Consider the following 72,089-nt stretch of genomic DNA (forward strand, 5'->3'; position numbering starts at 1 on the left):
GGTCGTCGGTTAACTCAGCGGTGCGCAAACTTGGGGACGCAAGCTCCGGAGCAGGCCAGACAGGGGGGCGCAGCAGTAAAAGTGTGTGCTCCCCTGGGTTAACTCACTAGCACAGCGTTCACGTCAGGATAAGTTCGCTTCCAATAACTCATGCTAATTCATGCCTTGCCTAAGGCCTCGGTCCCGCTGCGCTCGGCGGCGCAGGCGGCCACACGCGACTTCCCCACCAGCAGGGGAATCCTCCCGAGCCGGTCCCAGTCCCCCCTGGCTGCACAGCTCACTACACGCTGTGGCGCGTCAGCCGCTATGGGATACAAGAGAATGGTGTTCCCTAGCGTTGACGCGTCACGTGGTGTGGCTGTGAGCCAATGGGGAGGGGAGGCTTCGGGAGGAGGAGAGGCTTCGAGGAGCGGGGAGGAGTGTGGAGTGAAAGCAACGTGAGTGCCTGTCTGTGTGTATGTGTGTGTGTGCCTGAGTGCGTGAGTGCCTGCCTCTGTCTGTGTGTGTGTGTTGCTTTACTTACCTTCAATCAGCAGCCCGAGCTGTGGAGGGAGGGGGGGGGAGAGTAGCGGGTCCCTCCGCTCAAGCCACGCCCCCCCTCCCGCTCAAACCTCCCACTCCCTCCCACCTCCCGCTCCGGCTCCCGCTCCCTACAGACCGCATATCGCGGTCTGTGTATGTCAGCGCCATGTCTGTCTGCAGTGCGGGCGCGCTGACTCTGGGAGCGGGGCCTTAGCCTAAAGGTGGCCTTCCCCTCCGCCCTGACCCTGAAACACGGGAAATATGCTAATAAGCAGGGCCGTGTAACAGGGACTTACCCCTGTTTAAATAGAGCTGCCTCTAGTAGTCTGAGAAATCCAGCAGAGAGCTGGTTAATTGCAGCTAGTCAATTAACCAGCTCCGCCTGGGTAATCAGAGGAGGGTAAGAAACCTCCTGCTGGGGACAGAGCAAGAGACTCGTTAGCACTGTCACAACTTGAGGAGAGGAGATAATGGAGATCAAGACACACGGCCACCAGACCCAGAGACCGACCTGAAGGGCTACCTGCTTTGAGGTACCGCTTGAGACTTTGGGTTGATAGGCTGGTAAGGGGCTTTTCCTCCCTGTCTTGCAGATAGGGAGTGGGGAAGTGAGTTAGCCCTTAGACAGGGACAGGCTGTTTGTTTCTTTGATATATATGTATAATGCCTTAAACTGCTGTATAAAGGGACAGGCTAAATAAAGCCATGTTTAAATTTCACCAAAATGGTCTCCTCGTGTGTACTTCTGCATCTGCCTCTTACATGCTGGTTTTAGTATTTTGCCACCCCTAGGCTCTTACCTTTTTGCTCCCCTTGCCTCCTCTTCTTGCAGTGTCCTGACACGTTTCCATGACAACGGGATGCCATGTGATGTCACATTGTCACAGCAACGCGTCGCCATGTGACGTTGTGGCATCGTTTGACGCTGCAGGAGGACGTAAGAGACCTTTTACAGCGGCCCCACGCTATCCCCCGGCAATCAGTTTAATTGTTGTGGGGAAGAGAGTGGGGGCCTCTTTAACCGCAGCACCGGTCCCCACGAATTTTACCGCCATTGGCCCGGGCCTAGTAGGCCTATGCCTAAATACAGGCCTGTTAATAGGAGTGATTTGCATATGCAATTAGCATATCTCCCAGGTAACTCAGGGGAGCCCAGGCGTCTCTCCATGTGGTGTTTGAGGGGATACATTTAACAATCAGGCCTTCAAAAAGAAAACATCTTCCCTATCCCTTAAGGAGTAGCGCTGGGCTAACGTTATTTGTTTTAGGGGGTAGGCGTTCTGATTAACCTAATGTTATTTTAGATTAACATTAGGTTAAATAGCCTAACAGTGCTTAGTACATCTTGGCCACAGAGTTATATCAGGGGGTCATTTGGTCTCTTACTTGTACCTGACAAAGGGGTTTCCTCTAGAACATTGTGCTCTTACCTTTAGTGTTTCTGCAAATAAATATACTGAAAATGTCTCTTTGACTCATGTGAATTCACGATTGTGTGCAGTGGGCCTTGACTGTTCACTGCTTTACTTGGCAGCTTGTAGGATTCCTGCCTGGCCCGGACAGGTACCAGCTCTGAAAAATCATTACCCTAACTGCTGTGCTTGGTCCTAAACAAATGAATATATCATCACCTCAGACCTAGCAAAAAAAATACATTTCTGCTGAGATATAGAATAGAATTCAGGTTCCTGTGTTTTGATGCCTTGTAAGTGTCACAATAAGAGGAAAGGGCCGGTTTGGACTTTTAAAACAGAAGAGCAAGCAGCCGATTTTATTATTTTTTACCCTTTAATATGCGCATCAATACAATCCACATAATGATAAGTATTTAGCTAAGTTGCCGATCGATCCGTTCTCCTGTGATCAATCGGCGAATAGTCGGCTCGGGGGTTCACTAAATGGCTGTCAGTGCAGCAGAAGAGGACCAAAGATGCAAAGTTCTGTGGGGAAGATCATGTGACCAGGCAGTCACTAGATACAATTGGTGCACTGCTAGAGAGAGGCAGGGCTCAAAAAGGGGAGAGCCAGAGTCTGTTTCAGAAGAGGAAGGGGATGTGACTTTGTAAATCTTATCTCATCCTATGTTTAATCACCGATGGATTTGTCAGTTGTTGAAATGCACAAAAAAATCCTATCATGATTAATTTATCCGTTTCCAAGCATCATGCGGATAAAGGCCATATTTACATCAGTCAGTGGGCGGTGAGGCGTCTTCCAACGCCCTGGGGTGCCGACCGGCAGAAGACTGGTTACTACATATGGACCTAAATGTGCGCGAATGGTTAATATCATAATCAATTAAGCCATTCACAATCCAGATGAAAGTAATACCCAGTTCCCATTACAGTAATTGGAGCACGAGCGAATCTGCCGCTACCATCCGCACATCACTGTTGAGCAGGGTCCTGGAGAATCTGCTGTTGCGAATCTGCATCTGCGGTTACACACTCACAGGCGGTCCGCATCACAGAGGTCGGAGCCACAGATCTGCAGAGGTCTGTCCCCGCGAGAGCAGGGGAGTGCCCCACCCGGGAGCCGACGCCGAACATCAGCACGCTACCGATGCCAAAGAGGAACGCTCGGAGCAGACTGGCCACAGGTGAGAGGGGATACTCTCTGAATATCCACTGCCCGTTACCGTCTTACTTCTGGTAAGCGGGTACTTCAGCTACAGCAGGAGTTTATTAGTGGGACCTATTCCATGTTTATACTCATAGCAATATTATTTGCGTTTTATTAATTGTGTTTTATTAAATGTGTTTTTTATAACTATCAGTCACCTGTCTGTGCTCAGCATTTGTTGTTTGTTTTGTGTTTTTGTGTATTTGTGTATATTGGTTTATCATACAGTATTACGCTATGTCATTTTATTTATTTTTATTCCGTGTTTGACCATCTGCACTTGGAGTTCTCCATTGGATCTGCCAGTACCATCGATTCTGGTTGTATATATCCTTTATATATGTTTTGATACATGTGCCGAGCGCCAGGGATATAACACCCTTTCCACCCAGTATGAATGTGCATAGGTGAAATGGATGTAATGGATCAGGGGAGGACCAGCTCCAGTCCTCAAGGGCCACCAACAGGTCAGGTTTTCCGGATGTCCCTGCTTCAGCACAGGTGGGTCAATCAGTCTCTGCTTCAGCACAGGTGGCTCAGTCTTTGACTGAGCCTCCTGATTTAGCTACTTGTGCTGAAATAGGGATATCCTGAAACCCTGACCTGTTGGTGGCCCTTGAGGACTGGAGTTGGCCACCCTTGTAATGGATAATTATGGCATTTTCTCACTCTCATTTGCTTTAGACCACGCTGACTGTGACTCCACCCATTGATACACTGCAGTCTTTTGTGTAGCACCAGGAATGTAACTACAGTTGTCAGTATCTTCCGAAACACGGAGGTGTCCTGTACACATGGGGTGCTGACAGGTACAAAGCATGTGGTGCCTCACACATGGGGAGCATTACAGCTCATGTTCCCTTTGCAGGGAGATGACATCTCATGCTGATGTGCACCTCTAATTACTTGAGAAAGCAGAGCATTGAAAGCATCAGTGTTACCTATCCGTGATATATTTTTGACAGACTATCTGCAGTAACTGTGCTTATCAGAGATAAAGTGATGTGTCACCAAATTTCAGCTTGTGATTTCCATTTGGCAAGTGCTTTGTTGGGTAGTAACTTTTTATATGTGTTTTATGTTTTACCATAATATAAGGTTAATTCAAGAGCTCCCCAGGTTTGTTCAAAAGCCATACCTAGTCCGTTAAAAGATGTCATCTATGAATGTGCACTGTTTAAAAAGTTTTAGAAAAAATAGAAAATATAGCAAAAATGTGGGAACTATAATGTCAATACGCTTTGTGGTCTATCCAATCGATTGATTTTATCCTTATCCCCACCTCACAAGTCGACAAGATCAGAAACGTTTGGTCGGTTACTAGCTAAAAATCAGACGTACTACATTTAATTGTCGAATCTTAACTTATGTGATGTCAAATGTCACACTCTTTTAACGGTTCAGATACAATAAAGAAAGTTTGGGGGGGGGGAAAAGGCGATGTCAATTATTTACCTCCTTTGTCATAAACTATAGTTCTTTAAAAACACCCTACTAATTTGGAGGTTTCCCAGTTGCAGGAAATTCTCCGACCAGTATCTTTTACTTTCCTGCCTTAAAAAGTACAGACACATAAGACATATACAGAACCCAGTGCAGAGATAGGTAATACAGGTAACGTTGGTATCCGGAGTTTATACAAGTCTGGAAGGACGAATATGGGACTTTGTGGGAGGGTCTGTGTACTGTGGGAATCACATGATCCATTTCTTATGAGCATAGTGAACACATTTGAGCGCCCCTGGGTACCAACAAATACATTTTAAACTCTGTAGGGAAGGGGTGCTCAACTTCAGTACTCAAGACTGTCCTCCCCCCCCCCCCCCCTCCTCAACAGGTCAGGTTTTAAGGCTATCCCAGCTTCAGCACAGGTTGCTCAGTCATCAACGGAGCCTCTGATTGAGCAACCTGTGCTGAAGAAGGGATATCCTGAAAACCTGACCTCTTGGTGGCCCTTGAGGACTAGAGATGCTCACCCCTGACCTAGCACCTAGTAACTAACAACCTTTTGATTTCATGAGCTTGTTATTCTGCACATACATTGTTAGGCATTATCTTTATATTAAAACGTACAGCAAATAAAAATCCCATTTGTATTTTCACATGCCTCCGACGTGCCTGCCTTTCCCCGTGACCTCTTAGCATACAATTTTCCACTGCAGCCATGGATTCTGGGTTACGACATGCAAATGAGCACACGCTGTTGAAAAGTTAAAATGCTGCAGCCTGTAACATACCCAGGAACCGATCTCTCTATTAATGACCTCTCTCCGCTCGGTGATGTACTGTAATTGGAGCCCAGTATTTTACCAAAGTGCACGCACTTTCCAACTCTCTTTCCTTTAAATTACATTTATTCCACATAAAGCAATCAATCCTGTGCAATTCCTATGAATCGTGACCTTTACAATGGTGGAGCATCTTACGAACACGTAGACTTCTACATTCTGCAAATATTTCCTGGACTTAAACATCCTGAGTATCTCCAGAAGCACTGGACTTTTTTTTGGCAGCCGTATAAAACGGTCCACAATGGCTCAATCATAAATCTGAACGATACAGCTCCCTTGTGAGAACATGTCGGTGATCAGACAATTCTTTATTATCACTAGAGTGCAAGACATGGTTTTGCATTAGTTGAGACACACTAACGTACACAGACACTGTGAAACCAAACGGCCAAGATATAGGACAGAACACAAGGTATTTTATTTCATACCGACAGCAAATCTGCATAGAAAAGTGAGACATTTATCTTTGGTTCGCACATTCCAATCTAATGAAGGAATGCAATGTTTGTTTTGTAGAGGAGGATTTAATGCATGTATTATGAATTCATACTTTGTTTTTAACTTGTGATCTCCCAAAACATGGGCATTTGGGCAAATGATTATATTTGTTTCTGCTGAGACATCTGACTTAGAATGTCAATTTTAGAGATCATGGGGAGGTTTGTAAGCTTAAATATTTATAAAAAGATACGAGCCATTTAACCATGCTGGTCCTCTGAAACCGATTTGGAATAGAACTTTTCGCCCACGTTAGCTGTCTGGGAATTTCACCCTTTTTTTTTAGTTCTGCAAAAAAAGTTTGCTTCGATCCGAAAGTTTGCAACAAGTTCACTCAGCGCTAGAAAGTCATGGCGCATCGCTTGTGTGATTAATTGCGATTACTTTCGCTATAGAAATTTGATCAAACTTGTAAGAAAAAACTTTTTGGAAGTCACGGGGGTGCTATGTCACCACGTTTCAAAAAAAAATGAAATAGCGAATTTTGAACAATTTGGGCAGTTTCGCAAAATCTTTTGTCTTTAAGCGCCTGGCAAAATATTTACGGGGTTTTGCAAGCTTTTGGAGATTTCGCTGTAAGCGGCGGAGAAGCAAATCTGGACAGACGCATGTCTCTTATTCAGAGCTCAGATCAGCCTCTCTATAATGCAGGAGGTTCTGTCCAAGAAATAGCTGGTTTGTATACCCCCTGTGTTAGGAAGACAGTGTTAACCAACAGTATTAAAACCTTACAGGGTCCTGAACAAGAAACGCTCCGTGTCTCTCTTGGAATGGGCTTTTATTAAAAGCTTGGTGAAAAAATGCAGGATACATTCTTAGTGTTATCTTTAATGTTTTCAAGCAGTAACAACACCATAACTGTAAGTCATCTAATATTATACACTTTCTAAGTTGGCATGTTTTCTAAGAACAAAACATTATTATTATTATATATTTATATACAGATTACAGACCAATCCCAAGGACAGAAGAACATAATGAATACCTACCCTGCTCATTAAAAAGTCCCGTGAGCACTATACTGTTTTTCACTAAACAGGTCTAATTACATGTAAACAGAAACGTCTTAAGTTATTTATCTTAAGAGAAATCTGTTAACAGAGATCATGGACCAGCCGTTCTTACCAATTTTATTTATTCTTTTGCTGCTGTATATGTACAATTCTAGGCCACAAAACCAGTGCAGCCCTTCCACCGTTCTCATGTTTCAAAACACTACCGTGGCAGCACTTTTGTCGCAGTGTGACGCCCTTTGCTTTGAAATAATATTCGGCATTATGTAGCCGCTAACCTGGATAACATGGTTCTACAGCAGGAGTGGCCAACTCCTGTCCTCAAGGGCCACCAACAGATCAGGGTTTCAGGATATCCCTGCTTCAGCACAGGTGGCTCAATCAGTGGCTCAGTCTTTGACTGAGCCACTGATTGAGCCACCTGTGCTGATGCAGGGATTTCCTGAAGCCGTGACCTGTTGGTGGCCCTCGAGGACTGGAGTTGGCCACTCCTGATCTACAGGATTCTGGATCTTGCCACCCAAGCCACCGTAATGGGTCAGAAAATTAACCCCTTGGCAGCCAGAAAGTCCAGCGAAAAACATGGCAGAGCAATACGCTGGTGTCCTCCCCGGCAGAAATAGGGTTAAAAGCAACTTCGGTCCCAAAGCCCATGTTGGTCGGCAGATTACCCACAAGCCCATGTTGGTCGGCAGATTACCCACAAGCCCATGTTGGTCGGCAGATTACCCACAAGCCCATGTTGGTCGGCAGATTACCCACAAGCCCATGTTGGTCGGCAGATTACCCACTCCCAATTAAACTGCAAATAAATAAAATAGTCTAAAAAAAAACAAAAAAAAAAAAAAAAAAAAACCTCAGTCTCAATTCTTCAAAGAAACACCAATGATTAAAATTCAAGAGACCCCGTCACGCACCCATCTCCGAACGTAACCGAAGAGGGTTTAGGATGCGTCCGCTAAGTTGACAATATGAGATGGATTCATCTGGCATTAGCACAACCAAGTTAGCTAAAAAGTAGTAGATTCTCTGTTCAACGTGTGTAGATGTGCGGTTTTTAATGTCTGAATCGCCACATTTTAATGTAACTTTATTATAGATGCTGTATGGATGAAGGTCCTCAGAAAAAGCAGTGGTTCTTATACTTGAATACGGGATAGCATCACCCGTGTACCCCTCCACGGGGGGACAGTGCGTTAAGGCAGGGGTGCGCAAACTTCGTGAGCTGCGCCCCCCTGCCCGGGAGTCGCAGCGTTTGTGCCCCCCCCCCCCGTCCCCCTCTCCCAGTGACTCAGCGTCAAATGACGTCGCGGGTCATGTGACGTCACGTGAACCCGCCACGTCATTTGATGCGCGTTGCCATGACGATGCATCACCTGAGACCCGCAGAGAGCAGGTAAGTGAGTTACACAGGCCTCACGCCTCCCCGGCATTTCATTTCAATACCGTGGGCAAGAGCGGGGGGCCTCTGTAACTGCCCGCACCCCCCTACAATTTCTCCCCCCTCGCCCGGGGGGCGTGCCCCCCCAGTTTGCGCACAACTGATTTAAAGAATTGCAAAGCTTCCTGGACAGTTTTACAGTGGGAGCAGGACGTGTGAAGCTGTATTTGCACAGTTCTTAGACCAGAGGCTCCCTACTCTCAGTCCTCAAGGACCACTTGTGGTGGTAGGTCTTAGGAATACCCCTGCTTCAGCACAGGTGGCTCAATCAGTGGCTCAGTACACACACAGCAATTACCTTTGACCAGAGGTTCCCTACTCTCAGTCCTCAAGAACCCCTGACAGTGGTAGGTCTTAAGGATACCCCTGCTTCAGCACAGGTGGTTCAGTGAAAATGATTGGGCAACCTTCGAACCTGCACTGTTAGTGGTCCTTGGGGACTCCAGTTGGGAAACTCTGTTGGCATACAACGTAGAAAAAATGTGGGTGTCAAATAGCCAGTCGCTATAAAATCTACCCCATGTTTTGTACAACTTGGCATCTTTAATTATGACAGCGAGGACACAATGCCCTAACTGCTGAGGATGTCACAGGCTGGTTGCACGGAAAGTTTCATTTATTATATAATACAGTAGGAAGTCCCGGCGCGGGGACGGAAGGGGTCTTTTCCCCGGGGTGGAGGGGGTCTTTTCCCCCGGCACCTAGAGAGCCAGCTGCAGTTTGGTCATGTTCCTCTGATGCATGTTGTGGTGACGGACTAATTCATCTGATCTAGCAAACTTCTTCTGACAGCTGGGCCACCTGCAGCTGAAAGGTTTCTCACCTGTTAAAGGGAGAAGATACAATTATCGTGGGAGAACACTGCACTTTGTTTCCAAATATCCCGCCCTATACAAATACATATGCAACTCTCTTCTCCTGCATCTGTCTCCCCCTTTGGCCTTTTACATTGTAAGATCCGATGTGCTGGGGCCTCTATCTTTTGTTGCACATAACGTGTAAGCCAGGGGTGCTCAACGTCAGTCCTCAACCCCCCTCCCCCCCACCCCCAACCCTCAACCCCCAACAGGTCAGGTTTTCAGGGTATCCCTGCTTCAGCACAGGTGGCTCAATCAGAGGTTCAGACTGAGCCTCTGATTGAACCACCTGTGCTGAAGCAGAGACTGATTGAGCCACCTGTGTTGACGCAGAGATTGATTGAGACACCTGTGCTGAAGCTGGGATATCCTGAAAATCTGACCTGCTAGGAGGGGGGGGGGGGGTCTGGAGTTGAGCTCCCTGCTGGAAACCCTTCTCGCATGTCCAATCCGTATGGAAAAGGCTTTTTTTTTAGAAGCGTTTTCCCTCCGGCTCTGCCGATCGGATTGGCACTGGCAAATTCAGAGCTACCAGAATAGGCCCCACTGTGTGTATTACCCATAGTGCTGCGTTACGGAATAATCAGGGCCGGCCTTAGGGCAAGCCGATTGCTTTGGGCCCAGCGCCTTTGGGGGGCCCCGCACTGCCTCCTCTCCCTCCTCCTGTCGGCGGAGGGATTTGGAGGAGGGAGCGCGGGGACGCCGGAGAGGTAAGAGGTGTGTGTGTTGAGGGTGGGGGGGGGGGGTGCTGAGAGGGGGGGGGAGGGTGGTTGAGAGGGGGGATTTTACCTTCTCTGGAGCGCCCTCCTCCTGCGGCACCGCGTCATCATGGCGGAGACCTGACGTTCAATGACCCTGCGTCGTCACATGACAACGCATCGTAACATGCCGCCGTGATGTCATTGCGCAGAAGGAGGACTGCACTTCAAAGAATTGCGCAGGCAGGTGGGGTAAGTGCCCTTACCTTCTTCTACAGGGGGGGGGGGGGCGCTGCCAGAGAGCCGCTTTGGGCCCCACGAAGGCTAAGGCCCTTGGTTACCATGTAAACAGATAAATCTAAAAATAAGATGCAGGTTCCTGGAGGACCTTGGGTATCAGTAGGAATCATAACTCTCTCCCTCCTCTCCTTAGACTTAAAATATCATTAGACTGCACTTTCCTTTCTTGTTTGGAGTCACGCTACAGGTTTGTTGCGGTATCCGGAACAGGCGGTTCTCTTGTACGCAGATGGATACTTGTGTCAGCTAGTGACCGTGGTCTTTTCCAGCCCCACGTGGGGGGGAAGCAACGTCCATCTTTAACTTTGCCCAATTCCTCTCCATTCTTTGCGCCGTTTGCCATTTTCCCCCACTGTCAGACCAACTCCATTCATTTCAGAGTACATTTTTTTTAAATACTGACCAGGTGTCAAATTGGTGTCGCAGTTTATGGGTAGGTGTTTACTCCAGCTAAATGGGTTTACCCTGGGTAATATGGGTACTGCCAGCTTCAGGGAATTTAGCTTGTAAAGCTGGATAAGGGTTTACAAAACCTGCCCATTCTCAAGATCAAAACGATAAATGAAAAAAGAAATGTGAAGAAAAGTTTACGCACTTGTTTTACCTGTATGAGTCCGGGTGTGAGTCTTCAGGTGGTCAGACCGAGAGAATTTTCTCTGGCAGGTTTTGCACTGGAACGGTTTCACGCCTGTATAGAAATGTGGAGAAGGTTCGAAAAGGCGAGGATTAACTCATTGCGCTGCCAGATGTGCGTGCAAAACTGCAGTAATTCCCTCCATTTTTGGTTCTGACCCCGGGGGACATCACCCTGAGTAGAGATGGGGTGAAACTGTCAAAATCCGTTTCCTGGAATTTCCCGAGTTTTCCATGCAAAATCTGTTCCACCGTGTAAAAGGGAGGAGTAAAAACACTGACTGGCACTGAGTTTAGAGCGGTTCACTGAGTTTTTACCTGGTTCAATTCCCGGTGTCAGCTCCTTGTGACCTTGTGCAAGTCACTTTATCTCCCTGTGCCTCAGGCACCAAAAATATAGATTGTAAGATCTACAGGGCAAGGACTGTGTCTGCAAAATGTCTCTGTAAAGTGCTAAGTAAAACTAGCAGCGCTACACAAGAACAAATTATTATTATTAAAATCTGCTGACGGATTGTTCCGTGCGGATTAATCAAAAAACGCCATTGGATACAATTCGCCGGTAGACTTTAGCAATCCAATCCGCGGATCCAGCAATCTACAGATTGGATTCTTAAACTCCGTCAATGGATCGCGGAATCCATGGATGGATTGTCGGTGATAAAAAAAATCCGCAAAAATCGAATCGCCATTTTTGAGACTGATCCACGGAAATCCACGAACCTTCCAATCCGATGTAGATCCAAATCCGCAACAAAAATGTCCCCCGTCTCTAATCCTGAGTGATAATGTAGCATCCTACACCCAGAGAACCCTAGATGTATGTAATTACTTAGACCAAGAGAATGTGCCTGTAACGATATGGGCAATGTCACGCTTATAATAAAGGTGAAGCCCAGCCATCGTCCTATCGTCTGGATTGATATACTGTACAGGCTTGCCCCGTATATTCATCCTATCATGGCTCATCTGGCCAACTGTGTTTCATAGAAAGGGATTGTAATGTTTAACAAACATAACATTGTCTGTGTTTGGGTGTACCTGATGTTCTGGGGTCTCTGGACGTGCTAGACTGGTAATACACTTACCAAGCCTGCACGCCCAGGGATCCAGGTCTCGCTTGTTCCACAAGGGGGTTGAAGACAAAAGAGAGTGGGAATGGGCCGGCCTCCTATCTGGGAGACGTTGGTCCGATAAGCGGACCAACGATGGGCACCACTCCTTAGAAAAGACATTATGGAACTAGAGAGAGTGCAGAGAAGAGCCACCAAATTAATAAAGGGGGTGGACAATCTAAGTTATGAGGAGAGGCTAGCTAAATAATATGTATTTACATTAGGAAAGAGGCGTCTAAAAGGGGATATGATAACTATATACAAATATATTCGGGAACAGTACAAGGAGATTTCAAAATAACTATTTATCCCAAGGGCAGTACAAAGGACTTGGGGTCATCCCTTAAGGTTGGAGGAAAGGAGATTTCACCAGCAATAAAGGAAAGGGTTCTAGTAAGGGCAGTTACAATGTGGAATTCATTACCCATGGAGACTGTGATGGCAGATACAATAGCTTTGTTCAAAAAAAGGTTGGACATCTTTTTAGAAAGGAAAGGTATATACCAAATAAGTAAACATGGGAAGGATGTTGATCCAAGGAGTAATCCGATTGCCAATTCTTGGTGTCATTAAGGAATTTATTTTTCCCCTTATGAGAGATCATTGAATGATGTCACTAGGGGTTTTTGTTTACCTTCCTCTCAATCAATAAGTAAGTATAGTATAGATATAGGATAAAGTATCTGTTGTCTAAATTTAGCCTAGGTTGAACTTGATGGACGCACGTCTTTTTTCAACCTCATCTACTATGTAACTATGTAACTATGTAACTATATCTCTGCCCTAGGCAGCGAGGCGCCTATCTCAACCTGGAGATAGTGAGCCGCCCGTGAGGATAGGGGCTGTTAGGCACTGTTACCAGTGGCTGCTTCATAAACTCCGCCTCCCTTGCCTTAGTCCCCTGTCACACCTTCAGTCCGGATTAGCCAACACAGGCAAGGCCTAGCGCTGTGATTGGTCTAACCTCCATTATCTGTGTTGTGATTGGTCGCTGGCCCATTTACCGTGTTTCTCTATGGAGAGGAGAACCTGAGAAAAGGAGCGGCTAATCTCAGCTCCAAGAGAGTTGCTGAACCTAGCATGTACAAACTAAGCGGTATTCTCCGAGGGAGTATAGCTCTGTTGTGATTCTGTGGTGGGTCTTCTGGCTCTGGCTGGAATAAATATCCTTTTATTTGATCTTTGTGTCTGGTGCTTGACCCGTGAAAGAGTTCTGGTCTTCCGTGACAGGGTCTTCTTCCAAACTGGCCTCTGAGCCAATCATTTTATGTTACTATGTTGGAGACACAAGTATTTCCAAATTCACACATGCTAAACGCAAAAATTACCAAACTCTGTATTGTCCTTAAATCAAACATTATTTCTGGTTTTTTCACCCAGGGGTTGCTGATGCAATAGTCATTACTGATCATTAATGGCCATTCACCTAAATAGCCATAAGTGATCAATAATAATATAACTAATCACCAATAATCACTATTGCACCCATGTGTTTAAATGAAACCCCACAATATGCTGCAATGTGCATGTGCAGACAGAACAATCCTGAATATTCCTTACACAGTCACTAAATATTCAACGGGTAATTAACTACCTGTGTGTCGTCTTTGGTGCCTTTTCAGTTGATCTGAACGAGAGAATCTCCGCTCACAGTCTTTAAAATCACACTGGTAGGGCTTTTCACCTTAGGGTACAGAAGATACATGGAAAATCTAGACCATGTTTAATGAGAATTCTAATTGCGGAGCTAATATGTTGGAACTTATTTACAATCACTATTATTATTCCGTATTGATTAGTTAGCACAATGAAGATGAAAGGCCGTACAGAAACATCTAATCCAGTAATGCAGGCAAAGAAACACCAACATGGGTGACCTTACAACCTAAAACACATAGGGGAAGTATGATAAAACATATAGGGAAAGTATGATAAAACACATAGGGGAAGGATGATAAAACACATAGGGGAAGGATGATAAAACACATAGGGGAAGGATGATAAAACACATAGGGGAAGGATGATAAAACCCATAGGGGAAGGATGATAAAACACATAGGGGAAGGATGATAAAACACATAGGGGAAGGATGATAAAACACATAGGGGAAGTATGATTTATGATTGAGTATTAGCAGAATAACAAAGGATTACTATTATCGTTTATTTGTAAAGTGCCAACATATCCCGCAGTGCGGTACAATGGTGTGCAGAGTTATGTATATTACATACAAGTGAAGTTACAAACAAGTGAGGACAAACACGCACACACAAATACAAAGAGGTAATGATGCCCTGATCCGGAGAGCTTACATTCTAGAGGGAATGTGGGACAATGTTGAAACAAGAACGTAAGGTGGCTGCTCATTGTATCAGGTTGGAATATGGCCCAGTCTGTAGATGAATCCATTAATGTTTGTTTTTTGTTGGGGTGGGGGGATGTTACATAGGGTGGAGATTGGACCAGCCACACACTTGGACCCTATGGGGTTGAAGGGGGACGGGGGTTGGATGTTAGAGTTCATGATAAAAGAAGGAGGAGGAAACTAATGACGTTGCTTTCAGAATTATTACAGTCACGTTGCTCCTGGAGCATATTCGATTCCTTTGCCAGCATTGCTACCTTTTTAAGCAGCAATTCTCCCCAAAATCAAGTGTTTTGTTCACCCAATAATAACCAGGGGTCCTCCGGAGCTGAAGGGCAACACTCATAGCTACGGGGGCTGTATTCGGCTCACCCACTTGGAAGCTGCAATGTAATCTCACTATGGTGCACAGCTTGCTACTGGCGCCAGAGTGAGGCTTATTCCGGCTGCCATACTCGTTTCTCCCGGACAAGAATTCTTGTAAGGGAATTTCCAAATGAAATAGCTTGAAGTGCCGTGGTTCAGCTCCAGGGACCCCCTTGTTTCAAAAAAGGTTACTAAATATAATGGTAAACAATGATGAGCAGCACCAACTTTATTATTATAATAAACAATAACAATTATAATGGGCCAACTTTAGAGTTCTTCATATAAGTAGGGTGATACACCACTGGATAGCATGTTCCCATGCAAGCGTTGGATGTCCACACTCCCTTTCATTTCATTCAAAAGCTCGTGTACAAACTACGAAATCTATGAAGAACCTCTCATGATGGGCTATAAAAAAAACTCTGGCTTCCTGAATGAGATGTATTAATTAATTAAGATGTAATTGTGTGATGGTTTGGGGGTGCTTCTGATGGCACAAGGGAGGGTACTTCAGCAGTATGGGAGTGGGAGAAGGTGGTGACGAGCAGAATAGAGGGTTCATGCAATATAGGACAGTACTGGGAGATGGAATTCAATGTACTGTAACCCAGCACATTGTTGATCAAGGAGATGCATGTAAGTGCTCTGTATGAATTGAATATTGCAACGTATGGCAGACAGTACCTGTATGCTTCCTGCTATGCATTTGCAGATGGGACAGCTTGAAGTACCTCTTGTTGCAGCCGGGATACGCGCACATAAATGGCCGCTTTTCATTTGTCTCAGTTGCTGACCGGACGATAGCTGGGGTCACTCCTGGTACACGCCGCATGTCCTAGAATAAAAAGGCGCCGATTCATTTTCATGCTGTTTTATTCATTATTTTTTTCTCCCGCTGTTTTGTGAAGACAGAGCAAACGCAGGAAAAATAAAAAAATTAAAATACTGCATTTACAACCGTGAGAATTGTATTTATTTATTAAATGTGTTACCAGGAAGTAATGCATTGAGAGTTACCTCTCGTTTTCACGTATGTCCTGGGCACAGAGTCATATTGACGATGCATGGTTACATTAAATGAGCAGAAGATAAAGAGGGAGTCCCGCACTGCACTTATAAAAAAAATCTTGTTTATGTTTTAATAGATGCAGCCTTTGATCACCTTTATGGTAAACTAATTATCTAAGCTGCCGATCGATTCTTTCAGCTGTTATCAATCTGCAAAGATCCTGCTTCCCGGGGTTCACTAAATGGCTGCCTTTCATCAATCGTTCAGTCAGTGCAACTCAGCAGCTACAATGTATCCTTATATCACTAAGGTAACATTATCTATTTTTAGTTTAGTTTGGGAATATTGGCAACAAATTATCACAAACAGGAAAGTGTTACAAAGATCTTGCACTGCTGGGGAGGTGGGCTAAAGCCTGTAATAGAAATCAAAGGATGCTCAGTATATTAAAACTCATTAAAAATGGCATTAAGAGTTGATTTTCTTTTTTAAATGGAGTGAGTATTATCTAATACTACAGAACTTATTTATTTATGAAAGAAGACATGTTGGATATTGCATGGATTGCTCCTTTGAAAGTAATGTTTGCACACATGTCAGGACAGATAGAGATATTCTAGGTTATAGGCATATGTAACCGTTATAGACCCGATTAAGATGTGAGGCAGCGGAAGTCTTGAAATTACTTACATCCCCTGCTCCATTCATTGTCCTTCTCTACACATTTTGCGCCCAGAAGGGAAAACACAACGAAAAGTGTGAAATTGTGTTTAAATAAATACTTTGCCTAAGTCCTCTACAGCTGGAGGTGGCTGGCGCATTCCGCAGAGGTCACAGGTCACACCGGGGTTCAAAAGCAGGAATATGTCCAGTTGGAGTAAGCAGAAAACCAAAGCTCTATTAACCATTTTACTGCCGGAAGGGCCTGCAATGCATTGTGGGAGGATTAACACACTGTTATTTTTGTGTGTTGCCTTTCTCATTAGAAGCCAATAAGCAATAATGTTACAAATCGTTCATTCCAGCCCTTCCAGCCCCATTGCGTCCAGCTGTGTGGCTGGACCAATCTCCAGCCTCTGTAACATCCCCCTCCCAAAACCTTATTGGAGTCAGCTGTGTGGCTGGACCAATCTCCTTCCGGAGACATGCTCCATCCCACGGTGAGCAGACACTTTGCCTTCTTGTTTCTCATTCCCTCTAGAGCAGGGTTAGCCAACTCCAGCCATTCACGGCCACCGACAGGCCAGATTTTAAGGATATCCTTGCTTCAGCACAGGTGGCTCAGTCACAGGAGCCACCTGTGCAGAAGTGATCCTGAAAACCTGACCTGTTGGTGGCTCTTGAGGACTGGAGTTCGCTAACCCTGCTCTAGATTGGAAGCTCTCGGATCAGGGCCCCCGATGCCTCTTTGTATCTGTGTGTGCGTGTTTATCCTCACTGGTATGTAACCTCATTTTTATGTAATACTGTATACATAACTCTGCACCCCATTGTACCGCACTGTGTTATAGGTTGGCGCTCAACAAATAAACGATAGTAATAATCACATCATACTTACTTGTATGCCCCGGAACATGCCATGTGTGTGTATCCTGTACTGACCCCCGCAGCTGTATAACATGGGGGTGCTGTGATTGTCACTTTCATAGGCTGTTGCGTGACTGCAAAGACAAAGAAGAAATCACCCAATTGAATGAACATTTTATACCTGATTTAAGCTCAAACAAAATACTCCTGTAGCACAGAACCAGAACTCGGGCAGAGAAGTAGTCAAATGGTTGAAGGAGCGGCTCAGTGAGTAATGACACTGACTGGCACTGAGTTTGACGCAGAGGTTCAATTCTCGGTGTCGGCTCCTTGTGACCTTGGGCAAGTCACTTTATCTCCCTGTGCTTCAGGCAGCAAATACATAGATTGTAAGCTCCACGGGCCAGGGACTGTGTCTGCAACATGTCTCTGTAAAGCGCTGCGTAAAACTAGCAGCGCTATACAAGAACATGCTATTATTATTATAAACGCGCTTGATCATTAGGAAATATTGATTGGGTGAAGAGTTTTGCGTACGATGGTATTTAAGGACAAAGTGCCTCTTATACCTGGCACTGTGTTTGAGTAGTCTCCACATGTGCTTAACAAATAATTAGCGATATGCAATGCTGTTCAAGTTTGTTTGTTTTTGCGTTGAGAAATGTGGATGGCGTGAGACGCTGGTGGCGCGTGTTTTTAGACATGAATTCAACTGCAAAGAGCTAACTTTGCAAGAGTCACCTACAGTGTCTGCAACGCGGTGAATGGATCACCACCTGGGAAATATTTGGGACTGGCTTTTCATTTCTGCAACGTGTTCTGAAGTCACGAATACCCCAAAATCGCCAAATTCTCCGAATATGATGTCTGAAGTATTCGTCACTAAACGGTGCTCCGCTTAGCACCCTTCAGTGAATATGGGCCAAAAAGGATTAGCTCGAACTTTTAAGCAGGGAGATCTCTGCAGAAAGACATATTCCATCCTTACAGAGACCCTGCGCTAAAGTACCATTGTGTCCTATTAAACTAGAATAGGCTAACTGGTTCTGCCACTAGCGTTTCGCAGAACTTCTAATGACGCAATGAATTACATTTGTATCACTTAGATCAGGAGCAGCCAACTCCCGTCCTCAAGGGCCACCAACAGGTCAAGTTTGAAGGATATCTCTGCTTCAGCACAGGTGGCTCAATCAGTGGCTCAGTCGAAAGACTGGCAACATATTCATATTATAACCTCTACACCCAACGCATTGCAGGTCCCCGTGGCAATGAAGGGGTTAATAAGAGCGCTTCATGCTAATAACCTTGGAATGCAAAAATGCCCTAAATTTCACATTAAGTGCAGAGGCGTTTTATCTGCCGCTCATGACTCGGATATTTGCCAGATAACACGAAGAATGTGATAACATTTACCGGAATCGCTGCCGCCAAGCAGAATTTCTGGTTGCATAATGTAACATCTCACATCAAGTGTACCACATGCACGCTTTGCCAACTCCCACGTCTTATTGATAAGAAACCCCACAAAAAGTCATGTTACTGAGATTTGGGGGTTCTGAACCCAGAAATTGCTCTGTTACCCTTTCAGTGCTAATGGTGCTTGCCACCTGCCTGGCCACACGTGTGCTGCATTTGGCTATACAATTGCTTAAGCAGTATTCCTGTTCCATGTACCTATGACATCTATAGATTGCTCTTCAGCACAATTTGAGCTTTTAATCTGTATCATTCATGGGGAGGGTTTGCATGTCATGTGACCAATATATAATGTCATAAATATGGTGATATGTCTGAGATATCTCTAACAAATCCCACCCTTTTATTAAATTGACTAATACATGTTCTTACCCTTATTCCTGATATGTAAAGGTTTTCATACTGGTTTGGCCGATATGGTCCCAAATGAGTACGACTTGGCAAGTCTCTTATCTCGGCATAACCATACCCTACAAAAGCATAAGAAGGCCCTACAAAGGTGCATATTTTATGAAAGTGCACACCCCACAGAATTTAAACATGGCTAACGTCTTCCCCGCAAAGATATCTAGCAGGAAACCGTTGCTAGAAACGACAGTCTTTATATTTCTCTCATACATTTATACTAATGGCTTAGCATCAAACTCACTGTAATCAAGGAGAGCAATACTAAATGCCATTGCCCTGTGTCCCCTGAACACACCCTGATACCTGTTCTGTATATTACATACAGCTTGGACCAATACAGGACACCAAATTAGTCATTAGGATCTTACGGTGAGTGCAAAAGGGGCAACCCACTATTGACAAGGCAAACCTACTCCCATAACATAAAAACACCCCAAAAATGTGTTCTCCCACAAAAACATTTCTATCCACCGATCATTGTTGAAAATAGGTGTCTCGATAACTTCCCACTAGCTTCAGATTCTGATATCAGATATTGTGTAGACTTTACATACTGTTTTAGCCAACACAGGCAGCGTGGGATTCCTCAAAGTGTTTTTTTTAGGACTTAATGCAAAAGGTGACCTCCATGATTGATCAGGCCAAACACTTCCCATGGCATAAGTATACTCCCGCAAAAGTATGTGTCGTATGAAAGTACACACCAAGGGAATTCAGACATGACTAACCTATATCTCCCCCTTCCCCCCCCCCCCCCCCCCCCCATCAAGTTCTATCCAGGAATCTTTGTTGAAAACGGTTGTCTTGATATCTTTCTCGTAAATTCCAACTAGCTTCAGAGTTTGCATCACAATCCCTCAGACAAGGTCATTGCAATCATGGAAAGTAATATTTCATGTAACTGCCCAGTGTCCCCTGAGTACACTGGTACCAGATACAGTATGTACAGGTTTGCGTACTGTTTTTGCATTTACAGGAGCCAAATGATCAATCACTGCCAGGGCTTAGGACTACCTGAAAAAGGGCACACCCCGTTATCGCCATGATAAAACACCCCCCATATAAAAGTTTATCTTTTCTTAAAGCCCAGAAGGGCCCCAGGGGGGGGGGACAGACAGTTAGGTGGATCTCACTGTTTGTCAATTCCCAAATATATATGCAGATGTACCTAGGGGCGTGTAACCTCTCACATGAGGGGTGTACTCCCTAAATACAGCTCTGCCTTGTAACGTAGTGAAGATTCCTCCAAAGGGATATTCTGAGTAGGAGTGTAGATCTCTGAAAATGTTGGTGAACATGTGGTAAAGTAGTAGCTTTATCTTATGAAGCCTATCATGATCAGACACCGTCTCACAGTCCAGAGTAGGACCGAAATGTTGATCCTTGTACTTTTGCGCGACTAAAACATTTTTTGCCAAGACCACTGGAGCGCCGTCTTCTTTCTTCTCAGGATTTGCTATACCCCTAACTCGCTAGGGCTTTCTGAGCCCCCATGGCAGGTCTTCAACGTAATTGTGAGTGCACCTACCTTCTACTTTATCAGGGTGGTCTCTGGCCAGAGCTGATATGTTATCATAAAACCTCAGTAATATTTGATATCTGAGCTCACTTTGGAAAAGTGGTGTAGCCCGAACATGGTGGGTAGCCCAATAGGAACTTATGTTGGGTTGTTTTACAGACGTGACCCAAGAATTTCTTTAGTTCAGATATACTGTATCAATGGGACCCCAGTCGTGTGCTCTTCCACACAAACTACAATACACTGATGGACATACAGATTGGTCTGGGTGACCATGTCTTCCAACAGCTTATCAGGTCGAATATACCTGAAAATAATCAATTGGACTAAAAAAGGGATTTCTGGACAATAATTATTAGGATGTATCTACAAACTATCCCTAAACTCTGCCCAGGTTTAGGGACCACGTCCTCCTCATCCTCAGATATTGAACTGCAAGAGACTTAAACTGACTCCTGATGGGACCAGCTGTTATCCTAATTTGATAACGTCTCTTGATCCTCCTGCTAGTGAATGGTTCCTCAGAATCTGAAGTAGCACCACCAGTTAAAGACTCTAATGGAAAAACTCAGATTCAGAGTCTTCATAATGTAAGTATGTATGTATGTCTTTATTTATATAGCGCCATTAATGTACATAGCGCCTCACAGCAGTAATACACGTGACAATCATATAAAAAATAAATTATATAAATAACACAAAGGGGAGACGTGCTTCAGACATTAAAGTAACATTTAGGAAAAGGAGTCCCTGCTCCTAAGAGCTTACAATCTAATCCCTCAGATCAGACTCAGATCCTGAGTGATCCATCATATCAAGAACTTCCCCAGCAGAGAACGTCTTAGCCGTTTTCCAAATAAACTAGGAAAAGACTAAGGAAAGAAAAATAAAACCCCAAAAATATAAGTATATAAGTAAAATATATAAAACAAAAAACCTACTTAAAAGAAATGTAAGTATCTAAACTATATAGAATAATATATAGCATACAAATATAACATATTGAAATTATACAATATAAAAATAAATTGAAATATCAGAAATCTATTAGCTCTGTGTAGTGTTTAGTATTAGAATAGATCAGTTCGCTATAGTGACAATTTACCCTAAAATATAACAATAGAGAATAATGAAATCAATGGAGGCATAATGCAAGAAAGTATTTATCTCTGCACAATATCATCTCTCTCTCTCCTCCAAAATAACAAACAACCCACAGAAAGAGACAGGAAATGACACATAGTTTTATAGACTGTAGGAGGTACCTGTGCTATCTGACCACTGTGATTGGCCACAGCCGAGAGCAGAGTGCCCTGGGTGAATGTGTCCTGTGATCTTCCATGTATGTCACAATGTACGAAGGTAATCAGAGAGTGTCTCGGCAATCTCATCATTGCTGTGATCGGTCACGTGTCAGGTGGCACATGTTCCTCCAACATTGTGACTGATGGAAGACCGGGCACACGGATTTAAAGTATAATCAATTAATTTATTGAGCTAAACACAACGTTTCGACCGCAATGATCTTTATCAAGTGAAGTCTAAGTGGCTTCTTCTCCAACATTGTGTCATGACAAACCAAGGGAGACCTCTGGTTGCTGCCCTTGGCATAAGGGAGGGAACAAAAGTGCCCCTTAAATTTAGGTAGGACCAGTGTCTTACGACCATTGCTATCAGGTATCGAAGCATTCAGGTGGCCCAGGACCGTTCCGATCGCCTTCCCTTTTTGTCTGCGTAAATTCCCCCTGCAATTTAAAAAGTGTCGGCCTGTTCTTAATGCGGATCCCAAAGTGGAGCAGAGCCTCTGTATAAGGTTAACAGGCAAATGTATATTTCCATGTACACTAAATTAGAATTATTCTCCCAGTACAATAATAACCTGGCTTTGCACACCAGAACCACCGCAAGTGGAAAGAGCTCAAGGATTAGTTTTGAACAGTCCATATATTTTACAGATGTAAATCTTTTGGACAAAAAGAAGCCTGAGTTTATGGCCCCTGATATTAGAAGTACTGTGTATTGTAACTCAGAGCCAAAAGAAGACAGATAAATATTTTGGCTCGATGTCTCAGAGATGAGGCTACGTCTAGCACTGATTTTCCACAGATTCTGCAACTTTGGCCTTAAAAAAGCTTTTCATCTTTTTTCAGCCCCATAGATCATCCTTCCAGATTCCCTTTCTTTACCCCTCATTGCCGGCGCAGGTCACATACTTTTGTGTTACTAAGAAGCCTGTGAACTTTTGGACGTGGAACATGCCATTCGTTTCACACCGCACTCCTGTAATATTTCCATCTTTTCCCCCGCTGATAACCTTGCGTCCTTATTAGCCGCAAATTCGCATTTTGGGATCCTGCTCAAGATTGATCTCTGCCTCCTCTGTTACCCCCACAAAAGGAATCTCAAGTTGGGTTAGATACAACTTTTGGGCAAATGAGTAACATATATCAGGGGTTATTCATTAAATTGTGATAGTGCCGATCAGGACACTATTGTCTGCCCCCGCAATCCTTTTTCACTGAATCCCCCCGTGTTACTTCAGATTTCATCCTATTTTTTATTTTGACAAATTATTTGTAATTTCCTTTTTCACTGTCACATATATCGCTTTCCTAATGTAAATGCAGAATTGTTATGTATTAAATATTTTGCTTGTGGTTTTTGTACAGTTATATGTGGGAACTTTATTACATGTTGCTAATTGGGACTGATCTGGTAAGAAGCTATTACAGAGCTATTCACTTTATTGGACTGAAGGAGCAGCTCAGTGAGTACAGACACTGACGCTAAAAACAATTGCACTGAGTGTGAAGCAGGGGAACCTGGTTCAGTTCCCAGTGTCAGCTCCTTGTGACCTTGGGCAAGTCACTTTATCTCCCTGTGCCTCAGGCACCAACATTGTAAGCTCCACAGGGCAAAAATGCTATGCAGCATCCAGTGACAGCACTATACAAACATTATTATAATGGAGCTGATCTATTCACCAGAGAAGTCGGTTCACAACATGTCAGAGGACTATGTTAGATGCTGTTGTCACCCATTGTTCTCTGGTTGGATTAAGAGGCCCTCTCTTTGAACACTATGGGATCGAGGAATTGAAGCCATTTTGGCATCAAATTGATACTGAAAGAAGTAGTTCTGTGCGTGAATGTATTACGCTATTTTACACCTCTCTGTGTGCGTCGCTGTGTGATCTGGGCAGCGTACGGGAGGAGTTCCTTATGTACGTAGTATACTGTATTTTTATAATGGGATTATCTCATTCTGCCTCTGCAGTGCATCACTTTATTTCCTTTTTTTAGCATCAAAAATCCTTGCCAAGTCTGAAGTCTTCTGCATCAAACGTAAGGCACTAAATTCCCAAAGCTCTGACGTTTGGCGCAGGTGCAAGCAAGAAGCAGATGCAACAAAACTTCCATTGGTGATCTGTGGAGTGTCAGGACGAGGAGCTGGGGCGCAGTTCAGCCTCGCACTTAATCTAATATATAATGGGATGCACCAAATTGTGTTTATTAATCCGTCACTTTATTCCAATTTTCTTAGCACCAGCTGCGATATAACATGTGATGTTAAAGGTATGTGACAGTAAAACATCAGTAGTACTGAGCTGCAGCGGTAACTGTTGGGTTACAGAACTGATGTCCTCTCACGGTCAGGTGACAAACGATGTCTTATAGTGTTTCATATAATTAAGCTCCTCTAGAGCCGCAGGCTACATGGCGTTTACATGTTTTATTTTTGTATTACAGGATAGAAGCCGGGTTCTCCGGATCTGAACAGTGCTAATTTCAGGTCCGGGGACCCGCTGCTTCCAGCGATACTTACCTCTGTAGGGGTGACTGTGCAATTTCCATGTCCTGGCCATTCTGGCCAATAGGAAACCGCACCGGTTGATGTCACGGCTTCCTATTGGCTGGTTGTGGCGCGGGGTATTTTTAGGCGCCATTATGTTAGGCACACTGTTTCCCTGCCTGCAAAGATATCAACACCATTACACAGGACAGTATCTCTGGAAGCAGGGGGTCCCCAGATCTGAAATCAACACAGTTCAGCTCCGGAGACCGCCTGCTTCAACCCTGTACGTAAAATAATAATTTTTACACACAATGCGGCATGCTCTGCTGCTATAAACGGTGCCATGGTATCAGCCAAACTACATGTTACATGGATATCTCAGGATCACGGGATTACAGAGCATCAGAGCTCAGCGAATCTCCGCTGTAGGTCTAAAGGAGCCAAACATATATGGCTGTATACAATGGCTTATATCGGGTGTGCAAACTGGGGGGCACATGATTTTCCAGGAGGGGGGGGGGGGGGGGCGCGGCCAGTGGTGGGATTCGCCGAACTGGTGCTTAATTCTCTCTCACGTGCGGGTGGCGCGCGGCGTCTACCAGCATCTTCCCGGCATCTTTCCCCTGCAAATTTTCTCAATATGGCCGCGCAGCGTCAAACGGCGGCATGTTGCCATGCCAGCGGGACCGCTACATGACGTAACCGCATCGTGTGATGCCTGTTGCTATGACAACGGGATGCTGCGTGACGTCACGTTGTCATGGCAACACGGCAACATGTGACGTCACACGGCCACATTGAGAAGATTTTCAGGGGAAAGACGCCAGAGCCCGCCCGCCTGCCCGCCCGCCCGCACAGGTGAAAGACTTGCAGGGGGAAGATGACGCCGCTGAAGGTAAGAAAAGAACCGGTTACTAACATTTTTGCACCCCACCACTGGGCGAGGTGGTTACAGAGGCCCCGCACTCTTCCCCCAAGGGATTTAAATGCCGGGGGATCGCGTGAGGCCTCCGCAACTTCCCTTACCTTGTCTTCGGTGACAAGTCACCATGGCAACGCTGCGTCATGTGAGCTTGTGCGTCATTTGATGTCGGAGACAAGGAGGGAGGCGCAAGCAGGGTTGAGTGCAGAAAGGGGGGCGCAGGGGGGGCAAAGTTTGCGCACCCCTGGGTTATATCCCACTTCTTCCCAAATGATAGTAACATGATAAAGGCTGTTAGATACCCAGAATTACCCCTAATTATAGCTTCTTCTAAAAGTTATGCTAAAGTTTGGTACGGCTGAGTGCCAGCTCAGAGCTGGGCGTTTTACTGGCACTTTAAAAGGGTACAAAAATAGTAAGAGAGGTGAAATATCAATATTATGCATCCATTAGCGCCTTCCATAGGACTAATCTATGTAATAATTCCTCATATTATTGCCTGAGGAAATGTATTTGATGTATTGAAGCAAAACCCAGCATACCCTACATCATGGGAGGCCAGCTCTCAGTTCTCAAGGGCCCCCAACAGGCTGGGTTTTCAAGATATCCCTGCTTCAGCAAAGGTGGCTCAACCAGTAGTTCAGTCAAAGACTGATTGAGCCACCTGTGCTGAAGCAGGGATATCCCGAAAACCTGACGTGTTGGTGGCCCTTGAGGACTGGAGATGGCCTCCCTTGCCTTACATGATGGGTTTCGTTCAAGTCCTTTTGGACGCTGCTTAAAAAAGTGATTCTTTCAACACATCCGAGACCCAGACGCATTTCACAGCGATTAACATTTGTTTCAATAATGAAACATTTTCCATAGCGTTACTACCCTCTTAATTTGAGGTGCCTGCACACAAAAAAAGAATGTAAACAAGACAAAGAATATAAAATAATAAATACAACCTTACCCCTTAAGTGAAGATCCCAAATTCATTTGATTCCATGTCATACATTCCAGCTGTGAGGTCATTTGGTACAGATTGTCACTGTTACAAAAATATCTAGAATTAGTACTAACAACGCACAGTGCATCCAGATCCCAAAAAATGGCAATATAATGTTTATTTTAACAACCAGCAGAACAGTTTAGCCCAAACATCTTTGAGCTACATACAACCTTCTAAAAAAGTGACCCATTTCAAATACTGTTAATTGATCTGTGATAATGCTGATCGGGGCTCTATTGCAGGGAAACTGAGTTCAGTGGTAGTTTCTGTGCGATAAGGCACAGATCTGCAGTATCGCTGACTTATAGGATTTATAGTCCAGAGAGGTTTAACAACTAACATAATGTGTGTAGACCACTATATTTAACAATGCTTTTATAATTGATGGCTTCATCGTTGCATTCAACTGGGTAATTATTTTAAAAAATTTACTTCTTTTCAAATGTCCTGCATTTATTGCGCTGTTTTAATCATTCCCAACACATATATACACATACATACACACACATATATATACACATGCATACACATACACACACAGTCGCGCACAGTATATACACAAAACGTGTGCGGCTTCGCACAGGCACACGCATGCATGGCCACACACACTATATAACAGCCCTTAACTATCTAGTCGGAGCTTGCATGAATCTCATTCAAATGTACGTGGCTTGGTACGGAGAGTTTTTCACCTTTGGCACAGACGCTTATCTAAACAGGGTTGGCAGTTGTCCTTAATTTAACGGAGATAGCCCTGCATTTGTAAGGAATGCCCCAACTCGCAGCGAGAAAACCAGCCCAGGTTTGGAGAGAGCTTGGTCCTTCGTGCCGCTGAGAATAGGAAATGTGCCACGGAAGAAGTCAGAATGAGGAAGATCACTAGTTATCAGGGATAAACCAAATAAGTAAACATGGGAAGGACGTGGATCCAGGGAGAAATCTGATTGTCATTATTGGAGTCAGGAAGGAATTTATGTTTCCCCTTATGAGATATCATTGGATGATGTGTCACTGGGGTTTTTTGTTTGCCTTCCTCTGGATCAATATACTGTAAGTACAGCTATAGGATAAGTATCTGTCGTCGAAATTTAGCATAGGTTGGACTTGACGGACATATGTCTTTTTCCAAACTCATCTACTGTGTAATTATGTAACATTAATATGTAACTATGTAGCTTTGCAACATTACTATGTAACTATGCAATAATGAGATGTAACTATGTAACATTACTATGTAACTATGTACCATTAATATGTAACTATGTAACCTTACTATGTACCCATGTAACATTACTATGTAACTATGTACCATTAATATGTAACTATGTAACCTTACTATGTAACATGTAACATTACTATGTAACTATGTACTATTAATCTGTACCCATGTAACATTACTATGTACCTATGTAACATTACTATGTAACTATGTAACTAGCTGCTTCCCCATCCCCCGCCCCACACACTTTCACTGCACCCTACACGAGAGCCCCTGCAAACGTAGCCCCATTTACATTGACCATAGCGGCTCCAGCTGATCTCCTGTAGCCGCCGCGGGCTTCCCATTGCCTCCCTAAACCTTGTCCCTGTTTGCTCTGGGAAAATAATTTTGGCTGCATCTTTTGTTTGCCCAACATGGAATAAGAAATCATCGCGGGACCCCCACCACATTAATGAAGCCCGCCTGATACGCTGACTCCTCAATGGTAGCGACATCCTTCATTGTAGCGTCTGCACTGCTATTATACTAATACACTATCCTTCATATCAACTCCAAACGAGCAGACTCTCCTGCCGTTCGCTCCCGTCTTCTCGTGCTGGTCTGTGCCGCCACGTTTAGTAATTCCACAAATTCTTCCTGTAATGCTGGTGTAATTAATTCCCCCTGGGCCCCGGGTTTTTTTTTATTAGACATGCCAGCCCAGTTCTTTTCCAGCAGGAGTTTCTCTTTAACTTCATTTAGCTGACACTTCATTTTTAACGTGAAATGTTTTCGTTCTCCTGGGTTCTTTTCAACAAGTAATCATTTTTTTTTTTACTTTGTCATTAATCTAAATGTATCCCGTCTCACTGTGTATTTCAGTGAAGCTGCTACCTTTGTTACAAAACAGGGCTACCAAAATAGACAAGTTTCCCCGCTAACAAAATGCAGTTAACCCTTTCCCTGCCAGATAGACCTGCACAGGGTTCTGCCCCCCAAGAATCAAAATGCTCATGAATATATTTACTGTTTTAGTTTTACTTCTGAAATGTCCAATTATTTTTTCAACAAAATGGTATGATTTGCATTTAAATCGGCAATCCAGGCTCTTTTTTTAAAACATTTTTTTAGCCAGGATTGAAGCAGGGGGTCCCTGGAGCTGAACGCTTTTAATTTCAGGTCCGGGGACCCCCTACTTCTGGAGATACTTTATTCCGTAGTAGGTGCCGGTAGCTACCAGGGTTCACATTATGCTGTCGTTTCAAAGCTCACGCACCCTGCGAGCCAATAGAAAGCTGCGACGTCATCAGATTCAGCTTCCTATTGGCCAGCGTGACACGGGAGCTTTAAACTTTAAAGCCCAAGCTAACTCAGCAGGAGCGGCTACCGGCACCTACTACGGAGGTGAGTATCTCCAGAAGCAGGGGGTCCCCGGAGCTGAAAATAACGGGGTTCGCCTACGGAGACCCCCGGCTTCAATCCTGGCTAAAGACAATTTTTACCAAATGTAAATGTTTTAATCACTAGACTGGAAAAGAGTTTGTTTTTAAGGAAAACGTCTGATATTTTTACCCTTATCAAAAAAAAAGGAAACGTTACAATGGAGACCGCGTATAAAGCTATTTACATATTCCTGCATTTTGCCGTCAACCTCTGGGAAATTTGCGACTATTTCCCCCTCTTGCACATCAATTATGATTTGCAGGGAGTCGTCAGGAGAACTTATTGGGATATATCATTGTTTTTCTCTTTATATCGTCTTGGATTCACACAATTCTGTCAGGTCCGAGGTAATAATAATATAATAGCATGTTCTTGTATAGCGCTGCTAGTTTTACGTAGCACTTTACAGAGACAGTCCCTTCCCCGTGGAGCTTACAATCTATGTTTTTGGTGCATGAGGCACAGGGAGATAAAGTGACTTGCTCAAGGTCACAAGAAGCTGACACCGGGAATTGAACCACTCCATCTCCAAGGTGAGACAAGTTCCCGGGTTAAAGATCTGAATCAGATGGAAGGAACGTGCTGAACCTCCTATTAGTGCACCTGCTAGTAGAAATTCTGTAACTGCTTTTTTTTAAATAATGCAATGCTAGTGCCGGGCAGCGAGGGGTTAAAATTTCTTGCATCAAAATAAATTTTTCTTGGCCTTCATAATACATAGAGATATCGCTTTGGAAAGTTATACTTAAAGCTGCAATCCTGTGTGGGTTTAACTCATATCTTCCCCCTGAGCATGTCCTGCTATTTTTTTTAAATGTTTATCTGGTGTTAAAAAAATCCTGATTTTCTTAATTGTTTAGCTTCGGAGGTTATCGTGGTAACCTTTAGAACTGCACTGGGCTCTAGAGAGAGCTCCATTTTAACCACTTATTATTTCAAATGCTTGCATTTCCTGAACAAAAGCGTCAGATGGAAAAAATAAAACCAGTGCTGGAAAGGGAAAGACGAAACCTCTTAAAAATAAAAGTGTCGATTTGCACAGACTGCTGTTTAAAGCATAAAAATGCTTCTCATAAGAGGACATCAACAAAAACAAAAATGTGTTTATTGAACTTGAATCAGAGAGAAGACTTGGGCGCCTCACACTCCAGCCAATAGCAATGAGTTGTTCTGCTCTGGCACTGGGAGGGTTAATGGCTTTGGCCTGCGCTCTGCAAATAACAGGGGAGGGGGGGAACAGATCCAGAATTACAGAGGTGACGACAGGTTTACTGTATAAACGTCATTTTAAATGGAGGCGAGAGGGGAGGTGCGTGAGAGGCCCAGCGCTTCAGGTGCGCGATTATCTCGGACAATCTTGGACGAGGGAAGACAGTTGTAAATAACATTGATTTGTGTTGTTTTCCCCGATTCGGAACAGATTGTAACGGAATAACCTGAGTGGGACACGCATAATTCACAATCCAAATGCACTCTGCTAAGATCTGCAGAAAACATTAGCAGGGCTACCGCAGCACTCTGTCCTGCTCCAAACCTTCTGCTATTTTATTTCATAGAGTTTGATCAGGGAGGGGGGGGGGGAATGCTCCCCCCACAACTGAACTGAATGGAGGGCAGTGATGTCATCGCATGATGATGTCATCGCATGATGATGTCACAGCTTAATATTGGCGTAGTGTTGTTCAGCAGGAGTTTCCTGAATAGAGGGCAGTAATGACATCGCATGATGATGTCACAGCTTAATATTGGTGTAGTGTTGTTCTGCAGGAGTATCCTGAATAGAGAGCTATGATGTCATCTCACGATGATGTCACAGCTAAATATTGGCGTAATGTTGTTCTGCAGGAGTTTCTTGAATAGAGAGCTATAATGTCATCTCACGATGTCACAGCTTAATATTGGCGTAGTGTTGTTCAGCAGGAGTTTCCTGAATAGAGAGCTATGATGTCATCTCACGATGATGTCACAGCTAAATATTAGCGTAACGTTGTTCTGCAGGAGTTTCCTGAATAAAGAGCTATGATGTCATCTCACGATGATGTCACAGCTAAATATTGGCGTAGCGTTGTTCTGCAGGAGTTTCCTGAATAGAGAGCTATGATGTCATCTCACGATGATGTCACAGCTTGTTCTGCAGGAGTTTCCTTCTCTGGAGGTTTAAGTTCTGTTTCTGTGCCACCGAAGAGTCTCATGTGCTGGGGAGTAAAATAATAATAATAATACAAAAATGGCTTTCTAGGGGAGCTTTGAAAGAGCAATCCAGGCTCGTGAATCCGCGGGTGAATTTTTTTTAATGGAGAATTGTAGAAGAGGGTCTCCGGTGTTGTAGAAGAGGGTCTCCGGAGTTGTAGAAGAGGGTCTCCGGAGTTGAACCCCATTCGTTTCAGCTCTGGGGACCCTCTGCTTCCAGAGATATTTACCTCCGTAGTGGGCGCCTGTAGCTGTCCTGGATCAGCAAGCAGGGCAGTAAGGTTTAAAGCTTCTGCATCATATGGGCCAAGAGGAAGTCGCACCTATGATGTCACGGCTTCCTATTGGTCCGCAGGAATCTTTGAACAGCGGCCATTATGTGAACCCTGCTAGCTGAGGAGAGCAGCTACCGGAGACCCCCTTCTTAAATGCTATGTAAAAAATGTAAGCAATTCGCAACAAAATCCGCCGGTATCGATTGCCGCTTTAAAGCAGAAACCTCTCCTACAATGTACATTATGAATTGTATTTACTGTGGAGAGTCCGGGGGTCCCGCAGAGTCCAGCGTGCTGCTCCCGGCTCCAGGGGTCCCGCAGAGTCCAGCGTGCTGCTCCCGGCTCCAGGGGTCCCGCAGAGTCCAGCGTGCTGCTCCCGGCTCCAGGGGTCCCGCAGAGTCCAGCGTGCTGCTCCCGGCTCCAGGGGTCCCGCAGAGTCCAGCGTGCTGCTCCCGGCTCCAGGGGTCCCGCAGAGTCCAGCGTGCTGCTCCCGGCTCCAGGGGTCCCGCAGAGTCCAGCGTGCTGCTCCCGGCTCCAGGGGTCCCGCAGAGTCCAGCGTGCTGCTCCCGGCTCCAGAGGTCCCGCAGAGTTCAGCGTGCTGCTCCCGGCTCCAGGGACCCCCCTTTCACTTTCAATTATTTATAGCTTCTTGGAAAGAAACACACATACTGTACATACCCTCCAACTAAGCAGGTACACTGCTTGTCCTGAAAGGCCATTAAGAAGAAGTGTGTGTGTGTGTGTGTGTGTGTGTGTGTGTGTGTGTGTGTGTGTGTGTGTGTGTGTGTGTGTGTGTGTGTGTGTGTGTGTGTGTGTGTGTGTGTGTGTGTGTGTGTGTGTGTGTGTGTGTGTTCAATTCCAGTCTTCAAGACCCCCCAACAGGTCATGTTTTCAGGATATCCCTGCTTCAGCACAGGTGGACCAATCAGTCCCTGCTTCAGCACAGGAGGCTCTGATTGAGCCACCTGTGCTGAAGCTGGGATATCCTGAAAACCTGACCTCTTGGGGGGGCTTGAGGACTGGAGTTGAGCACCCCCCCTGGCTTAGGGGGCTTCCATAGGTATTGATTGGAAGGACCCCCATCCAGCACGAGGGGTGACGGCAGTACCTATTTGTACGTGCAAAATGCTGGCGGATCTGCATTCATGGCCACCAAGGTGTCTGATAGAGAGAACAGGCGGCCATATTCTTCTTGTCTGGGAGATTTACAGCTTAATTTAGTGGCCTGGGAACGGGAGCAGCACAGTTACAATCCACGTGACCCCCCAGCCACGAAAGTGAGCACAAATACCCCACCCACCCCCCAGCCCCAGCCAAATTGAGCAACACAAAAATGCAGTTTGGGGCATTTAATTGATGCTGACAGAACTAATTTTGAGCATCTGTCTCCTAGTAATGCTGTATTAACCCCTTCCCTGCTAGTGGGGTTTGGAAAGGGGGTTCACTGCTATTTTCTTCTGCTTTCTTTTTAACCTTTTCAGACTTGGGGCCTAGCGACTCCCGATTTAAGAAAGAGAAAGAAGAAGAAACAGAAGATACAGGAGGTAGAATCTATATATATAATGTGTGTGTATATATATATATATATAAATATATATGTATATGTATATGTACAGTGGCGGCCGCCTTCAGCCTCGTGCGGCCGTTTCGGCGCGGTTTTTAAAACCGCGGGCAGATGCGGCATGTCCCGGTATTTTTAGGCACCGCGGGCGTTTCATTGTATTAGCGCTATTAGCGCTGTCTCGCCATGAATGCGGCAAAATGCGGCAAAGTGCGTGAGACATTCGGAAAACATCCCCGAAAAAATTCGGGGATGTAGGAGATTAAAAGGGGCCGCAACAGAATATGTATATGTATATATATATATATATATATATTTATATATATATATAAACTGTAAATATTACTGTATGTTCATTTGCATGTCTTAGACAGGTCTGCAATCCTGTCTTTCCCCATTATCACCCAGCATACAGCGCTTCCACTGCAGCAAGGGATTCTGGGAAATGACATGCAAACGAGCACTCAGTGCCACCTTTTGTCTCAAGCTCGTATTACACAAGCAAATTCTCAAGCCAATGCATGCTGTTTTAAACACAGCTTTTAGACAGAGGCTGGGATGAGATGCAAAGCCATTAAACCCACTCACATACATGTTTCAACCTTTTTTTTATTAACGTTCACATTATTAACAATCAGTAAGTATCACTTTACAGAAAGTAATAAACAGAACACATCACAATACATTTCTTATATTGCTGAGAGAGAAAAAAAACAATTCAAAGGCAAAAAAAGAAAAAACCATTACTTCAAGATTCTTTCATCTCATTCTTACAACCCAAACCTTAAAACTCAACGCCTTTCTCCGCTCTCTAGTACTGTGATCATCTTTCTTAATTCTTCCTCCATATGTTCCAAACCTCTCTTACTTTTCTCTAACTGGAATCCATTCCTCACATCAGTTTCACACGCGTCCCTTACAGCTTTCACGTCCCAATATTTCTGCCCGAATTTCCACCCTAGTCGTTTGTGCAAAACCTCTTCCTTTGTGAGCCCTACTTCATCTTTTCCCTGGGTGCTCCTTCCCTTTCTATCTCCCGCTGAATTTGCCTCTTTTGCCTGTGCAATCCCTTTCTGGCCTGCCTTTTCTTCACTTTCGCTCCCACTTCTCTGTATTTTAGTTCCCTCCACGCTTATCTGTTTTTTTTGTGAGGACGAGCTGTTGCTCTCGCTACTCTCCTTCTCCCTCACCTCTCCCCTAGCCTCTTTTATTTTAACCCACTGAACATGCTCCTTTTTTAGTTCTTCATATTGCTCTTTTGTCAGCTGTTTTCTTTGGTACATCATTTTTTCTAATCTTTCTATTATCTGTTCCTCACTACTCCCCCCATGCTGCTTCCAAAAAATACCCACCCAAAATAGAACATCTCCCACTGCGTCCTCAAAATGTTCCATTTTCTCTTTTAGGGTTACTTTCCCTGATACTTTCCCAACTTTACCCTCTACACCTTCCTCTCTAGGCTCCACTTTACTCTGGCTATCCTTATCTTCCTTTGTTTCTATCCCTTGCAGATTTTTACGCTTTTGAGCTTTTTTTCCTGCTATTTCCATTTCCTCCTCCAAGACATCTTGGGGACCTTCCCTCACCCTCTGTGCATCTTGAAACTCCATACTTTCCGCCCAGCTAGGTTCCACCACACTCAATGACCGTATTTCCCCCTCCCCTGCATCTTTCTGATGGACTGCTCCCGTCTCCTCCCCTCCCCCCACCTCCGGTTTCTGGGCCAAGGAGTCCAGGAAGAGATCTTCCTCTTTTTTCTCCAAGATATCGCTTGTAGAACCCGCCAAAGTTTCTTCAATTTCTTCTCCTGAAGTTTCCTCAACTACAGTAATCTCCTGAAATCCCTCTACATTAGCAGACTCTTGTGTACACTCCCTTTCAGTCCCAATTTTAGCAACCTGAGCATAACTTTTTTTCGAGCATTGTCGTGCAAAGTGTCCAAACTCACCACACAGCTCGCACTTTTTTGGAATGTCACAATCCGCAGCAAAATGTCCCTCTTTCCCACAGTTCCTGCAAACCACCCCAGTTTTTTCACAATGTTCTTTAGTATGTCCGTACTGGTAGCACTTCATGCAGTAGGTAGGTTGGCCGAAATAACTCAAAAAACCCCGATTCCCTCCGATACTGAAAGTTGAAGGTGGATGAGCCACACCCCCCACTCCATCTGGGTCAGGTTTAAGCCTAATCCAAAATCTCCTCTTTCTGTTGTAGATCCCGTAGGCGTTCTTTAATTCAATTCCACCTTTAACACTTGTACTGTATCGCCTCAAGAACATCACCAGGTCTTCTTTCGGTACGAACGGGTTGTACGTGTGTACCGTCACCACTTTCTCGTCCATCTGGAAGCTCGGAATCACTTTAATTCCTTGCATATTCGGGTCTTCCGCCATCCTTTTAACCTTCTCATAGAGATTCAGGCATTCTCCTTCCATATGAAGCGTCACATCATAGATGCCCTGCCGTGCGAAATCCTGTAGGCAGAACACCTTTTCTGCGACCACACCGGCTTTCCGCAGCACCTCCTCGACGATGAACTTCAATCCAATACGATCTCTTTCCTCTGCATCGTTCTCTAAACGAACCGTATTCTTGAGATGCACGCCTGTCGCCATCTTTCTTCTGTCGCCTTCCTAGGAAGATCGGGATGGCATGCCCCCCTAATAGCAGCAAGAGGCTTTAGACTCCGAGGAGCCGATGCCACAGGGCCAAGGGGGCACAGTCCCAGCTACACAGCTGTTTCAACCTTGATGGGTATCATCAGTGTGAGGTTGGTTGTAATGGCTAAGCTGGTTTGAGACTATAGACTAGGTAATCACCACAATTATTAAGGTTATGATGGGTAAAAAAAAGTGACAAAACCCTCCACAGTAAAGCATAAAGCAACTGTAAATATTACTGTATGCTCATTTGCATGTCTTAGACAGGTCTGCAACCCTGTCTTTCCCCATTATCGCCCAGCATACAGCGCTTCCACTGCAGCAAGGGATTCTGGGAAAGGACATGCAAATGAGCACTCAGTGCCACCTTTTGTCTCAAGCTCTATTACACAAGCAAATCCTCAAGCCAATGCATGCAGTTTTAAACACAGCTTTTAGACAGAGGCTGGGATGAGATGCAAAGCCATTAAACCCACTCGCAGACATGTTTCAAACAGGAGTGTGTTGGACTCTACACACAGTTATTATCCACGGAGGCTCCATCGGGTGAATACAAGACTTTACTCATTGCCTTATTTCATCTTGCTTTATTGTAAGTGTTCGTAATTCACATGCGTGTTTACTTTTAATATTAAATTACAGTATTATGCTATGGGAGCCGCGCTGTCTTCTTTTCGTTTTATATATATATATATATATATAAACATACATAAACATACATTACCAGAAACTGGCAAAAAGGAGACAGCACTCAGGCAGGTAAATTCAGTAAGTGTATTAAAACACAAAGCACAGAAGTCCAACGTTTCGATCCCACAGGGGGATCTTCCTCAGTCTTTTTCAAATATATATATATAATGTGTATATATACAATGCATGCTCCCCCAAAAACTAGAAAATCAGTGAAATGCGATGATAAAAGTAAAAGAAATATGTCCTGAAAGAAACAGAAAAAAAAAGCATTTTATTGAACAAACGAAAAAGTTCAACATTTGGCGCCACCTGAAAAGTTTCTTCATTTCGGTCTCGTGGCGCAATTATTCTGCGCAGCAGGGGCCGCCCGTGGCACTGAAAGAGTTACTACTGCAAAGCGCTGGGATGGGTTATTAACCCTTTCCCGTACTTCCAGCTGGAAGCAGAGAGAACACTTTGGCGCTGATGCAGTTAAAATCTGACCATCTGTATCTCTAATCACAAAACACTGATCTCAGACCCGCGGTAAGACAGCCATTTCTTACGCATATTATGACTAGCAGATACCAAAATAGTCAGAGACTTATACATGTGGCTGCAGCCCTAGGATTCTATCGGAATATTCAGCAAATAAAAATATCCCTTGTGAGCACATTAACATCTGACAGGTCTGCAGCCCTTCCTTTCCCCATCACCTGTTAGGATACAATGCTTCAACTGCAGCCAGGGATTCTGGCTAACAACATGCAAATGAGCACTCAGTGCCACCTTTAGCTTCACATCCATTTTAACATGGACCCCTATCAGCTTCTGCCTGCCACTTTGCACAGCATTTCAGCACAGCCTGGGTTTAAGAGTAGGAATGAAAGAATGTATCTGAATATGGAAATCCTGAGCAGTTCTTTCTGGTTATTGATATTATTATTATTATTCAACCCTTTAACCCTGAATGTTTCAGTTCCCATCCAGTAAAAGAATCTCATGAGTCACATTCCGTGTTTTCCACTGGTCCCCAAAGCGCTCCCCTCCCACCCCGGTTCCTATATATCATAGAGAGATGAAACTACAGATAAGGATTCTGGGTTATGAAATGCAAACAAACACAGTGACCATGGGCCTCATGCAGAGAGCATCGTTATTTCGAAATTCGCCATTTTTTGTACAATTTCGCGCAGAAACCGGCAGAAAATGGCGAGTTACGAAAAACGCACCATTTTGTTTTTTCTATTGCTAAAACTCGCCTCGCGGCTGGCGAGAACCTCCATCTCGCCATTTTTAAAACTCTCTGAATGCAGAGAGGTGCGAACGGCATGTAGCGGCTGTTCGCGCCAAGAAAATGGCGCGATTCTCGCATTTTTGCCGCGCCAGGAAAAGATGGCAAGATGGCGCTCGCCGCCTATAGTAAAGGGGAAAAAAAAGGCGCGAATTTGTTTTTACACGTTTCTGAAGCGCGCATCTCGCCAATTTAAACTCGCCACACGCATCCATGTTAAACATAGCAGAATTCGCACTTTTCTGCATATGGAGAATAAAACTCTCCAAAAAAGCTACTTTTTATGAAATTCGCCAATTTTAAAATTCTATGCTCTCTGCATGAGGCCCCATGTCACTTTTACCTTCCTATACATTTGGAACATGACTTCCGTAAAGCTTTTGTCTGAATTAGAACACAAATACCCATTAATCATGCTCAATTCACCCCTATCGCGGTGAAACACAGATCATAACCAAACTCCACCCTAAAACGGTATGATAGAGATAAAAGATATATATGTTTTTATGTATGAATGGAGTACAGTTTTGGGCACTACTCCATAAAAAAAAGACATTATGGAACTAGAAAAAGTGCAGATAAGAGCTACACAATTAATAAAGGGGAATGAAAATTTGACTTGAGGCGAGGCTAGCTAAATTAGACATGTTTACATTAGAAAAGAGGTGTCTAAGAGGGGATATGATATAACTATATACAAATATATTAAGGGGTCAAATATACTATTCATCCCAAGGGCATTATAAACGACACTGGGTCATCCCTTGAGGTTGGAGGAAATAAGATTTCACCAGCCACAAAGGAAAGGGTTCTTTACTGTAAGGGCAGATAAACTGTGGAATTCATTACCCATGGAGACTGTGATGGCAGATACAATAGATTTGTTCAAAAAAGGTTGGACATCTTTTTAGAAAGGAAAGGTATACAGGGATATACCTAATAAGTAAACATGGGAAGGATGTTGATCTAGGGAGTAATCTGACTGCCAATTCTTGGAGTCAGGAAGGAATTTATTTTCCCCCTTATGGGATATCATTGGATAATGTGTCACTGGGGTTTTTTGTTTGCCTTCCTCTGGATGAATATACTATAAGTACGGATATAGGATAATGTATCTGTCATCTAAATTTAACATAAGTTGAACTTGACGGACATATGTCTTTTTTCAACCTCATCGACTATATAGCTAAGTATGACTAGGGTTGTCTGGGAGCTCAAAAGCTGTGACCCTTAGTGTAATAATCCACGCAGAGGTAATCATACAGGGGACATCATATGATTGAGATATAAGTACTCAGATTCAACAGTACATGAAGAACACATTGATCCCTTGGTGAAGGTGTGATCCATTCACCTCTCCTTAGGGCATTCCTTAAAACATATGTACTCACTGTTAATCCCCTGTCGGTCCTCACGCGTGCAACCACATTCAAAGTCCAGGAATTGAAAAACAAAAAGTGCTGTGTGGTGCACAGCAACAAAACCAGGTCTTGTGGCAAATAAAAAATCAATTTATTACAACTGCATAAAAATACGGCAAGAGTACAGCCCTCCTACGCGTTTCGTGCTATGGCACTTTATCAGGGAGTTCTCCTTGATAAAGTGCCATAGCACGAAACGCGTGGGAGGGCTGTACTCTTGCCGTTTCTTTATGCAGTTGTAATAAATTGATTTTTTTATTTGCCACAAGACCTGGTTTTGTTGCTGTGCAGCACACAGCATTTTTTTTTCAATATATAGCTAAGTAACAATGTAACAGATAGTACTAGAGATTGTCCGAGTCCAACATATTTTCACTGCCATCTTTAAAGTTTGTTATCAAATTTCTAGCAGCATTTTACGCTTAGAAAACGTATCACTCTGGATGGCGCAATGGTAAATACGGAGCGGGGGTGTAATAAAGCAGTGATTATTGTGGCCCTACTGTACACCATATGTTCCGGATCGTAAACAGTTTTGCAGTTTGTGAAAACATCCCATTAGTCAATAAACCCCTCGGTTGCCAAAGTGGCCCAGCCAATGGGTTAACTATCTAATTCCAACATTAATGGCCCTTCTGCCAGCCTAAGTTAGCAAAGATGAATTTAATTTCCTTGCTGAGTTTTGCTGTTAGATTTGACTTTGCTGTTTCCAGGGCCACAGTGCCACCGGCCGCGTCACGCCTACTACACAGGGTCATATATAGGAGCGTGGCGAGAAAATGTATATTTTACCACAATGATGCAGAAAGAGGAACTTTCCTTCAACTGGGATTAATGCTTCTTGGAGTGAAATAAAAGGAAATCAACTCTTAGCAAAAGGGAACTTAAAAGCAAACCAGTAGTAGATCATATTAAGTTTATTTTGGCCAGAGTAAGAATTACTGAGTTCTTGACCCCTGCAGTGGAAACGCTTTAATCTGCATTGTGACTCCCCCACTCCGCGAACTCTGGAAGTGTGACTCATAATGCATGTTTTACCTCTCCTCTGACCGGACGAGGCCTGTAATGCGTTGTACTCAACATCTGTATGCTATAAATATATATTTATATATATAGTACCCTCCCACACGCAGTTTCCTGTAGGCACATGACCTTCAACTCTCCTCGCTCATTACTTCCTCTCATTCCTGACCAAGGCATCTCCAAGGCTGCACCCCAACTGTGGACATGCTTACCCTGCACCATCAGACTCTCCCCCACCATTCGCTCTTTCAAGAGTAGAGATGGGCAAACCAGTCCCTACTCCCTTTCCTGGCATTTTCCACATTGCTTAGACCAAATCTGGCCATCCCCCCTCCTCACCCCCACCAAAATCCGTCTGGGGGTTGGGCACCAAAAAATCCACCAATGGATACAATCCAGACGGCTTTTTGAAGAATCTGATCCGCGAATTCCACAGTCCGAAGCCGGATTGTTAAAATCCACATGCGGATTAATCCAAACAGAGAAAGATATCCCGCCCGCGGAATAATCCGTGCCCATCTCTATTCGAGAGTTCCCACAAAACCAACCTCATTAAGTGGGCTACCCAGCATAGTCCTTGGATAAAACCATACTGAGTGGCCTTATACTCCACCTATCTTTGTGCCATCTTTCCTATTCCTTTTAGATTGTAAGATTCTCAGACAAGGGACCTCATTACCTATTGTCTCGTATATATACATATTCAGTATATATATACATACATTACATGAAGATTAATAATAATAACTTTTATTTCATATAACATTTATCTCCCTTACTCAAAGCGCGTCACCATTACAGTACAGCGCATGGTACGCAGCACATAGGATTGTTACAGACACAGGTCCCTGCCCAGAGGAGCTGACAATCTATGATTTTGGTGCCTGAGGTACAGGGAGATAAAGTGACTTGCCCAAGTTAACAGGGAGCCGACACTGGGAATTGAACCAGGCTCTTCTGATTCAGTCATTGTTCACAGAGTCAGTGTCTGTACTCACTGAGCCACTTAAGGATATTTCATTACAGTTTACGTTATAATAACTGTATATATAGAGTAGAAGAGTAGGTGAATGAATTCCTTTTAAAGACTATTTTCCTGGAATACATATATGTTCTGTTTTATTGTCTTAAGTAATTTACAGTAGTAGTAATCAATGTAACAAGCATTTAAATGGGTATGTCCTATAAGCCCCTGTTAATCATATTTCTGTATGTGTAATGGAAGGGTTATGGTAAGTATTATAAATGAACTGTCTCATACAGTAGCCTGGTTTGACTTCCCACTTCCCTTTGACGTCAGTAACTTTTACTAAGGAGAGTGACTTTAGGAAATTACCCCATATCAGTGTAGAATGTATTATTTATTATTCAGATGATGTCATGCTTGGGGAAATTACTTACAGTTTCTTATTTAGTATATTGGTGCAGTTTGTACCAGTCACCAGACAACTCTTATCAAATAGATAATGGACTATATCCAAGTTCACAGAAAGTTGGGATAAGATTTCCTATTCACGGCTGGATCCTGAACATGTTATGAAAGGGAATATGACACCAGAAGTTGGGTTATGAACCGTCACTAAAGCTGGACTCTCACTCACTTACTCACTATGGATTAATTTAGTAATCCAACATGCTATCCACATATTGTGTTATTCTTGCTATATTTAAGGATGGATGGATACGATATATATTGCTGTAAAGTTCTATGTAGACATCAATGCACTAGTAATGTGAGTTGCTCTTACAGCCCCAACAAATCCATGATAGGATGACCAGCTTTTCCTTTACTTGTTAACTGCTTCAGAACAGTGTCATGACGTATAATTCAGCTACACACAACTCCCATTCCTATTCTTCCATTGATCTGGTGGTGCAAGAACTTTAGCCAGTGGCAGACCAACATTTCTGCCGCCTGCAGGCTCAAGGGCGGCCCTCTGCCTTAGCATATTGATGTCACCGCAACGCGGCGTCATGTGACATCGCGGCATCATTTGACATGGCGTTGTCATGGCAATGCAGTGTCATGTGATGTTGTAGCGTGATTTGACGTTGGATCGCCATGACAACGTGGTGCTACAGGAAGGGGCCGCTCCGGAAAAGGTAAGGATTGCTCACACACACAATTTTCTCCCCCAAAAATTGCCACTCTAGGCTATAGCTTACTCAGCCTAATGGGAAATCCAACAGTGGCTTTTGCCCTATCCACCCTCCATCAGAAATGTTCAATACCACTTGGATGTATCTCCGGACAAGTATTTCTTACTGCTCCATCAGTCTGAGCAGTGTATGTGCATCCCAAATATCATAATATTGTGATGTATTGAACTTAGCACATCACATGTTGGAGGAAATTAGATTTCACCCAGTAAGGGCAGTTACAATGTGGAATTCATTACCCATGGAGACTGGGATGGCAGATACAATAGATATCTTCAAAAAAAGGTTGGACATCTTTTTAGAAATGAAAGGTATACAGGGATATACCAAATAAGTAAACATGGGAAGGATGTTGATCCAGGGAGTAATCTGATTGTCAATTGTTGGGGTCAAGAAGGAATTTATTTTTCCCTTATGAGATATCATTGGATGATAGGACACTGGGGTTTATATTTCCCTTCCTCTAGATCAGGGGGGCGCAAACATTTTTCCCTGCGCCCCCCTGCTGGCTGTCCCCTCACTCCCGCGCCCCCCCCCCCCAACCCCAACTTACCGACGCACCATAGCAACGTGATGTCACATGACCTCGCAGCGTCATTTTGACGCCGCTTTGCCATGGCGACGCAGGGAGGAAGCCACCGGAGCCACGGTAAGTTAGGTTTACAGAGGCCCTGCAGCTCCCCAGGCACTTAATTTAAGTGCCTTCCGGAAGCGAGCGGGGCCTCTGTAAACCCCGCGCCCCCCCCTGGGGGTCACGCGCCCCAGTTTGCGCACCGCTGCTCTAGATCAATATACTGTAAGTACGGATATAGGATAAAGTATCTGTCGTCTAAATTTAGCATAGGTTGAACTTGATGGACATATGTATTTTTTCAATCTCATCTACTACTGTATGTAACTATGTAGCTATGTAACATGGCACAGACTTACACTACTATATGTAACTATGTAATTATGAAACTACAGTATGTAACTATGTAACATGGCACAGACTTACACTACTGTATGTAACTATGTAACATGGCACAGACTTACACTACTGTATGTAACTATGTAATTATGTAACTACAGTATGTAACTATGTAACTATGTAGCTATGTAACATGACACAGACTTACACTACTGTATGTAACTATGTAATTATGTAACTACAGTATGTAACTATGTAACATGGCACAGACTTACACTACTGTATGTAACTATGTAACTATGTAGCTATGTAACATGGCACAGGCTTACACTACTGTATGTAACTATGTAATTATGTAACTACAGTATGTAACTATGTAACATGGCACAGACTAACACTACTGTAAGTAACTATGTAATTATGTAACTACAGTATGTAACTATGTAACATGGCACAGACTTACACTACTGTATGTAACTATGTAATTATGAAACTACAGTATGTAACTATGTAACTATGTAGCTATGTAACATGACACAGACTTACACTACTGTATGTAACTATGTAATTATGTAACTACAGTATGTAACTATGTAACATGGCACAGACTTACACTACTGTATGTAACTATGTAATTATGTAACTACAGTATGTAACTATGTAACATGGCACAGACTTACACTACTGTATGTAACTATGTAATTATGTAACTACAGTATGTAACTATGTAACATGGCACAGACTAACACTACTGTATGTAACTATGTAACTATGTAGCTATGTAACATGGCACAGACTTACACTACTGTATGTAACTATGTAACTATGTAGCTATGTAACATGGCACAGACTTACACTACTGTATATAACTATGTAATTATGTAACTACAGTATGTAACTATGTAACATGGCACAGACTAACACTACTGTATGTAACTATGTAACTATATAACATGACACAGACTTACACTACTGTATGTAACTATGTAATTATGTAACATGGCACAGACTAACACTACTGTATGTAACTATGTAACTATGTAACATGGCACAGACTTACACTACTGTATGTAACTATGTAACATGGCACAGACTAACACTACTGTATGTAACTATGTAACTATGTAACATGGCACAGACTTACACTACTGTATGTAACTATGTAACTATGTAACATGGCACAGACTAACACTACTGTATGTAACTATGTAACTACAGTATGTAACTATGTAACATGGCACAGACTAACACTACTGTATGTAACTATGTAATTATGTAACTACAGTATGTAACTATGTAACATGGCACAGACTAACACTACTGTATGTAACTATGTAACTTTGTAGCTATGTAACATGGCACAGACTTACACTACTGTATGTAACTATGTAATTATGTAACTATGTAACTATGTAACATGGCACAGACTTACGTATGGTACCGACTGACTAATAGAAAATAATATAGAAGAAAGCGCCATTTTTGTTCCTGATTGACTCGGGGTTTCACTGCCTGGGACCTACTACTCTGCTCTGAGCACATTACACTATTTCAGTGGAGTTACACACGTAATATTAACCCCTTGTGGGATCCCTGTGCAGTTATTATTTAACTTTGTTAAACGTTATGCTTTTTCCTTATACGTTGGTTATCCTTAAGTTGAGAAGTTATTGGTATTTGAAGCTATTACTTACAGTACCTATCTAGCTGTTACTTTACAGTATCTTTCTGGGCTCCTGTACTGTCCTTGACACAGGTCTATTCATCCTGTATTATACCTAGTGGCGGTCACACCCCTCTTGATACACTTTTGATGAAGGTTTTTAATTGTACTGTACTAAGGGAAGTACCGAAGACCCATCTGGTCTTTGGGAACGGGCCAGAAGAAGGGGTTCACCCCCCAAAATGTTGCCCCCCTTGTTTTCCTTTTGCGTACTCTCTTGTGCGTGGTGTTTTGTTTCCTACCCTTCCCCTCCCTCTTAATGTTTTTCTTAGTCTTCACACTGTGACTTTGTCCTTTAATGTATCAGTACATTTTGTCATTACACTGTCATTCTGTCCTTTTTGTATCATTACATGTTGAGCTATGCGTTGATTCGCTACATAAATAAAATACCTTTGGCACATTCAAACTTCTTTTGTTTGATTTGAGTGCTGGGAAACCCCTTGGGGATTTTAGAATATAGCAGAATGTGTCAGTTGCACAACATAATGTAGTACGTTTTCTAAAACAATCTCTCGAACTGTACCCCTTTACACAATAAACAGATGATATTACCAGTGGGAATCAAACACACAAACAGTGGGGAACCCTGTGCTACGATTTAAATTGACTTGCAATTTGTTAGTGCAGCTTTACATTTTTGATCCTAAGTTTTTTAACAAAGGAGTCATTTGGTTGTATGTTGTGATCACTGACATACACTGTGCTAACTATAACCCTACAGCTAATAAAAGGCTGATCCACTGAATTGCAAACAATGTCTATGGACAATAGGACAAATGTGAACTGATCCCATGTAAAAGAAAGCAGAATGTGGGTATACAGGGACTGGGAACTGATCAGGAATTTCTTTCCATTAGCTAAACCATGTCTGTCTTACTTCTGTATCTGTGGCATATATCTCTGCCCCTTAATACAAATCTCATTGTGTTAATAATAGTAATGATAATATAGCACTTTTCAAGATCACGTATCATACTTCTACCTACTTTGTTAGTTTATCTAATTTGTGCCTTAGAGTTATGTTTTGTCCTCATTTCTTCCTTGTTTGCTGCCAGGGAAGCCATCAATGTGATTATGAAGCAATGGTTTGTCCAAAGAATCTCATTAGTTTGAGTTGCAAGAAGAAAACATGGAGAAAAACACTGCACTACCAGTGAATCAATCAGAAAAAAATCTCAGAGTGCACTCCCATAAAAATAAAGCTATTTGTTGGATCACTGGTAAAAAAAACGGTGGTATCTCCCCACCTACGCATTTCACGCCAGAGCCTTGATAAAGTGCTACGGCGCGAAATGCGTAGGTCGGGAGATACTTCCGTTTTTACCAATGACCCAATAAATAGCTTTATGTGTATGCGAACGCAAGCTCGTGTTTCTTCTGATTGATCCACGGATAGTGCTCCCTTTTTCTTTATTTTTCTTCTTGCAACTCACACAAACGGATCGCAGCGCAGTACCCCAGTACCCCAGTACCCCAGTACCCATGGGGTGAAGTCAGGTTTTTCCAGTCAATCTGTTTTTGTACCTACCTATTCAAACCTCATATATTAGGTGTATGATACCTTAAGGCAGGGGTGCACAAACTGGGGGGCACGACACCCTGAAAGGGCATGGGATTTTTCTGGGGGGGCACGGTGGTTGCAGAGGCCCCGCACTCTTCTCCGAGGCATTTAAATTAAATGCTGGGGGACCGCGCGAGGCCTCTGCAACCTCAATTTACCGGGATTCAGCTGGCTTCTGGTCACGTCACCATGACAACGGACACCATGGGATCATGTGATGTGGCGCATCATCATGGTAACACGCCTCAATTGACGCTGCGGCATCACGTGTCATTTGACGCTGGGTCACTGGAGAGGGGGGGGGCGCAAGAGCTGGAACACAGGGGGGGGCAGCAAAAGAACTTTGCGCAAACTTCCTGCGCAACGCCCCCAGTGCCTGCTCTCTTACCCGGCGTGCCCCCCCTTTCCACCAATGAAGCGTCAAATGGCACTGCGGGGTCATGTGACTTCACGTCACCTGCTGCGTCATTTGACGTCACATCTCCATGGTAACGGGTGTCATATGATGCCGCGTCCGCCCCAATAAAGCCCCCCAGTTTGCGCACCGCTGCCTTAACGGTTACTTCTGCTGGAACTCCTGCAGTTCTTATCCATGTCTGTGTTCTTGTTCTGAGCACCACACCATGTTTTAGTTTGAGTTGTAGCCCACTCATTGGTCCTGTTTCAAGTCAAATATTTATCATGGATTCTGACTTGTGCTCTCTCTCCCATCACTGAATAAAAGGAGAAACTAGAAATAAGAAAAGAAAGTCCTACAGACTGCTGGTTTGGGGGCAGTTATGAGGTTACGTGTGTAGGGGTATTATTAAGAAGAGAGAGAGAGAAGGATGGGTGGATGGATGGATGGATGGATGGATGGATGGATGGATGGATGGATGGGTGGGTGGGTGGATGGGTTTCTGATGGGTGGATGGGTGGATGGATGGATGGGTGGATGGGTGGATGGATGGGTTTCTGATGGGTGGATGGGTGGATGGGTGGATGGATGGATGGATGGATGGATGGATGGATGGATGGGTGGATGGATGGGTGGGTGGATGGATGGGTGGATGGGTGGATGGGTGGATGGATGGATGGATGGGTGGGTGGATGGATGACTGGGTGGATGGGTGGATGGGTGGATGGGTCCACTGTATTATATATTACTTTTCCCAGATGCAAACCTAGCACAATAACAGCACCAGATTTAACAAATAAACAATCCCACTTCTTTCAGCCTTTGTTACACAGAAGCTCAAAACTGAGTTGTTTGCTTATACAAGCAGCTGTTGTAGTGTCCTGAGAAATGACCGTAATCACCTGGGAAGGTAGGAATGGAAAACCTTACATACCTGTTGTATGGATTCCTCAGTAACAGAGCTTGGCTTCCTGAGCAGCTGTCTGTAGGTGTGTGGCAGCCATACACAGGAGGAGGAACTGAATACTGCTGCTCTCCTATTGGGAAATGGCATCTTGTTAGCAATAGTTTAACAACCAGTTCACTCATCATCTTCCCAGATTTCATCTGTCTTCTACCCAAATTCCACAAACAAATCCCAGATTGGGCTCAGGCCCCGCACCAGTGATTAATGGCCCTTACAATGCTTAATGATGAAGGTTGCAAATTAGATTTCAGAAATGTCAGCATCTACTCAATGTAATCTATTGTTATTCCTTGTTTTTCTCATAAGGAGACTGTTTGTTCAGAGCATGTAAGCTAACGTTGCTCGCTTTGTTTTAATAAGCACTTGTTCCAGTGTTGGTTTTAGTAAAGTACTACTATTCCCAGGCATACAAAACATGTACAGACTGGTGTCTCTGACAATCACCTGGACACTGGCAAATATTAATCAGGTATAGGAAGAGAAAGAAAGAATAAAAGTGTTTGAAATCACATTGATTGTTGTTGGGGGTTTTTTTATTTATTTTTTAATGAAATCTCATGTCCTGCTTTGGCAATGAAACTCAAATATTACCTGCAGATTACAGGCAGGGTTGTATTGTATCAATCAGTGAAACATCTAATACATTGTAATGAGCTGTCTGCGCTTACCTAGAGAAGTCTGCTGACTGATGGGGTCCTCATGCTTGAAGGAATGGTTTGTAAATTGTGTTGTATGGTGAGAGGGAGTATGGCCGTAACTTGGAGTCCCATCAAACGCCACCGCACTGTAACCTTCCAACAAAAAGAGAAAGACTAACCTGTTACTTCTGCTACCTTGAACTTTCTCGGGGGGGTGATTTCCTCACACACGTTCAGCAGAAAATAAAATACTGGTGTCTTGCCTGATGCTAAATTCCTCACTTACAGTAGGGGGCAATTACAACAGAACCATTGACATAATACATTAGAGTGTGTGCGTGCGTGCGTGCGTGCGTGCGTCCATACATACATACATATATATATATATATATATATATACAGTGTTCAACAAACCTATACATTTGCACGCCCCGGGCGAGTGGATTTAACATCGTGGTGAGCTCCTATTGGCTCAAGCAGCACATGTGTGGTACTAGGTGGCGAGTAGATTTTTTTGTTGGGCGAGTAGATTTTGTGGTGATTTGTCGACCACTGTATATATACACATATACCCTTTTAGTCCTATAGATGCCTCTTGTTGGTACATTGATTGTATAATATAAATGTTACATCATGTGGAAGGCTCCTTGTTGGCAGATGAGAATTGATTCCATGAAACAGCAGCCCCTCAGTAAATGGAAAGTGATCTGTCAAAATAATAAACTCCTGATACTGTATGTGTACGAAGCACATTGGGTTTGGAAGGAAACAGCCTTTCTCCTGACCCAGGAGTGACACTTCATCATAAATCAAGCATTTGGACTGAGACTTTCATCAATTACTGTTATACAACCCCAGCTAAAAACAAAAAAATCAGTATAAGGCAATATTTTCTATATAAATAGAGAAGAAGCAGGCCCCACCAGGTCTGGTAGCAAAAAAAAAGGTGTATTAACAAAAGGCAACTTTTCTGCTCTCACTTTAGCTATTTTTTCTGTCTTGTAACTTAAGATTTTTTTAAAGTTTTAACTTTTACAAGACCTGTGTGCCTTCTTATCTATTTATCCCACTTCTTGCTGCAGATTATTGCACTCAGGCAGTGACACTCTACCTCTCTCTACGTGTGTGTGTGTGTGTGTGTGTGTGTGTGTGTGTGTGTGTGTGTGTGTGTGTGTGTGTGTGTGTGTGTGTGTGTGTGTGTGTGTGTGTGTGTGTGTGTGTGTGTGTGTGTGTGTGTGTGTGTGTGTGTGTGTGTTATATGTTTGTTATATGTGTGTTTAAATCAGCAGCAGTTTTTTTCTGCACGCCATTATTTTCACCAGGACTGCAATGTTAACATGTTTAGATCCCTTAGACTGTAAGCTCTTGGAATAGAGATTTCAGGAACGGTCTTGGTGAATGTCTTAAAGCACGCAAAATGTATTAACCATAGGCTGAAAAGAATCATATTATTATTAATAATAATACTAATTAGCCCACATCATTCATTATTTGTCTAAATTGGGTTTGATGGCATTATATAATTTATTCCATATGGAAAATATATCATTATTATAATTTATAAAAATACATGAAACCTGAAAGATTATTTTTTACCGAGCAACAAATTAATGACATCTTTTTTTTACATTCAAAATACTTACTGCCACGTACATTTACAAACAAATATATAAGATGATTTAAAGTAGGTCATTTAGATTTTTTTTTATAATCCTGCACCAAAAAATTATATTTTAAATAGTAAGGCACAAACCCCTAATACATGGATGGGAAAGATTGGTTTAACTTAGTGAAATAAATTCCCCTTTTTTTAGTGATCATGTTGGTATTACAACTTCATAAGTGCAACTTGAGCGAGTCCATTCTGCAAGTCTTCCTCCCCACACCTTATCTGAGCATCCAGTCCTGAACAAGTCTTTGTAATGGGTTCCTTTCTGCCTTTGTTCCCTCACAACTGAAACACTAGCACTTTCTTACATACAATTTGGCCAGATGTAGCTTTTCGGTGACCTTGAAAACTTGAGCTGGAAAGCTGAATGATGTTTTGGACACATTTCCCGGTGTTGCCTGACCCAAAGCTTCAGGAATTTGATAAGGAGCTTTTGCTCTGAACCAATCTTTTGATAGCAAGGTCTCTTTAATTAGGGCCTTATCACTAACAGGGCTGATTAAAATGTGCTGAAAAACCTGAAAGTTGCACATCTGTTGTGCACTGAGAAGGATTCCAATTGTGTGTCTGGGTGACAGGACAGAGGGAGAAGAAATTGGGCAAAGATTTCAAAGTCCCACTTCCCAAGACTTGGCAAAAAAAGGAAATGTTGAATCAAGGTGACATCTTTCTCACGGTGAAGAAGAAAAAATCAACCTTGACTTAAATTCCAGCAAGAACATGCTGTTATTATATTTATTTTCCCCCATGTTTTCGATCCGCTAAATTCCTAGTTTTCCAAGCTGTAAAATATTTGTGATGGCTATTGTATATATATATATATAGAGTTCATTCAAAAGTAAAAGAAAAAAAATGGAAATTGATGAGTATTTGAATATATATATATATATATATATATATATATATATATATATATATATATATATATATATATATATATATATATATATATTCAAATACTCATCAATTTCCATTTTTTTTCTTTTACTTTTGAATGAACTCTTAATTAAGAATTACTAATAAGATGACGGATCCAAAAAAAATCCTAAAATTGCAAATTCAAAGTGAATATGTAACTTCAGATTAACAGTATTTGAGCAGAACAAAATATAACATTGTTTACTAGGCAAAAAATCTACAATATTTTGTATTAGATAATTGCATTAAGTTTAATTATGACTTTCACGAGGGTAAAGACAGAAAGACATCATCATCATTATTATCAAAATTTTTACTATTATTATTATTTTGCATTCATTGTTCTCCATTATCTATTTCCACATTACTTTATTTACATTTGTGCTACAATTCACATGCACGCTAAGGTGACTAAATGTATCCACTGGTGTTAAACGTCACTGGTACAATATTATTTAAACATATATTTATCTGTATATCAAACTGCTTTGGTTGATTTGACTGTTTGCCTGAAATAATGGTATTTACTTTACAATATTAGTTGTTTGTATCCACATTATATAACATGTTTTAAATCCCTTCTGTCTGGTAATTAATTATTATGATACCGGTATATAATATAATAAAAAATACTGATCTATTCATTCTTTAAACCATTTGTATTTTAAATTATGAGCTAATCAGATGAGATATCTATATTTATTCCTAAAATGTAATTGTAGAATTTACGCCTTCGATAAGAATTACATTTAAAACGAATAAATAATGCATGTATGTTAATAGTTGCTATTTTAGGAAAATGCTTTTTTTGGGCTGCAACAAACTTCTGTTGGGTATTATTTAAAAGTCCTCACATGTGGCTCTACAAATGTAAATTATAGGTTGAAGTACATTTGTTGCGGTGTTTTTCTGAAACAAATCTTTCTCTAATAAAATGTTAATTCGGATTACAAGAGAAATATATTTTATTAAGCACTGTATAGCTGTTTAATAACATCATTGAAATAAAAGGTTGTAGATATGAAGGGATATACAACAAATATCATAAACAAATTACATTTAGAATAAATACGTTATAGGCTTCTTAATATCTGCTATAGCTATTAACTTACCCTATTTGATTAGCATTGTCTGCATCTTGTACAATGAGTCGTGTTTATAAAGTGAGATATATAACAATGGCCCTTTTTAGTAATGGGAATATACTCTCATTACATAGAAACAGTATTTGTGCTATTCCTGATCTTTGATGTTTACTGTGATCAATTGCTTTAATTATAAACTACATCTACATTAACCTTCATAAAGAATCATTGTTTAGTTCATAAAGTCATCATGTGGAAATAAATGCTTAACACCAGTATTGTCTACTCTCTCAAATCTTGCGGTGTCTGAATAAATAAACAGTGCTTAGTGACAATTACATCTAATGAATGTTTCCTAATCACATACCAGTTACATGTGCACGAGAATTATTCCATCTCTCTACAGCAAACAGCATTGAGTTTAAATAAATGTTTAAAATACCGCCTTTTTATATTGTGTATTTATTTTGAGCCCGGAATCTGCCTCGATTTAGAGAACTGTCAAACTTTTTGTAACAGTAATTCCTTAACAATCTTAATTATATTGTATAGTCAATTATCTACTGTAACTGCTCTGCCTGCAAATGACTTCATGTGGGCAAATTCGGCTGGAAATCTTTATGAGATCAAAGATTACAACAGGGCATTACGCTATATATACATAGTACTGTATACAACCACATTACCATTTGGATTCAGCTGAAACATGCTGAGATTAGTAAAACAGGATTTCAAGACATTTGCAACTACACATTTGTTGTACAATGTGGCATATGTATTGGACCAAAAAGATAGTTCTTTTGAAGTAAATGAATACAACAGCTGTGCATTGGGAACAGACTTGTGAGCTTTGGAAAGATCTTTATACTATCATATATGTGAAGACTTCTCTTGTTGGTCCAATGTATAGTAGGTATGACAAGCATCTCTCTTCAGCATCAATACCCATACTAGAGAACCTTACAGTACTCTGCAGCAAGCAGGTGAGCTTTTGCTGTTGAACTTGAACTGCAACATGGAAAGTTTGATGCACCCTGTGGCTGACAAAACAGCAGCACAGCAAGGGGGTAGTTTAATGGGTTTCCATAGGATCACATATAAGGAGATACATGAAGGCTGTGGTGAAACACGTGTGCCTTATTTTGGTAAATAGCAGCCACATAATTCATTGGGTAATTGCTCATTTAAAGTTACCATGTTTCTCATGATCTTCAGAAATGACACAGTCTAAGGAAAACAACAAAAAATGGTCGAAGTTACCAGGAGCAAAGACAAGACATTGTACATGGGGGGAAATGAGCAAAGAGAATACATTATACAGGGGGAAATGAGCAAAGAGAATACATTGTACATTGGGGAAAAATACATTATACAGGGAGAAATGAGCAAAGAGAATACATTATACAGGGGGAAATTAGCAATTGCCTTTTGTGCTAATAAAATATTATTAGCATATGGCAGACTAGCCATATTAGAATATTAGCAAATATATGGCAGAGTAGTATAAAAAACTGTTTCTTGCCAGATCTAAACTGTATTGATTATTCATATACACGCATCCTCATTTAATTAGCCAGACAAATACTCTTTGGAACGCATCGATTTTAAAATAACGCTAATCGGGTATACGATTATAAATTGCTTTAGAGACCACAGACGTCCCTGTTACATCTCAATCTGTCTTCTTTACAGAAGGGTCTCTTGTGGTTTTAGCAATTTCCCTCTCACTCTCTCTCTCTCTCTGTCTTTCTCTCTCTCCATGCAGTAACACAGGAGGGACAGGGAGCAGCGGGTATGATACCTTTTACTGGACTAACAAATAGTTGATACGTTACAAGCTATATACATATATTTTCTTTTTATTATTATTATTATTATTATTTAAATTAGTTCTTTTGATCAAATGCATTATTCCAGTTTGAAAATTGAGGCTCCCCAGATATCATCACTATACATACTCCAGTGTGTGTATGTGAATGTATATGTGTGAATGTATATGTATGTATGTATGTATGTATGTATGTATGTATGTATGTATAGGCAGTGTATGTATATCGGCAGTGAATAAACCTATAGGACTTTAATTTCCGAAGCTTCTCAAACTCTTCCAGCAATTAGTGTCTATAACAGTTACTTATAGCCAGTATAATAACAATACTAATCATTATATTATTAATAAAGGTATGTTTTATTATGATATTTTGCATCAGCTAATTCATCTGATTTTTGGTGAATTGATTATACGCGGGGTGCCAGATATGTGCAATATAATCCTTCAACTGCCTGCCTTGTAGGAACAAATCGCCCTTCTTATTATTGAGCCCATATATTGGACCACAGCGAAATCCAGGCTCTTCAATGCCTACCATATCCAAACATACAAACAAGGGCTTCAAGATAGCAGCAGCAGATAAGGAGATGTCGCAAACTGCCACCTAGCAATAAATTAAACAGGGTAGCAGCCCTGAAAGGGCGCACGATTTGCACTAAACACACCGGATTTGGTGCTGGGGCAGGTAAGGTTTGGGGTAGGTGACTTACCTTGGTTCCTGATGCTTGGCTGGTTCTCCAGGCAGTTGGACAGGTAGGGAGCATTGGGGAACATCCTTGCCTGACCAGGGGGTGCCTGGCTTTGGGGAGGTGCCCCGAAGGGTCCATACCTACAAGCCCCAGCAGTGCCAGTGAACTGCCCGGAGAAGTGCACGGTGAAGGCGCTCAGACACTGGTCCTCGTGGGGGTCCGGGTTCCAGCTGGGCTCCTGCTTGATGAAGGAGTGTGGAGCCAGCGAACCGTACGGGGCGCCCGGGGCGAAGTCCAGAACCGGTGCCCACTGAGCGCTACTAGTAACCGGCATACTACAGCTACTATTCCCGGGCAGGGAGGACACCGGGGGGAGCAAAGCGTTCAGATCCCGGACATCAGACCCCATCTGGTCACCAACCTCTGCACTGGCCAAGCTGCTGGGCTCCAATCCTCCTCCAACCTCCAAGGTCCTGGGGTTGGGGGGCAGGAGGACCTGGATGGTCAGGTAGACCAACAACCAGACCAGGTCTGGCCAACCTTCTACAAGAGCTCCTGAGCTGGACTGAGAAACGTGGTGAGAAATCAATCAGGAGTAAATCAGCAGTCACTGTTCCTGAACTTGCCAATCTCAGCTCAGTATAAGTCCAAGTTTGTCCTGGTGGAGAGATCAGGAGTGTGGAGGAGGCTCCCCCTCTCCAAGCGCCTAATGCTAATAGAGGCAGCTCTTGGGGGGGGGGGGGGGAGGAGTTGGGAGCTCTGATGCAGAATGATCCCCCCCTCCAGCCTCCATTCATACACTCATCATAACCCACTTTCTGATAGCAGATCCCTCTCATGAACTGACTCAGACCTGGAGAAGAAATGGGCAAGGTGACCATTTATCTTCAATAATAATAATAATTTAAAAAAAAAAAATACACGTGATTCATTTGCGTCAAATAAAGACTACACCAGCTAATATTAACATAAACTGCGCATGTTGGTTTCAAGATGCGTCAGGCATTAGTTGGATCCAGTTAATAACCAGTAAGTATAGGTATGGTCAGTAATAAAAGTGAATGGTATGTGGGATTATTATCATATACAGCACACTGGCATTAAAAACAAATAATAATACATTATTATTATTTGTTATTAAAATATAGCTTTTAGAGAGCTCAATATTTGCCAGATATGAAGTTAAATCCCTTTTCCCCATTAACATGCTAAGGTTTGATGTAAAAAATTTAAAAAAAAGGTATGTTTTATTATGATATTTTGCATCAGCTAATTCATCTGATTTTTGGTGAATTGATTATACGCGAGGTGCCAGATATGTGCAATATAATCCTTCAACTGCCTGCCTTGCAGGAACAAATCGCCCTTCTTATTATTGAGCCCATATATTGGACCACAGCGAAATCCAGGCTCTTCAATGCCTGCCATATCCAAACATACAAACAAGGGCTTCAAGATAGCAGCAGCAGATAAGGAGATGTCGCAAACTGCCACCTAGCAATAAATTAAACAGGGTAGCAGCCCTGAAATTCACATTACACCAGCATGAACCTTCACCTCTCTCAGATCACTTCACTTTGACGTGTTCTCCTCTTGTGAACACTTTCACACGGTTCAGAAATTGAGTAAGAAACTCAGTGTAAGTTTGGGACATTTAGGGTTATTTACTAAAAAATAAAAACGGGCAACACCAATGCAAAAAAAATAAATGTTTGCCAGATTTATCAGAGGTTAATGTCCTATCGCTCTGGGTGAGATGTCTTTTCTTTTATATCACAGAGCTGTTTTTTTCTTCAGTTTTGCAGCCAGGGGACGTTAACAAATAAACCTCATAGTGTTACACTCTCAAGTATTAATACTATCAGTACCTACCGCTGGTGTATATTAATATTACCCTGCAGCATTACATTGCCTCTAAACGGATTTAATCCACATTACTACCACCAACCAATGCACTCCGATTTACTCTGCGTCTGTACATTTCACGTGCCGATTAGATTGCCAGCTCTTGGGGGCAGGCATGCCTTTCTTCCAATGTTACATTTATGACTTGATACACGTATCCCATCTGTATTATTATATTCCCTGCATTGTGATGCCTGTATAAATTGTAAAATGCTGTATACCTGTTAGGCGCTATCCAAAAAAATAAATAAAAATAAGCATAGCAGTTGGTGTGGAGCTGGTATACAATACAAGGGTAACAATGGTTAATGGTATACAGAGATAAAAGAGACACGTTTGGGAAATGTTTCGTGCGGGAAACTGAATGGTGCTAAGAATATAAAACCAATTCGCAGATTTCAGGTGATAAACTAATAGAAGACAGAATATATTTAGTAAGGGATAATCACGGGGAATATTACATCGATATCCTTTCCAAACTGTTTATTATCTCATTAGATCTTTTTGTCTTTAAAAAAAAAAAAAAAAAAAACCCATCAATGTTTGGATGGTTTTTATTTCCGTACATGTGTTTCTTGTTTTGTGAGCAACGTGTCAGTTAATCTCAATTGACGTTAAAGTAAAAATGCTTTGTAAAAACAGTGACATCTATTGTAACCTCATCCATTCTTATTGCTGTACCAATCCAAATACCTGTTTGCAGTAGAAACAAAACTTAAAAATACGATTTAGCTCACACTTATCTTATGTAAGAAATACTCCCTACTGAAGTAAACAATCTTTAAATGTGTTTTATTCTGTCGTTTAATATTTGAAGCAAGCCACAGAAAGTTGAATATTATTTTTTTCACTCCAGAAGAAACACATATTAATAAATAAAGTGAACGCTCCTGTACTGGGGATCGCTACAGAAAGGTACATTGCAGATTTATAAAGAGAAATGTGCAAAATGTAAGTGCAAAATGCTCTTGTGTAATATACATTTCAGCGGCCGAAAAACACACATTTCTATATTACAGAATCCTGAAGCCGGGTGTGAAATATTGCATTTTATTTCCTATGTTTCCATAATGTCATTTTTGCCCTGATTTCCGTTAAGACAAAGGAAACATAACAGATTGGTATAATAATAATAATAATAAAATAATAATAATAATAATAATTATCATAATAATTATCATATTAATAGTAATAATAGTAATAATAGTAATACCATGTTTACAGTATTGTTGTCGTCATTTAATGTGAAACTAGTTCTTGTTCCGATATTGTAGTTTAATCCTCCCGAGCAGGTGTATGTAAGTACTACAAGTATTGTAAGTACTGTGAGTACTATACGTATTGTAAGTACTGTAAGTACTGCGAGTACTGTAAGTATTATAAGTATGCAGGTAATCTGTAATCATTAATATCAATAATAACGTTTGCAAAACGCATTATGTTTGTGTGTAAATACGGGAAATACGAAATATGAAGTGAAAGTTAGTGTTACATGGAATATAGCAGGTGTCCCCTTGTTACCGTCTCTGCGTCTGATTAAATAGCGCAATAAAGAGACGCAGTTTATATCCATATTTTTTTTTACAGCTGTCCATTGTGTGTTTTCATTTTTTTTCAGTTAATTTTGTCCCCTCTTTGCTAACTTCTGCATGCATGAAATATTGCACATACTGCAACTCTGATCATATCTCTGATCAGATCTCATACTGTATATCTGATCATATCTCTGATCATATCTACTGTCCCTAATGCAGGGACAAAATGAAACTAAAAACAATTGTAATTCTGCATATCTGCATACAATAACTTTTTTTATAGTTAATCTGATTGTGTCCTCTACGGAAACCATTAACTCCGTCTATCGCTGTAATAAATATATATAGTTATCAGAACACAATCTATTAAAACATATTAAATCGTTCTTAATAAAAAAAAACTATATATGAAAAGACAGATATACATTGCACCAAACATGATTTTGGTAAACGATACTGCGTATTGTATGAGAGAATAATAATAACAATAATAATACCCATTGTATGTATAAAACCATTGTGTGTGTGTGTGTGTGTGTGTGTGTGTGTGTGTGTGTGTGTGTGTGTGTGTGTGTGTGTGTGTGTGTGTGTGTGTGTGTGTGTGTGTGTGTGTGTGTGTGTGTGTGTGTGTGTGTGTGTGTGTGTGTGTGTGTGTGTGTGTATATATATATACTGAGTTAAGTTATGGTGAGTAAAAAAAGTGACAAAAACCCTCCACAGCAAAGCAAATATGCATTTATATATATAAACACACTTAACTAATATAAAACAGACTGCTAGAGAAGGTGCTGTATTAGAATACCTATAAGGTACTGTACAAAAATATCAAAGGGATAGGCACACAAAAATATGCAAAACCTGGCTTTTATTGGCCCAATCCCTCTGTGTGTGTTTATATATATATATGTATATGTATATATATATATAGTTGCAGACCTGCCTAAGACATGTGAATGTGCTCATGGGTGATCTTTTTATTTGCTATATATATATATATATATCATCACATTTTAAGTTATGGTGGGTTAAAAAGGCAACAAATATATATATATATATATATATATATATATATATATATATATAGCAACACTTTTTTTACCCACCATAACCTTAATAGTCGTGGTATATATATATATATATATATATATATATATATATATATATATATATATATATATATATATATATATATATATATATATATATATATATATATATATATATATATATATATATAAAACATATATATTAACTGAAGTTTTTGTTCGTAAGGAAAACCTCGTCACGTTGACACAGTGGATACATGTGAATCACACAGGGGAAAGACCCCCAAAGTAGGTCAGTAAATGTTTGTGGTCAGTAAGTAATCAATGAATGCAAGTAATTAAGGGCTCGAGTCTATTTGCCGGTCAATTAGCCCTGTCTTGCCATTTGGAAGACCATGAACTGATTTAATAGCCAACAGGGAGATCACTCCAGGGCTCTGTTAATTGGCCAACACCTTTGCATCCATTTCCTCGCATTCAACATACACTACAAGGTTACAGGACCAAAAATAGAGGACTTTTATTGTTTGGGTTATTTTCTGTATAAGAATCAAACCCCAAGGTCACCGGTGCCTGTTATTAAGGAAGGGCTCACTTTGTGCAAACCTCAGGCTTTGGGAATCATCACTAGTTATTTTCACTTCTGTGACTGTTAATGACTAAATGCATCAACGCATTATAAGCGCCTGGGGGGGGGGGGGAGGGGGCAGAACCGCATGAAGAAGCGAAGGGGTTAATATTCTAAGCGCTTGCAGTGCGTTGGCAGGTGCTGTGCTGATCCTTCTGTGGGTCAGGAAGTCTTGATGCACCATTCCCACATTAATCCTTAATGATGCGTTGCTTATTCGTTGGGGGGTAACACCCCATACAACCCAGTATAAAAATCCAAGTGAAAACTATAATTACAGCTTTTTCTTTACTGTGAAACTTACATCTATTTCTCAGTGTCTCTTATTCATCTAATCTTTAACTCCAGACCTTGTATTTTTTTTAATGATTATATAGGCAGTGTAACTATCAATTAGGAAGCACATTCGTTTCCTCTAAAAATTGGTGCCACACTTCTAAAAAAAAAAAAAAAAAAAAATCTTTAGCACAGATATAAAAAAACACTAGCAATCCAAAACTTTGTTCACACTGATAAGTCAAAACAGCGGGATCTGTCTTCTTTCAAGTCAATTGGTTGGAGTTGAGTTATTTCGGCTAAGAGCCATCAAGAGAAATAGATCTCTGAGCCCAGAGTATGTGTGTGTGTGTGTGTGTGTGTGTGTGTGTGTGTGTGTGTGTGTGTGTGTGTGTGTGTGTGTGTGTGTGTGTGTGTGTGTGTGTGTGTGTGTATAAGTGTGGGTGTGAGTGTGTGTGTATTAGTGTGGGAGTGAGTGTGTGTCTGTGTATAAGTGTGGGAGTGAGTGTGTAAGTGTGAGAGTGAGTATGTGTGTATTAGTGTGGGAGTGAGTGTGTAAGTGTGGGAGTCAGTGTGTGTGTATTAGTGTGGGAGGGAGTGTGTAAGTGTGGGAGTGAGTGTGTGTGTATTAGTGTGGGAGTGAGTGTGTTTCTGTGTATTAGTGTGGGAGTGAGTGAGTGTGTGTGTATAAGTGTGGGAGTGAGTGAACCTCCAGCGTGTAGTCACAATTGTGTGAAGAAGTTGGATTCCAGGCAAATCACACAAGGGTATTGTAAGGAAAACATACACGGTTGAATAAAAAGAATCTCAGAAATCTTTTCTATGTTGGAAAATGAATGGGTTGGTACTCACTCATAAGGCCTAGAATGGCACATTCTGCGGATATTGTATCTATATTGTATTCTGCAATAGCTTAATTTTATACATATATATATATATATATATATATATATATATATATATATATATATATTAAGATAATAATATAATAATATATATAACAAGTATCCTATTCTGGGAAATTAAAGCATTTCTGAATAAAATTGTAGAGGTTGAGAACAGTAACTGAAAATAATGACCATGTATATTAGCAGCTAATTAATCAATTTACCAAAATGAGGAAACAAAAAGTTAGAGATCCCATTCAAATGGAATAGCTTGTTTCATTCCTGAGATCCTGCTTTTCAGCAGTCCACGTTTATCACAATGAAATATGTCAGGTGCCCTCAACGATATAAAAACGGATGCCCTGTCCCCCTGCAAATCAATGCCATGCATATTTTCAGCAGCTGACTTTGTGGAAACCTTTCTTGTGACACCCCACTTATCAGAAATCCACGTCTGCAACAAGGCAGAATAGTGAGGGCAGGAAACACCGGTGTAAGGAGACTTGTGTGCTCTCAGCTTCACGTGTTATCCTGAGATCAGAAGGGGTGTGCAGAAAAGGAGTGAGGTTCCCTCTGCCCCCTACCTTAAACATTGGCATATTGTCATCAACATCTAAAGAAAGCAGAGTTGGATTCTGTTAGCTCGTTTTCACCCTGGGATTTGAATCTCTTCTAGTCTGTCTGTGTTCTGCTTCCTCTGTAACCTTACAAGCAATGTACAACTGTAAAAACAGGCAGGAGACCAGCTAGCTGTCAGGACTCGTGTACTCCTTTGTAAAGTAATAAATAGCGCAAGTGACCTCCATGTGGCCCCCAATAGTACCAAAATATGCATCTACTGGATCCTACAGTGCATGTTATTGGACTGGGAAGCTAGGGAATTCCAACATGTAGCTCCATGAAAAATGAAACTTGCCTAATAAAAACAGCAATTTAATTAACATACTTTACTGGTTCTGGGTCTTACTGTTTCTTTTTGTGGTTATTGGATTAGCACATTCTGTCCTATTTGCTGTATCCAAATGTTGTTTGTGGGGTTTTTTTTAACACTGGTAACTATGTATCTGTTTGTAAGTGATGTATATAGTGAGATTGCTCTCTCATACACATTGTACATGCACTATTCCTGATGGAAGGTTGGAGTGTTATACAAGTCTGTGCTGTATGATGTATCTCATGCGTTATCAGCTGGGTTCTTATCCACATTAGCCGGTTCCCTTTGAAGTTCTTCCTCTGAGGAGATAGAGATAATAAAGAGAAGGACATATCACTGCTGATATAGTCACCGAGGGGCAGAAACAAAGCAGCACCTTAAAATTCATCAGCCTGGGCTATCCAATCCATCCTAATCTGCACATACAAAGATAAACTACATTAATATCACAATGCACTTACATGGGGCATTTAACTGGAGTACACCATGACAGATCAAAGAAATCTCTTTAAATCTAAGATATTATTTCATGGTAAATCGAAACAGATCCAAATCCCCATTTATTGCATTAGGCATGTCTTGTCTTATTAAATTACATTCAACTGTATAAATAGATGTCTTTTTAATAGATCATGAAATAGATGCTGAATGCCACGTTGTGGGGGTTTTAATTTCAGTTGCACAAAAAAAAAGACCTGAGAAGTTAGACAAGATGATTGTTACAGATGAGCTGGTGGGTTTATAATCCCTGTAGTATGCTCTGCACAGTTACAGGGAATATATCACATTATATTTCCACATTAGATTTGAGCCAGAAAAAAATTAAGCAGTTATTTGTAATGCACTCTATTATTTCGCCGTAAATCTTTTAAATTCTGGAACTAATTACACATGGGATATGTCTCAATTTGTTCTGCATTAATGCCACAGCCGGGCCATAGCTGGAGCTGATACTCAGGTTCATGAAATTGATGAACTGAGACTAGTTGTGAGTCCTAAATAACCATCTGGAATTCCAGTCTGAGGTTACAGGGAGAACTGCTGACCCCACATTCAACTTTCACAAGAGGGAAACCAGCACAGAGTATGTACCCTGCACCTGTATACAAGCAAACATACATCTCTGTACTTTATACATCTTACCCAATGCTAAAAATAATACAATTCAAGTGAAAAGCCATCAATGTACCAAGAGAGTCTTAGTGTAAGGTGGTGACACAGGGGAACTAATGATTGGCTTGAAAGACTGTGTTCTACGTGTGTGTGTGTGTGTGTGTGTGTGTGTGTGTGTGTGTGTGTGTGTGTGTGTGTGTGTGTGTGTGTGTGTGTGTGTGTGTGTGTGTGTGTGTGTGTGTGTGTATATATATATATATATATATATATATCTTTATATCTATATATATATATATATTACATGTATTACATAAGGTGTGACTAAGTTCTCTTGACGTATTGGTCCATAATAATTAGGCTTAATATTTTAGTTGCATAATTAAATATGTTTCTCTCTTCAGGTTCTCGCTCTCTCTTTTTCTCTCACGCACTCTTTTTTTCTCCTCTCACCCCCTCTCTATTCCTCTAACTTCCTCTTCGTCTCTCTCTCTCTCTCTTCTCTCCCTCTCTCCTCTCCTTCTCCCCCCCTCCCCCCTCTCTCTCCTGCTCCCCAATTAGATATCCGAGTGTAAAATAAATAGATTGGCAGCACATTATTGTATCACTTCAACCCCCCTAATAACTCAGAACACCAGTATTAATAACATAGAATACCGACCATGCATGTAATGTGCTCTGTTGAGCTCTTAGAGAAAATTCAAACGCCCATCCCTACAATAAAATAGTCAATTTATTACAATAAAACTTTTAACTAGCTGCATAGAAATATAACATTTTATGAGTTTTCAGGATAATGCCACAACACAATTCCTCACTAGCAACACAAATCACATTTACTGCAAGTATTCTGATGTAAAAGGTGCTTATAAGTTTCAGTTTATTTTGAACACCTATCTGAATATGTTCATACATTTTTCTATAGACTGACAGCACTGTAAATAGAAGAAAACATCACAGAAGTGTAACTAATTACTACCCCACATGTCTTATTAACCCAGTTTTGGGGAGCATAAAATACATAGAGATACATGGAACAAGCACTGTGTTTGCAGCAGGTCTTGTTTAAGTACAATGGTGGGCACCTATTGTGAGGCAATGCCAACATTATCTGGCTTTTGGCATTCGTTGTAGGTTACAACACTTCAGAATTCATCTGCATGTCAGTCCTTTACTGCTTGCTGTAGAGGCCTAAATATAATGGAGCAGTAATGCAAAGGATTCTGGGTACGATTATGCAAATGAGTAGCCAGCTTTAAACTGCTACATTGCACAGCTTGTTAGAGCTTCACCTGGTAATGGCATCAAAAACATCTCTTTCTTGCTGAAATACATATTTATACTATTTATAGTGAACTTGATCCAGAAATGGTTAATAAGGTAAAAATGGAGTAGAAACGCCCCCATAATGCAGCAAATATAACGCACAGTCCAGAGATGACGAACATATCATACATGCTGAAATAACTACCACTGCAAAGCAATCACGGACACCGCCGAATAATACTCTGTTACTTCATAGAGAAGGAAGTACTGGTTTATATTTCAATTGCGTAACGTGCGTCACTGATAATACTAACCTGATTGTGCAAATAAAAACCCCACGGTGTGAGCACACTCACACATCTCAGACAGGTCTGCAACCCTGTCCTTCCCCAGTATCTCTTAGCATACAGTGCTTCCACTGCAGCTAGGGATTCTGGGTAATAGCATGCAAATGAGCGCTCGCACGGATTCTAAAATACAGAGTAGTTAACCCCCACACTGCCAATTTAGTTCAATTTTGGGGCAAAAACATGTTTGCACCAGATGCATCAAAGTCAGTAAGGAAACCGCCTTGGAAAATGTACCCTTACAAACAATTGATTAAAATGCCTCAATAAAGCCCCTACTCAATAAGATGAGACCTACCTTCAGTTTGAACGGGACGGAACATTTTCCCAGCAGAGGGATCAGGTCTTCACAGAATATTGAGTTAGGGGGTCGGTGGGGACAGGTCAAGTCTCCCAGCTTCAAACTGGGGCAAAAGAAGAGGGATTAATCAAAGGGGAACAACATACTGTTCTCAATGGGACCCCTTCTCTTTGATCTGTATCATGCTGTTTGTGGAACTGGTTGTGTCCCAGTTCTGCAGCTGAGAAACCTTAGTGCAGGGGGTGGCCAACTCCAGGCCAGGTATTATGGATATCCCTGCTTCAGCACAGGTGGCTCAATCAGAGGCTCCATCTTTGATTGAGCCACCGGTGCTGAAGCAGAGATATCCTCAAAAAAAAACCTGACCTTTTGGTGGCCCTTGAGGACTGAAACTGGCCACGCGAGTCTTCGGTGAATAAACCTTGTGTGCAATTTTATGGCAAAAGTTCCACCATGTCCCTTGACACCCCCCCTCCCCCCCCCAAAAAAAAGATTCTGTTCCTTTCGCACCTCTTTAGCAAGAAAAAGCTTTGATCCGATTGTGGCATTAATTACCAGAGATAAAGTAAAAGATAGCAAATGGTAATGGAATTTTTGGGAAGAACGTGGCTTGGGAAAAGAGAGAGAGACAGCAGGAATTAGATACCAGTGAGCGGTTTATTTATCCAGTATCACACAGCATGATGAGGTCTATAAATTCCGCGCATCGGATATTTTCCTGTGATCAACGTTCCGGAGCTTGGTGATGTATACTTCTGCCGCAGAGATGAGATACGGTGTGGCTCCAGGATATATCCTTCATGAAGCTGTTGTACAGCCATCCATCCTGCAAATGTGATAGCGAAATGTAATCTGTCTCACAGGTAACCCTTTCACGGCCAGAGTGGCTGGAAAGTGGTATGTCGCAAGCCCGGTGTCATTAAAGGGCCTAAACGGAACATTGTATTTTTTTTTTTTTTGCTTCGTGAAATATTTTGGTATTTGCTGTTTAATTTCGCACTTTTTGCGCATTTTCCCCAAAAGTTCGCATTGTTCTGGTATGCAGTAAAATAGAGTTAAATGCTGATTTTTGTTTGCCCACTCGATGCGCGGTGTTGTGTATAAATTAGCTTTGGGATTTTTTTTAATGCAAAAATATAAGCAAATTTCAGCTGGTTCACAAACTTCTGCTGTTTATACATCAGTATTGTTGGTCACACAGTATAGCTCGTGTAAGTAACTTGTATATATGTGGCAGTCAGAATCAAGGACCTTAACATGACTGTCTACCAGCGATTAATAGAACTTCAGAGCCAGTACAAATGAAGAAGAAAGATGTGATCTTACACCGTTACATTCATGAAACGGCCCAGTAAAAGGTCCCAACCTGATGAGTTCTTTATTCTCTTTCAGAACCCAAATGGCGGCTAAATATTTAACACATTTAAATATGGAGGGGACCTCATCTTTAGATTCTTACAGGACCACCAGAAAGAAAAAAAAATAAACATTTGTTGTACAGATAGAACTTGGGTAACAAAGAATATAGCCAGAGACCCCCTACAGAGAGATGTACTGCGCCCTTTTGTGATAGCCTTCACTAATAATAATAATAATAACTTTATTTATATAGTGATTTTCTCCCCATGGGACTCAAAGCTCTTCCCAGTTACAAAAAGGAAAAAAGAAGAAAACATTTAAGATTATAAAAGAGACCAAACACAAGGAAAGGTACAATAGAGGAACGGACGGTACTGTAATTATTTAATGCCGGACAGCTTGTGGTTCATTAATTAAATGCCTGGGTAAGCAGGTAGGTCATGAGCCTGTTTGTATAGATTCCCAGAGAGGGGGACTCTCGCGCTGTACGAGGCAGACTGTTCCAGAGAGTGGGAGCAGCGTGGCTGAGAGCTCGGGCGCACCAAAGGAAGTCACGGAGATTCTGGGAACATACAGGGTACATCTGTAATAAAAAAAGTATCTATGTTTTTACGTATATTGTAGAAGCAATGAATGCAAAATAAGCGCCGTAAAATATAGTGATACAATAGGTGCAACAAATATAAAAGCACAGGACAAGAAAGTGAATCCCTGTCCAGCAGATATTACAGCCACATTGGTTATATGACCTCATTGATGTGAGCTCTGGTCCTTTTTGGACTCAACATTGACTTTCTTTAAATGAACCTTTAGACCTCTGCATAGAGTTTCTTCATGTTAAATAACTTCATTTACTTAAGATGTGTCCCGGGCCTGTTTTATTTACACACGTAGGGTTATCTAGAGGATTTTCTACCAGCGAGACACCACGATTCATATTGTTGGCTAAGCCGTGAGCCATTGCTGGCTTCTGCTTTTGACTCAGTTGTTAGCACAGATCCCAGAAAATATACACCAGCTTCTGCACGTCCAGCTGAATGACTGGCCCCTGGGTGCATGGCCATTTATATATACTAAGTATTTACCCAAACTGGCATATACCTATTCTGCTGGGTAATTATATATACTGTCTTAGTCTTTAGAGTCATTTTTAGTGAGTGTTCACAGGCAACAAATCACACACCACTAACAAATGGTAAAGATACAAAATGTAATACAAAGATATGCAAAGATATTTCCCGATCTCCCACTGGGATGGAAAAGCAGTTCATGTATGTCAAAAAGAGACATTAGAGAGAAGATACATGCATCCCCTGATGATTTTAAAGTATTTTTTGTCTTCAAACATAAAAGTTATTTAAACAAGACAGCTTTAACTTTCAGAGAAAAATCTCAAGGACAAAGGAATTTCATGTGAGCCCGAGACAGGCAACATGCGGAAAAGTGATAATAGAATAAAGAGTTACATGATGATTAACTGTGTATACGGTTTTAATAGCTCAGCCTCTTAAAACAAAAACAAAACAAATAAATACATATATAGCCTTCCTTCTGTCCTCTGCTAAAATATACCATTTTGTGTCCTGAATGAGACATAACAATGTGAGTGAGCATTCAGAGGGATTATTTAATATGTGCATGTTATATTAACGTTATTTTACATATTGCGCTATTAGTCCCCTTTTTCTCCTATCCTTGCCAAGATCCAAATTGCACCTGTACCTACAACCAACCCTCCACCCACAACTGCCAAGCCACGAATGGGCTGCTGTTTACCTACTGGGTCTGCAAAACAGCCACCCTCTCACCTTGTGTATACCTTTATCTCACTGCCTCAAAGTGGTGGGAACGCCTGTCGGCTGTCCAGGAAGATGTGTAGTGGCACTTGTGCTGGTAGGTTTAGCCATACTGTGAAACCTTGAACAATACACCCAGCTAAAGTGGGTGAGGTACATGCCAACATGCAAACGAGGCCGGCATGGCAAGGAAAGCCTCAACCCAATCCGCCGCCCCTAGGCACTTACATGTCGTCTGCCTCCTTGCTGCCGCCCCCTCCATCCCTTTTGGAATCCCAGCAGCAAATGACGCCGCGGACGTCATCAACTTGACAGCGCAGGTCGTCGTGTTGCGATGGTCATGACGTCTTTTGACGTCGGGCATGGCAACGAGATGCCGTGTGACATCATGTTGGGACGTCCGTGGCTTCAGTTGATGCTGGGAGATAGGGGGCGGCAGCAAGGAGGCGGGACACAGGTAAGTGCCTTCTCGTTAGGTCCGATAGGTCCGGGAGCGCGGCAAATGCATACGGGGCGGACATTTTTGCCACCCCCAAATTTTGCTGCCCTAGGCCCAGGCCTAACAGGCCTAATGGGTGATCTGCCTCTGCCTCAAACCTCAACTATATTCGGGGAGAATACATCGATCTTTCAAAAGAACTATTCATCCCAAGTGCAGTACAAAGGGCACAGGGTCATCTCTTAAGGTTGGAGGAAAGGAGATTTCACCAGCAACAAAGGAAAGGGTTCTTTACATGTGAGTGAGTGGGATTCATTACCCATGGAGACTGTGATGGCAGATACAATAAATCTGTTAAAAAAAAAGTTGGATATCTTTTTAGATAGGAAACAATTAAACATGGGGAGGATGTTGATCCAAGGAGTAATCTGATTGCCAATATTTGGAGCCAGGAAGGAATTTATTTTTCCTCTTATGAGATATCATTGGATGATATGACACTGGTTTTTTTTGTTTGTCTTCCTCTGGATCAATATACTGTAAGTACGGATATAGGATAAAGTATCTGTCGTCTAAATTTAGCATGGGTTGAACTTGATGGACGTATGTCTCTTTTCAACCTCATCTACTATGTAACTATGTGTAACGGGTTTCCCCCCCCCCCCACCCCCCAATCTCACATTGGCCCGGGTACTTCCATAACCAACCCCCATTACGTGTGTGTTTGGTGGTGCACCTGTAGGCAACAGAACTCCTGAGTCTCCCGCTTGATGGTAGTAGGGGATATCCAACAGAACAGGTAGCTGAGGTAGTGGGTGCGAGTTCAACTAACATCATGTGCAGCGCCTCCACCTCATCAGGATCTATGCTTCCGCAGGGAGATGGTCCTGGTGAGGAACTCCTTCTTGGTGGTGCCATCCACTGCTGAGTAACTTCACACTCACACAGTGGGGGTATCATTAACAAGGTCATCTTTATTGTAGACGGTGATGTAGCAGACTGCCCCATGCAGCTGCCGGCTCTAGCCGCACATCTCTCCGTGCTGTCCCTTTGCCAGGTACTCCCTCCCAAATTGGAGTGGGATTCCCTCTTCTCCTAGGGAGATCCTCTCTGTGCCAGGTCCCTGGACACAGAGTGGCTTAGACAGGCTGATTGGTCAACCTGGACCGCTAGTTACTTCACTAGGGTCACAAAGTGTTCCTACAATCCCTTATGCAGGACAATACAACTTCCTAACAGCTTTCCACTGCTGCTAGAACACACTGTTAGAACACCTATAACTAACTGTGTTATGCCTTATATACTCAGGAGGCAGGCGCATCCCTGATGTCACTAATCAGGGACTCAGAGCATACAGCCACTCCCCTTCATACATAGGGCACATCCACCATTGGATGAGGGAAAACCTCCATAACTACTGCTGGCATACCTGTTCTTACCAGGACTTACTGCCAACAGAGAGGAAAGCAATATACCATTATTATGCATGGCTATATATGTAACTATGCAACTGTGTAATTAGGTAACCCTTGCGCCCACCCCCCCTACAATATGGAAGACCCACCTTAAGACACACTTGCTTAAAGAAGCATATGAATAGCACTGTGGATATTCTGAACACGATACATAAAGCTTGGCCCCCTGCAGACGCACTTACCAGAACTCCATCCTACTGTCTCTGTACGTTCTCCCTACCTACCAATTAGACTGTAAGCTCCTCGGGTCAGGGACTCCTCTTCCTTAATGTTACTTGTATGTCTAAAGCACTTATTCCCATGATCTGTTATTTATATTATCTATTATTTATTTGATTACCACATGTATTACTACTGTGAAGCGCTATGTACATTAATGGCGCTATATAAATAAAGACATACAATACAATACAATACAACCCACCAAAAAGCAATGGCCCTCATACCCCAGAGGCCGGATTGTCCCTGGGCGTGACAGGGTGCAGGAAGAAGATGTGGAGGCAGAGGGTGCTGAGAGTACCCGTAGGTTAAACAAAAGCTGTCATTCAAACCTTAATGTGGCTACTTACAGCTGCCGGACACTCTCCAGTGAAGCAGCTTTAGAAAAAGATACAGGAACGCTGAGTATCCGTAAAGATCTTCAGCATTTCAATCATCAAGAACTCTTCTGAAAGCTCCTAACACAGAAAATGAGTGACGATCATTTCCAGTGCAGGAAGTGAAATACATGTATTATATACTACCTTTGGCTTACACAAAGATACAGTACAAAAAAAAGAATGCGTTAGAGACATTGGGAGTTGAAGTCAGAGGAAGTTTGTGGGCAATAGTGCCCAGATCGGCACTATTGCAGTTTAATGAATAATCCCATTTAAACAGGGCATCAAAAGATATATAGAAAGGTGACAACAGTGAAAATGTGTTCTTTAAAAACAAATAGAATGAAAGTGTAAGGGCTGAGAGATTCGCTCTGCTCCAGGTATAGTGAAACTCCAGGACTGGCTCAGACTGAAGCCGTCGGCCTATTGAACCTTTATTTATTTATAAAATGTTTGACCAAGAAGTAATACACTGAGAGTTACCTCTCGTTTTCCCGTATGTCCTGGACACAGAGTTATGATAACAATACATGGTTACATTAATTAGCAGAGGTTATACAGTCAATTCACAGACATTGCATGCACAGCTAGAGATAATATATATTATAGGCGTATGTAGCAGTTACAGACCAGATTAAAGTGTGAGACAGCCTTAGTTTTGAAAGAACTTAAACTGGTGGTGGATGTGACAGTCTCTGGTAGGTTGTTCCAGTTTTGGGGTGCACGGTAAGAGAAGGACGAGTGGCCTTCCTTGATACATTATGGGGTCTGGCACTCCAGGGGCTTCAGGATGTAGTGGCCAAGCTATTTGTAGCCCTGGAGGGACAACGTTTCCACGTACTAGTTTAGGTGCTAGGGTTGCCAGATGTCTGGTACTGAACCGGACAGTCCGGCATTTGGTTACTCTGTCCGGTAAAAAATGAGAGATAATACCGGACATGTATGTGTGTGGGGGAGGGGGAGGCATGTATGTGTGTGGGGGGGGGGGGGGCATGTATGTGTATGCCGGTATTACCTCTCTGGGCGTGTATGTGTATGCCGGTATTACCTCTCTGGGCGTGTATGTTTATACCGGTATTACCTCTCTGGGCGTGTATGTGTATGCCGGTATTACCTCTCTGGGCATGTATGTGTATGCCGGTATTACCTCTCTGGGCGTGTATGTGTATACCGGTATTACCTCTCTGGGCGTGTATGTGTATACCGGTATTACCTCTCTGGGCGTGTATGTGTATGCCGGTATTACCTCTCTGGGCATGTATGTGTATGCCGGTATTACCTCTCTGGGCGTGTATGTGTATACCGGTATTACCTCTCTGGGCGTGTATGTGTATACCGGTATTACCTCTCTGGGCATTATGTGTATACCGGTATTACCTCTCTGGGCGTCTATGTGTATACCGGTATTACCTCTCTGGGCGTGTATGTGTATACCGGTATTACCTCTCTGTACATGTATACCGGTATTACCTCTCTGGGCGTGTATGTGTATACCGGTATTACCTCTCTGGGCGTGTATGT

General features: G+C 42.2%; 1 protein-coding gene across 6 annotated transcripts; it reads right to left on the minus strand.

Moving 5' to 3' along the window:
* Positions 1-7,771: 7,771 nt before the first annotated feature.
* WT1 (WT1 transcription factor) lies at positions 7,772-55,357 on the minus strand. 6 transcript variants are annotated; one of them, XM_075567344.1, is made up of 10 exons: positions 54,687-55,357; positions 53,340-53,372; positions 48,504-48,626; positions 47,803-47,905; positions 26,336-26,413; positions 17,292-17,394; positions 15,409-15,559; positions 13,585-13,674; positions 10,847-10,930; positions 7,772-9,210 (listed from the first exon to the last, which is right to left on the minus strand). In XM_075567344.1, exons 1-10 carry the CDS (start codon positions 55,072-55,074, stop codon positions 9,089-9,091), a joined length of 1,275 nt encoding a protein of 424 aa, XP_075423459.1. In that variant the 5' UTR covers positions 55,075-55,357; the 3' UTR covers positions 7,772-9,088. The 6 variants fall into 6 exon arrangements, with proteins under 6 accessions (XP_075423459.1, XP_075423457.1, XP_075423461.1 ...); XM_075567342.1 differs by having other exon boundaries at positions 10,838-10,930; XM_075567346.1 differs by lacking the exon at positions 53,340-53,372.
* Between the last annotated feature and the right edge of the window lie 16,732 nt (positions 55,358-72,089).

This window comes from Ascaphus truei, chromosome 12, assembly GCF_040206685.1.
Source record: "Ascaphus truei isolate aAscTru1 chromosome 12, aAscTru1.hap1, whole genome shotgun sequence".
In the NCBI taxonomy this organism is placed as follows: Eukaryota; Metazoa; Chordata; class Amphibia; order Anura; family Ascaphidae; genus Ascaphus; species Ascaphus truei.

Bases quoted from the DNA above. Each gene is read 5' to 3' on its own strand.
- WT1 (XM_075567342.1), bottom strand. From the start codon at position 55,074: ATGGGGTCTGATGTCCGGGATCTGAACGCTTTGCTCCCCCCGGTGTCC. The intron at 48,627-53,339 runs GTAACTTTAAAT...TTTTGTTGGAAG, and splicing joins TGAAGATCATGAGAAACATG to GTTACAGTGCGGTGGCGTTT. The intron at 47,906-48,503 runs GTAAGCGCAGAC...ATTTCCCAATAG, and splicing joins CAGTCAGCAGACTTCTCTAG to GAGAGCAGCAGTATTCAGTT.